General features: G+C 47.1%; 2 protein-coding genes across 3 annotated transcripts; both read right to left on the reverse strand.

The window, feature by feature from the left end:
* Positions 1–4,959: 4,959 nt before the first annotated feature.
* Positions 4,960–5,866, reverse strand: LOC109939998 (uncharacterized). The gene has a single exon (XM_020538671.3). The coding sequence runs from the start codon at positions 5,707–5,709 to the stop codon at positions 5,284–5,286; it is 426 nt and encodes a 141-aa protein (XP_020394260.1). The 5' UTR covers positions 5,710–5,866; the 3' UTR covers positions 4,960–5,283.
* Positions 5,867–17,790: 11,924 nt separating this feature from the next.
* LOC100382830 (protease Do-like 7) lies at positions 17,791–52,418 on the reverse strand. 2 transcript variants are annotated; one of them, XM_020553496.3, is made up of 25 exons: positions 51,826–52,413; positions 51,659–51,729; positions 51,418–51,552; positions 48,354–48,412; positions 47,970–48,006; positions 47,688–47,813; positions 46,684–46,773; positions 37,763–37,828; positions 37,538–37,594; positions 37,353–37,418; positions 36,151–36,258; positions 35,845–35,925; positions 34,108–34,157; positions 33,522–33,687; positions 32,905–33,405; positions 29,512–29,694; positions 29,332–29,434; positions 28,622–28,792; positions 28,458–28,537; positions 28,340–28,393; positions 26,957–27,184; positions 19,341–19,556; positions 19,109–19,266; positions 18,452–18,563; positions 17,791–18,292 (listed from the first exon to the last, which is right to left on the reverse strand). In XM_020553496.3, the coding sequence occupies exons 1-25, from the start codon at positions 52,061–52,063 to the stop codon at positions 18,116–18,118; spliced, it is 3,333 nt and encodes a 1,110-aa protein (XP_020409085.1). In that variant the 5' UTR covers positions 52,064–52,413; the 3' UTR covers positions 17,791–18,115. The 2 variants fall into 2 exon arrangements, with proteins under 2 accessions (XP_020409085.1, XP_020409086.1); XM_020553497.2 differs by lacking the exon at positions 28,340–28,393 and having other exon boundaries at positions 51,826–52,418.
* Between the last annotated feature and the right edge of the window lie 19,671 nt (positions 52,419–72,089).

Raw genomic sequence — 72,089 nt, forward strand, 5'->3', positions numbered from 1 at the left:
CTTTCCTTAAATGGTGCAGCCGACCGTTGCAGATCTGGGAGCCGTTGGCGCACCGGACAGTCCGGTGCACACCGGACAGTCCGGTGCCCCCTTCCGACCGTTGGCCCGGCCACGTGTCGCGCGCAGATTCCGCGGCCGACCGTTGGCCCGACCGACCGTTGGCTCACCGGACAGTCCGGTGCACACCGGACAGTCCGGTGAATTTTAGCCGTACGCCTTCGGCGAATTCCCGAGAGCGGCCACTTCACGCCGAGTCAGCCTGGCGCACCGGACACTGTCCGGTGCACCACCGGACAGTCCGGTGACCCACCGGACAGTCCGGTGACCCACCGGACAGTCCGGTGCTCCCAGACTCAGCAGATTCTTGGCTGCTCGAGCCAAGACATTTCCAATTGGATTTTTCCTGTTTCCAGCACTTAGACACAATACATTAGTCCATAAAACAATGTACTAAGTCTGAGAAACATACCTTAATTCTTGATTTGTATTTTGTCCACCTTTTTACACTTAGGCACTTGTGTTGGACACTAAATCACCAAAACACTTAGAAATGGCCCAAAGGCACATTTCCCTTTCAGAGGGCGCAAAACAAATCGTGAGCAAATAAAGAGCGAGACACGATGATTTGTTTTACCAAGGTTCGGTTCTTGCAAACCTACTCCCCGTTGAGGTGGTCACAAAAGATCGGGTCTCTTTCAACCCTTTCCCTCTCTCAAACGGTCACTTAGACCTGAGTGAGCTTTCTCCTTAATCAAACGGGTCACTTAGACCCCACAAGGACCACTACAAACTTAGTGTCTCTTGCTTTGATTACAAGTGTCTTGAGAATAAGAATGGGAAGGAAGAAAGCACGATTACAAAAGCCAAGCGACAAGAGCGACAAATAACACACGGAACACTTTCTCTCTCAAGTCACTAATCACTAATGATCACTTGTCTCAATTGTGGAACTTGGAGAGATTTGAGGCTTTGATTGTGTCTTGGGATGGATTGCTAGCTCTTGTATTGAATGTTGAAGGTTGGAATGCTTAGGTGTAGTGAATGGAGGTGGTTGGGGTTGTATTTATAGCCACCAACCACTTCCTAGCCGTTGCACCTTTCTGCCGACCGCGGACGATCCGCGCCCCTGGTCTGGACGGTCCGCCCCTGCAGATCAACGGCTGAAAACGCAACGGTCAGCAGTAACGGCTATATTGCATTTAATGCGTCGTCAGATGTCAGATAAAGCTAGTCGCGGACGGTCCGGTCGTGCACCCCGAACGGTCCGCGAGGACGCTATAATTCATTTGGCCGAACCCGTTACCTTCAGGTTTTTCGGTTCCTCACCTACCGGACGGTCCGCGCCTGAGCCCGGACGGTCCGCGCGTCGGACGGTCCGCAGTAGAGACACATGTTTTTGCATTGGTTCTGTCCGAGGGTCACTTAGGTGTCGCAGACGGTCCGCCGCAAAGGCCCAGACAGTCCGCGCTTGGCCTGATTTTCCAAAAAAGCTTCTCCTGTTCGGAATAATCTACAGTATTCCGGACAGTCGATTTAGTATAGTTGTAGATGAACCTTTGGCACATGTAGAACATATAATCTAGAGCAAACTAGTTAGTCCATTTATTTGTGTTGGGCAATTCAACCACCAAAATTAATTAGGAGAAAGGTGTAAGCATAATTCCCTTTCAATAATTGTTGTTAATATATTTTATAAATCTGGACAAATTTAAGAAAGTTTGACCGGCATAAATACCATAGCGACAAACAATTGTGGACCGATGGAATAGTAGTTATGAGAGTCATGCATCACATATCCCAAATGAACTAGTGTCTTAGTGTATATACAACTCAATTAAATAATGTATTTCTTAAGGGCTAGTTTGGAAGCCATAAAAACCGGAGGGATTGGAGGGACTAAAATTCCTTCCTTATACAATTTTGAATAAAAAAGTGATTTTTTGCTCCTTCAGTCCCTTCCGGTTTTCTCGCTCGCAAACTAGTCCTAAGGGGTCTTTAGGAAGCTAAATGAAAAAGAAAGTGTGGTATTATTCTCAAATACGATTAGTACCTACCAAATTGGAGTAACTGATTATTTGTATTTTCCGTTACGATTTTGAGGATATATCTTGTTTTAGCGTGTCACATATAGATATCAGTGGAAATGATTTGTTGGGTGCCTCCAGTGAATGATAGCAAGATAAACTACCACATCGAAAGGCATGAACGGATATTCAGCTTTGCTCATTCTAATGGCATGGATTTTTTTTAGCAATCTATCCACGTAATACAACCGTACCAGGTTTGAACTTCAGCGTAGAGCTGTAATTTACAATATAAATTTAAATAGTTTTAAAAATATCTTTATTCTAAATAAGGAATAAAATGTCTTATAAAGGTTCACAACTCTAGCGATCTGCTCCACCAAATTTTAGGCAGTCCCAAACAGGGCCTAAACTTTGGTTATCTTTTTTTTCCATCATGAAATTTAGATATGAAAACGAAATGGAAGGTGATTTTTTGCAGTTTGACCCTTTCTCAGAAAAAAAATCATGTTTGGACTCTAAAAAATTTTAATGTCATTTTTGGACCCTTTGCTCGGCGCCATAGGCTATGGCGCCGAGGTAACACAGCTCGGCGCCATAGGCTATGACGCCGAGGTACGTGCTGCGCTGGCACAAACAGACGCCGTGGTGCTGATGTGGTACCAAGCTCGGCGCCATGATCTATGGCGCCGAGCTCTGTTTTATAATCTTAAAGCCCTCTAGCTCAGTTGGTAGAACACAAGGCTTTTAACCATGTGGTCTTGGGTTCAAGCCCCACAATGGGTGTTTTTTAATACTTTTTGTCTTTATCACTGATTTGTTTTTTTGTTGTTTCTCATCCAGTTTTTTGGTTGGATAGCTTTGGTATTACAAGGCCGTTAAACCGTGGCGCGTCGTTAAAATAAAATAAAACAATATAATATACTTAATATGATCTACCGTACTACAAGGTCGACCATGGGTACACGATGATTTTATTAGATGTAATAACAGGCATGTTCCGTCTTGATTCATGTATGTTATTTTTCTCTATTTTAACAAATTACAAAACATTTTTAGTTTTCATAAAATATCTACATACGACCTATATCTAGATGCACAACTTGGCTACTATTTAGATAGGCATGCATACGAATACATACATGCATGCATCTATAAATGTGTTCTCGGTTTTTTTTAGCGTGTTCTCTGTGTCAATATCTCAGATTTTATGTACATTAATTGGATAAGATAAAGAAATATCACCAGTATTATTAGACTCTTTATGACATAATTAATTTTATAATATGTAACTCTTTATATATATATATATATATATTTACTGGGGTATAATATTATAATAATATAGTGCATGATTATTATATGTCTCATGCGTTTAGGTGCAACTATATATACGTGCGATGGAGCTTGCCATGTAAGGTAGACTAATAATATATAGGGAAATTTGGATCCATACCATTAAAAGATCACCACTTTGGATTCATACCATTACTATCTCACTTACATGTGGGTCCACATGAGTCAATGACATGTGGGGTCCATGATATATATCTAAAGTTTGGATCTTTTAATGGTATAGATCCAATTGTTCCTAATATATATGGAGCAAGCAGCTTTAAAGGAAGCTATACTATAAGAGTTAACGTCATCATATGACCTAATATGGTCAAGCAAAGCAAAGAGTAAGCTGCTAGGACGACATATATGATGCACACGTAACGCTTAATTACAAATACATATACGAATGAAGGTCATGCGATTAAGCTAAACACTAAATGGTTGTATGTAGATATTTTATGAAAACTAAAATGTTTTGTAATTTGTTAAAATAGAGATAAATAACATACATGAATCAAGACGGAACATGCCTGTTATTACATCTAATAAAATCATCGTGTACCAATGGTCGGCCTTGTAATACGGTAGATCATATTAAGTATATTATATTGTTTTATTTTATTTTAACGACGTGCCACGGTTTAACGCCTTGTAATACCAAAGCTATCTAACCAAAAAACTGGATGAGAAATAAATCTGGACGAACAAATCAGCGACATAAACGAAAAATTTGGACAACAAAAAAACAAATCAGTGATAAAGACAAAAAGTATTAAAAAACACCCATCGTGGGGCTTGAACCCAAGACAACATAGTTGAGAGCCTTGTGTTCTACCAACTGAGCTAGAGGGCTTCATGATTATAAAACAGAGCTCGGCGCCATAGATCATGGCGCCGAGCTCGGTGCCACATCAGCGCCACGGCGTCTGTTTGTGCCATCGCAGCACGTACCTCGGTGCCATAGCCTATGGCGCCGAGCTGTGTTACCTCGGCGCCATAGCCTATGGCGCCGGACAAAGGGTCCAAAAATGACATTAAAATTTTTTAGGGTCCAAACGTGATTTTTTTCTAAAAAAGGGTCAAACTGCAAAAAATTCGGCGTGTGTGTGCCCTGCCCTGCCAAATAGGATTCCTGATAGAGTGATAGTGTCGGCTAGCGTATCAAAATCGAAAAAAAAATACTTTCTGAGGAATGTCGGGGGAATCGCGGTGGCAGTGTGCCCATAATGTCAGGCCACCAAATGGTCAAATGGATAGATTTATGATCGGTCGAGCTTGATGAACCACAGCGAACCAACATTCAGAATGCATTGGTAGTTCCACCTGTCAAGTTGTTCTGTGAAACTAAGTCTTTCCGTTCAAGTTTAAGCTCCTGCCTTTTCGGTGCGAAAGGGGAAGTTGATGGTGGTGAAGTAGGAGGAGACTCAAGCTGACGTTTGATTTGGTCTTTAGCCAGTGCTTGCAAAGTTTAGCCCCAGGACCTCTGTATTAGATTTGGGCTAAATTTAAGCTGATCAGACGGTCTATTGAAAGAAGAAAAAAAAAGAGGTTTCCAACGCTTAAAACATACTACTCCGCAGGTGATGTTTCCTTGGAATAGTAGCAAAAGTGATTTATTAAATAGCAGTGAGTGTAGGACCTATGAAACGAGAAAACACCACAGTGTTTGTGATGAGGGCGAAGCACAAACATATGCATGCTAAGCATCTCGAAACTGTAGAGGATGCCCTCGTATAATCGCTAATTCGCTACACAGGGCCAAAGGACAAGGGAAACCTATTACTATTATTAATAGCAAGTACTACCAACGTCAAGGAGGAGGAGAAGCAGACGGCAAGCGGCAAGGAAACCATTTACACTGTCACTAGGCACTAGCTAGCAGCAGGCCGGGAAGAAAACGGAGGACTCCTCCCCTCCCTAGCTAGTACGCGGCGTTGGCGGCGAGCTTGACGGAGGCCGGCAGCGGGCTGCGCAGCGGCGAGCGCGGCGGCGGCGCCTGCGCGAGGCGGCGGCCTTGGGCGTCGTAGTAGATGACCCCGGAGAAGTCCAGCGGCTGGCACCGCTCCCCCATCATGATCTCCCTCCGCCACAGCCCGTCCCCCGCCTCCTCCTCCTCCTTCGGCGCCGCCTTCCTCCTCTTCAACTTGGACGACGAGGAGGATGATGCTGATGAGGAGAGCGACTTCTTGACGCCCCCGCCGCCGCCGCCGAGGAACGGCACGATGGCGCGGGACGAGAAGGACGCCGCGACCCCGTCCCGCGGGCGCAGGCGGCGCGCCGCCCGCGACAGGCGCCGCGCGCACGTGCCCACCAGCGCCGCCACCGCCTGGGCGAGGCTCATCCCCATCGCCCGCCGTCTCCCTGCCCTGCTCTGCTCTGTAGTCTGTACTTGGAAGGCTTGTCGAGCGCGCTTTGATTCGCTTCCCTTTCCCTGCGGCTGCTTGCGCACGCCGTTTCGCGGGTATTTGTAAGCGCCCGAGCGGGGTGGGCGGGTCAGTCGCGACGGTTGGATTAATTAGCCGACTAACCACACCCCTAGGACCAGTCGGTTTTTTAACAGTGATTGCTTGCCCGCCCTGGCGGGGAGGGCTGGGTCGGAGCCTGCGCTGCGCAGGTGGCGCTACGAGCGGCTCGCTAAGTAGATTTGCGACACGCGACGCAACCGCGACTGGACGTACAGTGTTGAAGAGGGCGATGGCGACGGGCTGCGGCCGTGGATGCCAGAAGTTGTGCCATCTAGTTGGCGGTTGCGCCGCGCGTGGGCGTGGCTACGCGTCCGAGTAGGCCGAATTGAAAGGTGCGACGGAGACGGTCGAGACAAATGTTAGATAATACTATATATTGTTGGTATTCTCTCTCTTTTTCGCGCCTGTTCTACGTGGTGAAGGTTGAAGGTACGCACAGGGAACGCCTACATGTTCACAACTTGGAGCAACACTACACTGCACGCTGTCAACTCATGTGGATAAGGTCACTAATGTCTTTGAGCATGGGTCCTTTGGTTAGGTACGCTAGCTTTCATCACTGAATTCGTTACATTCAGTTTAGTTTCCATTTTAAACGGTACGGTTTGCGCGCGCGCGTGTATATATATATATATATATATATATATATATATATATATATATATATATATATATATATATATATATATATATATATATATATATATATATATATATATATATATATATATATATATATATATATATATATATATATTAGAAGCTCTAACCTTCCAATAACTAGAGAAAGTCCAGGCCAGACAGTGCAATCCGGTCGAGCCGGACCAGGTCCAAACGTCTATAAAAGAAAATTCGGAGTGCTAGGGTTCAGTTTTTCACGCCCCATCCCGATTCATTAGCGACGTCGTCCGATAGCGCGCGCGACGGTGGACCCCCGGCCAGTGGTTGCGGTGGCCGCGGCTCCCCGACCTCGACGTGCGGTGACGGCGGTTCCTCGATCCGGAGTTGAGGCGGCGGTTCCTAGGCCGCCGTCAGCGGCTCCCTGATCTACAGGGCGAGCGACGGCAGTGCCCTTGTGCGGGCAAGCGACGACGTCCCCGGGGCCCCGAGGCGGCGGCACTTCCAAGGCCGGGGAGCAAGCAGCGCCCCTCGATGTGCGAGTAGCGACGGCGACACACGAGGCGCGAGGTTCGAGCGACGTTACAGAAGGTGCGAGGTGCGCGCAGCGACGATCGCGCATGACATCTTCCGATCCGGCGCAGTTCGGGTGGCCCGAATGACGACATACATCTGGGCCCCGAGGCGGCGGCACTTCCAAGGCCGGCGAGCAAGCGACGCCCGTCGACGTGCGAGTAACGACGGCGACGCATGAGGCGCGAAGTTCGAGCGAGCGGCGTCACGGAAGGCACGAGATGCGCGCAGCGATGATCGCGCGTGACATCCTCTGATCCAGCGCAATTTTCTTTTCGATTATTGTGTTTTATGCCTACCACATGAATTATTTACGCTAAAAATTGTACGATTTTATGCTTGAACACGGAGTTCGTATATCAGTTTACTGCATGCACATTGGAAAGACAATTCTTTGATTTATGCTGTTCGTAATATGCGCGCATGCAATGGAAACTCCCACGATTTTTGCCATAATTTTTGGATCTGTATATAAAAATAGAAACTGCATGCATGCGGCTGCCATATTTTTCGGATATGTCATAAAAATAGGATTGTAATAACAACCTACTAGAGCTATCAACCTCTCACATTGACTCGGTATTTACGCTTATAATTGAGGGATTTTATGCTCAAAATTTAAGGTAATATTGGGTTTCATTTAGTGCTGGGAATTGAGTCGGGACGGTCCGGACCAAGCCTATTGTGCTTCGTTACAAACAGGATCGGGTTAAAAAAGCCTAAAAAAACTTTTGGTCCGTATGGTGCCAGCCCGAGGTATAAAAATAATGGCTCAGTCCGACCCCTAAACAGTGACCATAATGTACCTTTTTCGTGTCCAGCAGAAGTCGAGTCAGCCGTGGAAGCGGTCAGTTAGAAGCACCGGCAGGCCGATACTGGAACAAGGGAACAGGGGTCGGGCGGGAGGTCAACTAGCGTATCGGCCGATCGAATCTGGAGGTCCGGCCACAGAGCATTGGCAAGCCAAAGTTGATGACGAGAAGCAGTCCGGTCCAGTCTCGTCACCACCCCCCACAGTAAGCCAACCAAAGCTAATTAACTAGACAGCTAGCCGTGCTGAACCCTAGCGGCGGCGCACCATCGCAGATGAGTGCTCCTCAGATCTTTAAGCGCCGCCAATGCAAACCGAGGAAGCTACGTCCCAGTCCCACCACCACATGTTGACAGACAGGCGTTGCGTGGTGGAATCCACTGACGCTGCTTATCGCACGCACTCACACTACTACCTACAGCGAAAAAAATCGCCGCCTTCAGGGCCCTTGCCATCATTTCTCGGCTGGGCTGGCTGTAAAGGGCGAGCGAGGAGCTTGATCAACCACCCGGCGGCCGGCCGGCCCTACGATCTCTGAGTCTGAGCAGTGCACGCATCGCCTCCGATCCGCTCAGCGGATTGGTGAGTCTCGCCTCCAAATGCATGGAGCTCACCAATATGCTAGCTACTGCTAGAACTATAGATAGCAAAGTGTGTAATGCATGCAGCTGGAACCGGACACGCAAGTGCGCTAGCTGCCGCTGCTGCTGATACTAGTTGTCCATTATTGCATTGGTTGTAGGTAAGTGGTGGCAGCAGGCCAGCACTTGGTCTGGTGTCTATCCTGTTCGATCGCGCGCACTTGCACCACCTGGACCAGCACACCGCCGTGAAAGCAATGCAAGTAGCACAAAGGTCACACAAGAATACAAGATGTTTTGGTCGACCTGACGTGAGGCAATTACACACTCTCAGACAAGATTATGCGTATGTACAATATTTGACAACTCGTGGCGACCTAAATTTGGCTGCAAATCTATTACTACGTACTACTTTCCTGTGTCCTTGTGTGCGGAAAATATTATCTTCCCTGCTACAGTTATAAAGAGCTGACCATCTTGCACAGACAAGGAGTAATCAGTGAGCTAGATAGCGGTGGCCCCAACTTAAAGCCTACCATCGCTCTCACCGTACGTTGATGAATGCTTAGCGGTGGCCAAATAAACCGTCGTTAACGAATTGATTGTTTCCGTTGGAGATTCTTGGTTGGTTCTCGCCGTGCACGTTTGTTTGCGTCGTCAAAGTCAGCTGCTTATAGAGTACTATAGGAAAATGAAATGGTAGGCAAGAATCTGTGTATTCTACTACTACTACTACCGGTAGTAGCCCAAGGCGATTAGTACAAGTGTGCAAGGGATCAAATCAATGCGCAACGAGACGAACGAGGGCGCTTTTGGCGCTGGCCTGGAAACCATTATTATCAACTGCCAGCAGAGGAGTGACAGTGGTGGAAGACGCTTGCGTCGTGTTGCCAGATCCTCGCCAAATCAAACTAACACCCCGTTTGACTAAACTTTAGTCCCTGTTTTGTAAGTCTCATTTATTTTTTTTGCGACTAAATTAGTGACTAATTGGTCTTTAATCTCACATGGATGCTAAATGGGACTTAAGGGTATCATATACTCTAATTACCCTTGCATAGAGAATCAGCACCGTATACGGGCAATAATAAGAGAGCATTTTAGACTTTGTGTACTTCATTTAATGTGTTTAGAATCTATTTAGTCACTCAAACCAACCAAATAAGGTGCAGACTAAAGTTTATTGTCTGGACAGGACTAATGGAACCGCCTAAGCAGCGGCAGCGGACGTGTGTATTAGCCAGCCCGTTGCCATATCGGTCTGCCTATCTGAGATGAGTGCGCCACGCCTCCACTCCACTCTCGACCGCCCACTTCCTCGGCAAAACGGGTGGGTGATTTCTGTCCGCTAGCTTTCCAGCGCGCGACGAGACAACGTCGGTCGTCGTCATCTTTCGTCGGGAAACTCTAGTGTCCATCCATCCACTCGCTCGCGGCGCATGCCCTGTCGTCTCCTGCTGCACGATGCCGCACTCGCGCTCTGCCTGACAGACAGCGACCGGGCGGGGTAACGAGGCCGCCGTGGGCGGCGGCGTAGGAGTAGGACTAGAGTCTTAGAATTAACGACGGGACAGCAACAATGTGAAGTGCCTTTGACTACCTTTCCGCGAGAGGCCACTAGAGGCGTTTGCTAGCTAGAGAACTCTATTATATATGGATGGACATCGCGACGTACGGGCGGCCCGGCAGCGACTCAGCGAGGGAACAAAATTGGTGGGTGATTTCTGTCCGCTAGCTTTCCAGCGCGCGACGACGTCGATCGTCGTCATCTTTCGTCGGGAAACTCCAGTGTCCATCCATACCGCTCGCTCGCGGCGCATGCCCTGTCGTCTCGGCCTGCACGATGCCGCACTCGCGCTCTGCCTGACAGACAGCGACCGGGCGGGGTAACGAGGCCGCCGTGGGCGGCGGCGTAGGAGTAGGACTAGAGTCTTAGAATTAACGACGGGACAGCAAAAATGTGAAGTGCCTTTGACTACCTTTCCGCGAGAGGCCACTAGAGGCGTTTGCTAGAGAACTCTATTATAGGTTAGTATTTCTGATATTATATATTATATATGGATGGATATTGGATGGACATCGCGACGTACGGGCGGGCCGGCGGCGACTCAACGCCTGCGTGCCATTTGAAATCCGGACAGCGAGGGAACAAAATTGGTGGGCTAGGCTGAGTGCTTTTGTAATTTGTATACAGCCGCAGACCGAGTCGCGATCAAGTGGCAGGCTTGTCGGCTTGTCTGGTCTTCATCGGCGTTGGTACGTTTCCCAGGACACCGTCTGCCTTCGTCTGGCCACAAGTCAGCTAGCTACTCCCAAGTCAATCGCGTTCGTCATGTCTGCTCTACTCGTGTACGTTGTGGCCAACAACAGTGCAGGTCAAGCATTTTCGGTACGGTTGACCATGCAGGTTGAACTGATGAAACGTCCGCCACGTCCGGTCTGGGATCGTCTCCAGTTCGGCCTTATGGGCGGGGTGGGGCGGGTGCGTGTTCGACTCGCTCCACACAAAGAAAACGTGGTTGCTCTGCAACGACAACCCAACCCAAGGCGAGCAGCACAAGGAAGTTTTCATCTCATCATACCGACAGAACCGAAAGTTTCCTGCTTTTCTTATCTAAAGCACTAATAAAGACTAATGATTCCATCACCAATCAACCAAGAACCCAAGAAAGACGAGCGGTTGCACGAATGGAATGGTTTATTCCTCACCGTCGCTCTCAGACGATCGTGCAAGCATTGGGATTCTCCTAGCTGAAGATGGTGGTGAGCCAGTGAGCCTGTTGGCGTCAGTGGCGATGCCCGCGCGCACCGGTGTGGAGTAGTAGCACTGGTACTCCCCGGAGAAGTATAGCCACATTGATAGCGTTTAGTTTTGAGAATGGATCGCGGAGGGAGCAGGCGTGGAATCAGTGATTACGTGAACTGTTTGGTTGGGCATGGTAACGCTATCGTGGAGAGCGATAACGCTTGGGTAGGAGTGGAATATGTGATATCAGGTCTTGTATGGCACAAGTAGATAAGCCGTCCAACAAGTCTTTGATACCTTTCTTTATTCACAGGATCCACAGATTCAGCCATAATTTATGATTCAAGTCGATGGGTGTTACTACAGGTCGACACCCCAACATACCTGTTTCATCAAGTAAATCTAGAACATATTTCCTTTGGAAGAGAACTATTCCTTTTGGAGACCGAGCAATCTCAATACCAAGAAAGTATTTGAGATGACCAAGATCTTTAACCTCAAATTCCTTACTTAGATTCTTCTTTAGACATGCAATCTCAAGCTCGGCGTCACCTGTAATAATAATATCATCCACATACACAACTAGAATTATGATTCGTCGTCCAAAGTGTTGATAAAAAACAGTGTGATCTCTGTTGCATTGTTTATATCCCATGCTACATATTGCACGCCTAAATCTGTCAAACCATGCTTTTGGGGACTGCTTGAGACCATACAATGATTTTTTCAATCGACAAACTTTCCCAATTGTCTCAGGCTTTGACAATCCAGGAGGAATCTCCATATAGACCTCCTCTTGCAAATCACCATGTAATAAAGCATTCTTAACATCTAGTTGATACAAGGGCCATCCAAAATTTGCAGCACAAGAGATCAATGTCCTCACGGTACTCATTTTTGCCACTGGTGCAAATGTCTCATCATAATCAATTTCATATGTTTGACTATACCCTCTTGCAACCAATCTTACTTTATATCGTTCTACCCTTCCTTCTGGGTTTTGCTTCACAGTGAATACCCATTTACAACTAACTGCCTTCTTTCCTTTAGGTAGTTTCTCAAATTCCCATGTTTGATTTTTTTCTAGAGCTTTAAGCTCCTCCAACATTGCCTCATGCCAGTTAGAATTACATTGTGCTTCTTTTCCAATCTCTTGGAATTGCTACGGAATGCAATGATGCAACAAATGCTCTATATGATGGTGACAAAGACGCATATGAGACAATTGCTAATATCATGTTCATATCTATACCTTGTTGGGGGGACTCCAGCTTTAGCACGCGCACATTTTCATATTGCAATGGGCAAATCATAAGTGCTATACTCTTCCGTGATACGTCTGAAAGGGAATTAGACCTACACCTATTTTCTAATTGATTTTGGTGGTTGAATTGCCCAACACAAATAATTGGACTAACTAGTTTGCTCTAGTGTATAAGTTATACAGGTGCCAAAGGTTCACACTAAGCCAATAAAAAGACCAAGAAATGGGTTCAACAAAGAGAGCAAGGGATAACCGAAGTGTGCCCTGGTCTGGCGCACCGGGGAACTCGACGTCCAACTCTTCACCTTCGGGAATTTTCAGAGGGCTCCGCTATAATTCACCGGACTGTCCGGTGCACCACCGGACAGTGTCCGGTGCTCCAGGGGAGAGCAACTCTGAACTCGCCAGCTTCGGGAATCCGCTCCGCTATAATTCACTGGACATGTCCGGTGCACACCGGACTGTCCGGTGAGCCAGCGGAGCAACGACTACTTCGCGCCAACGGTCGACTGCAACGCATTAAATGCGCGCCTGCGCGCGCAGAGGAGCAGTGCACGCGCGGGCGGCACACCAGACAGTCTACAGGACTTGTCCGGTGCACCACCGGACAGCCAGGCGGGCCCACAAGACAGAGCTCCAACGGTCGGAACCCAACAGCCTGGTGACGTGGCTGGCGCACCGGACTGTCCGGTGCGCCATGCGACAGCAGCCTCCACCAAACGGCTAGTTTGGTGGTTGAGGTTATAAATACCCCCAACCACCCCACATTCAAGTCATCCAAGTTTTCCACCTTCCAACTACTTACAAGAGCTCTAGCATTCAATTCTAGACGCACCCAAGTGATCAAATCCTCTCCCAATTCTACACAAAGCCTTAGTGATTAGTGAGAGAGATTTGTTGTGTTCTTTTGAGCTCTTGCACTTGGATTACTTCTTTCTTTCATTCTTTCTTGCGAACAACTCAATTGTAATTGAGGCAAGAGACACCAATTGTGTGGTGGTCCTTGCGGGGAAGTTTTGTTCCCGTTTGATTGAGAAGAAGAAGCTCACTCGGTCCGAGGGGCCGTTTGAGAGAGGGAAAGGGTTGGAAGAGACCCGGTCTTTGTGACCACCTCAACGGGGAGTAGGTTTGCAAGAACCGAACCTCGGTAAAACAAATCTGTGTGTCACACTCTTTATTCGCTTGCGATTTGTTTTGTGCCCTCTCTCTCGGACCCATTATTACTTCTAACGCTAACCCGTCTTGTAGTTGTGATTAAGTTGTTAAATTTCAGATTCGCCCTATTCACCCCCTCTAGGCGACTTTCAACGTCAAAGGTACATTTATAGCCTCTAATGTGTTTGGAGAAAACTGCTCAGTACTTGATGCTGAATTGGTTTCAGGAGCCTGAGATTGCACATGGGACTTCCTTCTTGTATATACTTCGCCCTTATATCGTAAGTCGTCTCCACAAGGTTTATTATTCTCGTGACTAGGATGTGGCTCCAATTCACTTGGCATTACTTGCATTTTTTGAGAAGCACCAATCACCACTTCCATTTTATTTGGTTGTTGTTCCATTGAATCAACCATTCTGTTCTCCCCCTCTCGACTAGCTTCATATGTGCTAGTAGAGACAGAATCAAGAAAAAAAATTTAGATCTGTCTTCTCACCATAGAAAGGCACAGTCTCTCTAAATGCAACATCCATGCTTACAAACAAACGTCGTTCACTAGGACTCCAACACTTGTATCCCTTTTACCCTGCAGGATATCCAACAAAAATGCACTTCACAGCACGAGGATCCAACTTCCCCACCTGAGGTCTATGATCTCTGACAAAGTATGTACATCCAAAAAATTTAGGTGGAACCACAAACTTATTCTCACTGAGAAGAATCTCACATGGAGTCTTCATTGCAAGTATTTTTGAAGGAGTACGATTAATAAGATATGTGGCAGTCAATACAGCTTCACTCCATAGGAACTTCGGAACATTCATTGTAAACATCAGCGAACGAGCAACTTCCAAAATGTGACGATTGTTCCTTCCAGCCACACCATTTTGTGGAGGTGTATCAGGACAGGATGTCTGATGTAATATACCATTTCTTGACAGAAAGGCATTAAATTCCTTGTTTACATACTCGATTCCATTGTCTGTTCTTAGGATTTTGACTTGAGTATTGAATTGATCCTCAACCAGTGCACAAAAATTTTGAAAACATTTCAATACTTCATCTTTATGCTTCATCACATAGACCCAAGTCATCCGAGAAAAACAATCGATAAAAGTAACAAAGTACTTCATCCCATTAATAGAAGTCACAGGACATGTCCAAACATCAGAATGAACTAGCACAAAAGGAGATGTACTCCTGATACCTCGACTAATATAAGATGTCCTTATGTGTTTTGCAAACTCACAGGCATCACACAATAGCTTGCTTTTATCCACCCCACACATTACATCAGGAAAAGCTTTGCATATCTTATCAAAAGAAAGATGCCCTAATCTACAATGCAAAAGCATCACTTCAACCTCCTCTTCCATTCTTGTTGCCAGCATAGTGCAAATTGTACCATTTGTCCCCTCATGATCCATATACCACAATCCATTACGCCTGGTAGCTGTCCCAAGTCTCTTCCCTGTTTCCCTCTCCTGAATTAAACAATTATCTCGATCAAGAATAATACGACAATCCAATTGATCAACCAAGGCACTTAGTGATATCAAGTTGACAGGAAAGGTTGGCACATACAAAACTGATGACAACTTAATAGATGGAGTGCATTGCACTGTGCCAACACCCTTGATGGGTTGAGGTGTACCATCAACAGTTTGTATAATTTCTTTACGTGTGGGGGATATCTTATATATGATGTAAACTCACTAGACGTGCCTGTGACATGCTTTGATGCTCCTGAGTCTAAAATCCATTTTAACTGTGTGACCTGTGTGGGTACAAAAGCATGAGCATAATTACCTTCATCAGTAGGCGAAGTGGACAAAATCCCTGATGTGAGACTCCTGATCTTTATCTCCAGAGATTTGATTTTTCTTCCTCAACTTTGTTTCATCTTCATGTTCCATAAATGTTTCAAGTTCTTCTTGTGTAGTTGCTGCATTCGCCCTTGCCCAACTCCTGCCTCCACGACCTCTGCCGCCTCTAGGAGCCCCTCTTCCTCTCCCACGATTAACTTTGGAAGGCTTAGAACAATTACGTGCAATATGTCCAACATCACCACAATTGTAACATTCTCTAGTATCTTTGGTTCTCATAGCTGAAAACAAGGGATGAGATGGCGTTTGAGAACTTTCTCTCATCACTTTGAGTCTTGAATCCTCCTGGGATATAGCAGCTATGGCTTCTTATAGGCTAGGAAGAGTGGATTGATGAAACATGGAGGCACATCTTCCCTCGAACTCTAAGTTTAGCCCCCTTAGGAATTGAAGTACACGTCTTTTTTCCACCCATTTCTTCACCCAAACAACGCACTCTGAGTGTGGTAGCTCAATAGGATCATAATGATCAACATCAGCCCATAAACATTGTAACTCTTGAACATACTCCGCCATAGATCGATCCCCTTGTTTGATATTATGGAGGCGATCTTCAGTCTCCACCATCGACATAACATTTCCAGCTCCCGAGTATATTTCTTCAAGTGCTTTCCACATTTCTGCAGCACTTATGATTGTATCAACAGTGCTAGCAATTGCTGGAATCATAGAACTCAACATCCATGCTGTCACTAAGTGCTAGTTTGGGTACTCTAGTAATAAAAGGGATTAGAGTGGATTGAGATGTATTATGAGAGTTTTTGATCTATTGGGGATTTATACACTCTCCAATCCCTCCAAACCACTTCAATACTAGAGTACCCAAACTAGGCCTAAATAGTTTATAACATCCCAGTCTTTCCATTTAGCACTTAACTTATCCTTGGGCTCAACGACATCTCCTTTAACATAGCCCTCGAGTCTCTTTGCCTTTAATAATCGCAATGCTCTTCTAGACCATGTCAACTAATGTTTCACCCCTTCTAACTTAATCTCATTTGGCATTAGCTCACTTCTGAACTGGTTTCTATATGAGCAACATTGTCTTTACTTGAAGATGAAGCCTCATCCCTTTTTGCTGACATTAATTCGACCAATTTGCCAAGAACCTGCTCAATTCCTTGATCTTCCCCCATAATATATCTGTAATAATAACTAGATAACTAAATTTTCTCTCAAAATAGTCACTTCCACTCAATGCACAATCTGAGTAATTTCTCCTCCCAACAAATGATTTCCTTCTTCCTGCATGGGGGCACCAGTAGTGAGAGCTGCAGCGGCCTGTGTGCCGACGGTTTCCTCAAGGGTTGGACGAGCTGCGGCAGCTGGAGAGCCTCGCCAAGCACCCCTATCTCCATATCCTTGTCGCCGACGAGATCCGCAAGTTTGCCCGCGTCCACGTCCTTCGGCAGCAGAATCTACTCGCGCACGTACTGCAGCACCACACCGTGTTATAGATTTCTTCTCCCTCCTACGAGTGTAGGCTCCTCCTCCTCGTCGTCGGCGCGGGCCGCGTGCTCCTTGCCTTGCTCCGCCTTCTCCTTGCGCGCGGTGTCGGCCGTCACCTCCATGGTCTTCTGCGCCACCTACGCGCCCATGAAAACCGTTGCGTCCTTGGCCTTCACAGCCGCCTGCTGCGTGTACCCGGCCATCGTCTTCCTCGTTGCCACCGCCGCCTCCTTCGCCTTCTCGACCGCGGTCGTCTCATCGGTGCTCAGCCTGGCTCCTCCGCCTGCTCACCACTACGTCGTTGATCCCGGCTCCGGTACCATGTAGAGGTTTCTGGAAGAGTACATCAGAAGTGTCCAGACTACACTGCCACACTCACGTATATGTACATGTTAATGGGCCAGACACTAGTCACATGGCCCAACAATAAGTCTGAGCGAACAAGTTGTGAGTTGTGACTGAATATATTCCAGTGGAAAACGCCGCCTCCAGAGAGAACGACGGTGACCGCATGGCGCACATTTGTCAAGCGCAGCATACAAAATGTGTGCTGACCTTGCAGGGACAAACTTGAACTGTTGGTCTTTCTACTCTGTGTACGTTCCTTCTCGCTGTCTTACACAGCAGAGTGCAAGTTAGCTTGAGTTGCTTGGTAATGTGAAGGCCCGCAAACTTTTTAGCCAGGAGAAATGAAGCCAGAGAGTAATGTACTTACAACAGATGTAGGCGATGAAGCAGTGTCAAAACTGAAAAAACTGTCGGTAGGCATTCCAGTAACTACGCAGTCAAGCTGATAGCAGTGACGCTATGATGAGGAACAACGGGCTAAATCTGTGGAGCTGCTAACTTGATAGCTAACACACATTCTTAATGCAGAGTAGTGAAATGGCCGCTAGAAAAGGCTAACGGTTTATTTCTTTTTCTACCAAAATATAGAAATAGACGATATACAAATGGCAAATCCTGTGGTCAAATTGTCCAGAGACCACAGACAATGAATCCATATACCTTTAATGTACCTTTTATATATCTTTCAAGCACCCCTATGCTAATGCACACAACTAACCCTACAAAGTGCAGGGTTGCTTAATCCTGCATATATAATGCACGATTTAGCTTACCAAACAAAGGCACGAACCTCTAACTTCCATACCTCTATGCTCCTCTGAAAGCATGAAAAGGTCGCAGCAAAACATGAAAATATCACGCCCTGGCTGATTGCAATGCTTTTATTATTTTCCTCCGCCATGTAGCAGTTTCTGGTTCAAAGCTGAGCTCCCAGGTCGGCCAGTAGTGAAGGTCCTGTTTCAGAGTAAGTACCCGAGGCTTTCCATTTAAATGGACCGTCCTCACCCTAACAAATTCACCATCTTCGAGACCCTAAAACCAAAAAAAAAAATCAGACATTAATTCAAATCAATCATGTAGCAATATAGTGAAGCAACTAATCAATTAATATACCACAATACAGTGATAACCAAGCAAGAAAAGTCTGGAAAATAACGAAGGTGCATTTGCCACTTGATGCATAGTACATACCTTCACCACCTTTATAAAAGTTTCCAGATCAGTTGTTGGTTGCCCATTAATTTCGATGATCCACTGGAGAGCATAGAGGCCATATCTATGTACCGGACTTCCATGACACCATCTGAATAAAATCATTGTTGCTTAGTGCTCATTCCCAGACATATCTAAATGAGCTATAGTTCAGAATCATCTATACAATCGTGTAAAATAGTAGATTAAGTCCACCTAACCACACATGTAGAAACAAACAACATGAAGCATACAAGCAAATAGGAAACAAACAATATTATCCATTATTCTAATTGCTTTTCAAGCCCTGTCCTAAATGAGAACATATGACATCCCTTTGTTTTCTATCCAATTGATAATAGACTCGGTTAGCACCTAACTGCATGACAGTCGTTCTTAAGTTCTCTCTGTCTTTCTTTAAGCTATCTGTTACTTGAGAACTACAGTCCCTATATGCTTGACTCAATGAGCATTCAGATACCAGTTTTCATCTAATTATAATGTCAGATGCAAGAAGTGGCCCGAATAAATTTGGCAGATCCAAACCTTTAGTAGATAAATACTTGCAGATTGAAATAATAAGTTGAAGCAATGTTTATAATCACTGATTAAAGATGTTTTTAATATTGCATACACAACTTCATAAGGGAATCTCACCTAGCAACATAAACACCATGACCTTCTTCTGGCAAAAAGCCAAGTGCACGCACTGCTGAGTGAGGATCCTGGATAATGCAACCACACCAATTAACCATACGGGTTGTACCATTGCCATCTCTTACATCAGTTCCGACAACAAGGTCAATTTCTTTTCCCTGCTCAAATGTTGAAAGAGTTACAATCTATACTGCTGAATTTCTTTTATTCATTTATATCATGTCATCCTAACCTGACGGAATATTGTCATGTTAAGCACTCCATCTGACCCAATGGATTGGTCCAACTCTTGGCAAGTCTTCTCAATGTCAAGGAAGCATGTAATTGGCTCCTTGTTGATAGCAAGAATCATATCTCCCTGCTCCAGAAGATTTTCTGCTTTCGATCCAGCCAAACAACCTTTCACCCGTAGGACTTGTCTACGCACAGGATCCTTCTTCGCAAGGGCCTGAAAGAGTAATCACAGTGCAATATCAATGGTTGTTGCAACCAAAAAAATCTGTATTTGCATGTAACACAGGGAACAAGGGCCATAAAGCAAATCTGATAATTTTTTCTCGAAAGCGCAGGGGAACTGCGCCTTTAATTATATTAAGAAGAGGAAAAACATAATACATAGTACAATAGCGCTCCTTACGGAGACCAGAAACAAGCATAAAGAAACAAATCCATTAGGAATTCAGGCTACCGACAAAGGAGCAGCCAAAAAGGAGAGACCCTTGGCCCCTGCTAGCTCCCAAAGGTTTCTCTCCTCATCAGCCTGCTTCAGGATTCGAGAGAGGCTGGGGGTCTCTCCATCAAACACACATCTATTGCGGAGGTTCCATATCTTCCAGGCACCCAAAATGATGAGAGAATCCAGCCCTTTCTTGACCATTCCCTGCACTGCCTCAGCAGCCCCCTTCCACCACTCTAAGAAGGATGTGAGGCCAGGTTGTGGGCCAGGGCATGTAACCCAAATTTCCTTAGGAGCATATACCAGAAAACTCTTGTGAAGACGCAGGAAATAAGGAGGTGGTTCATGGTTTCATCTTCCTGGTCACAAAGAGGACACCTGTGCGGGTGATTCAGGCCCTTTTTGGCCAGACGATCAGCAGTCCAGCATCTGTTGTGTGCCACCAACCAAATGAAAAAACGACACTTTGAGGGGGCCCAAGATCTCCAGATTCTTTTGTAGTGATCAAAAGTAGCAGAACCTAAGAACAGGCCTTTATAAGCTGCTTTCGCTGTGTATTTACCATCTGAAGCAAGGCTGAAAACATGTTTATCCCTTATGTTTGGCTGTAACTCAATCTCTGAGAGGGATTCCCAAAGATTTAGATAATCAACCAAGACTCTTACTGTAAGAGCCCCCCTAATATCTGAAATCCATTTCCTGTTTAAAAGTGCTTCTTTCACCGTCCTTTTGTTAGCAATTCTTCTTGGAATTGACTTGTGCAGGCTAGGGGCGATATCAACGATTCGAGTGCCATGCAGCCATCTATCATTCCAGAACAAGGTGTTTGAACCATCCCCAACCATAGAAACAAGAGCCATAGAGAAAAAAAGCCCTAGCTTTGTTTGGGACCTGTATGGGAAGACTTGCCCAAGGCCGCCCCAAATCTGTTTTCTGCAACCACAGCCATCTCATGCAGAGAGCCCAACAAAGCTCAGGGAGACTAGAGATTCCCAAGCCTCCCAACTGAAGGGGACGACACACCTTTCCCCAAACAACCAAACAGTGTCCTCCCTTTGCTTCCTTTGTGCCTCTCCATAGAAAACCCTTTCTTATCTTATCAATGGCATCTAAGGCCCATTGGGGAATGTCAATTGCCATTGCTAAATAAACTGTCATGCCTGTGAGAACATGTTGCACCTGAATTCTCCTTCCTGCTCTGGACATCAAGTCAGCTTTCCAATTAGGGAGTTGATCTGCAATTCTTTCAACAAAGGGCTGGAACTGCTGCCGAGAAAGCTTATGCAAGGATAGGGGGAGCCCCAAATACCTGCAGGGGAAGGTTGCCATCTCACAAGGCAGCAAACTCTGAACTTCCATCAAATTCCCCTTGGGGCATTGAATAGGATATACATTTGATTCATGTACATTATTTATGAGGCCAGAAGCATCTCCAAAAAGTTCCAGGATGTCTAAAGTGATAGAAGTTTCTTCAGCAGTAGGATGTAAAAACACAGCCACATCATCTGCATATATAGAAATCCTATGGAGCTTCTTTCTTCTAGATAACTGTTGTAGCAAACCTGCTTCTTCTGCTTTAGCGAATAGGAGGCCAAGAACATCCATAACTAGGATGAATAGCATGGGGGAGAGGGGGTCTCCCTGCCTGAGCCCTCTCCTATGGGCTAAACGTTCCCCCGGGGAACCATTGAGCAGCACTTGTGTAGTGGAGGAAGCCAATAACCCACAAACAATATCCCTCCAGATATGACCAAAACCAATCTGCTGCATGACTTCAATTAGGAAGGGCCAGGACACTGAATCAAAAGCCTTAGTGATATCAAGTTTGAGGAGTAGGCGAGGCAATTTTTGCTAGTGAAACAGCCTTGCAGTTTGTTGTACCAACATGAAATTATCTTGGATGAACCTTCCCTTTATAAATGCGCTTTGAATCGGAGAGACCAGCTCATTTAGCCTTTTGGCCAGCCGGTTAGCAAGTATCTTGGTGATCAGTTTTGCAAAACTGTGCACAAGACTAATAGGCCTAAAGTCTTTGACCTGCTCTGCCCCCTCTTTTTTTGGTATCATGGTAATAAAGGTCGTGTTGAGCTTGTAGAAATTGTTGAAATTCCTGCTCCAAACTGCCCTAACTGCAGCCATAACTTCTGCTTTAATACTTCCCCAGCAATCTCTATAGAATCGCCCTGTGAATCCATCCGGCCCTGGGGCCTTATCCAAAGGCAAGCCTTTAATGGTTTCCAAAACCTCTTGTTCTGAAAAAGGGGAGTCTAGATCATCCAGATTGTGTCTAGGCAGTCCAAGGGCATCCAAATCAATAGTCATTTCCCTGTTTCCACAATGTCCAATGAGGTTTGTATAAAACTGATCCACTGCTGCTGCTTTTTCACTGTGGTTGGTTAGGATACGATCTCCATCAACCAACATGGCTACGAAATTCTTCCTCTTACGATGCCTTGCATGAATATGGAAAAATCTTGTGTTCGCATCCCCCTCTTTGAGCCATGAGATTCTTGACCTTAATCTTGCCATGGTTCGCTTGAATGAGGACAGCAGCAAAGATTGTTTTTTGAGCCTGTTTTTAAGCCAGATCTCTGCCGGAGTAAGTGGTCTTTCGTCATGTGCCATCTCCAGTCTATGCAGCAATTCCTTTGCCAAAGCTAACTGCAATCTTACATGCCCAACCTGCTTGTCACTCCAACCTTGCAGTCTTCTTGCTGTCATTTTTAGCTTCTTCTCTAGAGTCTGGACAGGGCATCTGACAGCTTCGACTGAGATCCATGCTGAATGCACTTCCTCCTGAAAACCTTCAAGCTTGGTCCAAAAGGATTCGAAATGGAAACGCCGTTCTCCAGGCTTATTGTCACCGAGTCCCAAAAGCAAGGGACAGTGGTCCGAATCAAGTGACGCAGCACTATGGAGAATAACTCTAGGGAAGGTTAGCTCCCAATCCACAGAACAAAACACTCTATCAAGCTTAACAAGGACAGGGTTATCTTGCTGGTTAGACCAAGTGAATTTGCGTCCTAACAGCGGAATCTCCTTGAGGGCAAGATCATTGATCAAATCCCTGAAACGACCCATCATGGCTCTATTAAAATTGGAGTTATTCTTATCTGATGTTTTATAGATGAGGTTAAAATCCCCAGCCACCAGCCATGGACCAGCACAGTCTGTTCTGACATCTCTGAGTTCCTGAAGAAAAAGGATTTTTCCATCATCTCCCTGAGGGCCGTACACACAGGTAAGCCACCAAGCCTGCCCCTGCTCCCTGCACAACTGGACTGAAACACTGTGATTGTCGATTCTTTGCTGCCCTGTATGACCTATATGTCTTTTCCAAGTGATCAAGATGCCACCACTTGCACCTGTTGATGGCAGGTAGACTAATCAGAGAACTCAGCTCCAAGCATGGAGAGGATAGTTCTTGTTGAAATGCTCTGCATTTTAGTTTCCTGGACACAAACCACATCCACTTGGGAAGAGTCCACTAGCTCTTTAACTGAGTCTTGCCTTACTGAGGAGTTCAGTCCTCTCACATTCCAGAATAAAATTTTGTTTGGATTCATGGATAACAGTCTACAGAACACTACCACAAAGAACAGAGGGAGGAACCTAGGCTTAAACAAGCACTTCTGGTGGCGTGGGCCAACCGAAAAGGGCTGACAAGGCCTCCACCTGGATCTGAGAAAGTGGGTGCTTGAAAAGCTCTGCATAAGCCTTGAGGGCTTCCTGACTGATGCCTTCATCTTCAGTAATGATCTGCAGGGCTTTCATGGCTTTTTTCGTGGCCCTGCCACCCCAATCTTGCATGCTGAATTCCACTCCAGCTCCAGCGACACGTCGGCTTCGTCTTGGCGCAGCAGCAGGTGTTGTTGGAGAGGGAGGAGTTGCTTTCTTGCTGTTTTTGTTTGGTATCAGCAGACAAGCGTCAGGTCTTCTACAGATTTTGTTGAGGAACTCTTCTTTTCTTGTCTCAGACGGAGCACCCATGGTTGTGAGGGCATCAGGTCTTGGATCAGTTGTATGCCCATTCTCCATTGCCAGCAACTCCCTTCCTGTTCCATCTTGTTGGTCGTCATGAAATTGACTTCCTCTTGACCCTCTGCGGTAATAGACCTTCAGAATTCTAGTTGGCTCTGTCTGCAAGGATGCAACTGTCTCAAGCGACCCAAGCAGATGCTGAGGTGAGACAGGCTCAGGCAAGGCCATCTTCAGCGTCCCAGTATCTTCAAGTGGCGAGACATCATCTGGGGTCATCTCTGGCGTCCCAACTTGAGGCCGGGGCGAGACATGCACAGAAGGCACGATCTCAAGCGACCCAGCTCGAATGTGGGGCGAGACAGACCCAGGCATCGTCGTGTTCAGGAGCCCAGGTAGACAGTGGGGCGAGACCGGCGTTGGAAGCATCGTCTCTAGCGCCGGGCAAGGCTGGGGCGAGACAGGCCTTGGGAGCCATGTCTCTAGCGGCCCAGTTGGCCGATGGGGCGAGACCGAGGCATTCCAGGCCATCTCAGGCGGCCCAATCAGGTTCCGGGGTGAGCCTGGCTCTGTTGGTTCACCAATCGACATATCCACCAGCACGTTTCCAACAGTCATGTCGCATGCAATCCGGGGATTGTTTATCTTCCCCGGGGAGATCTGTCCCACAATAACTGCCTCGGTAACCTCTCTGTCTTCCTGGGGCTCCTGGGATACCGGCCTCTTCAATGTGCAGAGAAGGAAGCGCATCCCGCTCAGGATCTCGCTCCGGATTTGCTGTTTCCCTTCCCGAGGTCTTTGACGGCGCGGGAAGCGCAGCCCGAGGCGCCAGAGTTGCAGCACCGTGTCCCAACGACAGCTGCGGGCCCAGGCGAAGATGAACCGGTCGCCGCTGGAACAGGGACGGCGCGGGAAGCGCAGCCCGAGGCGCCAGAGTTGCAGCACCGCGTCCCAACGGCAGCTGCGGGCCCAGGCGAAGATGAACCGATCGCCGCTGGAACAGGGACCCGTTCGAACGACGAGATTGGGGGTCCTGGTCCTCGCCGCCGCCGCCGTCACCATCAGGTCTCCTGCCGTACGCCGGAGGTGGGGGCGGTGGAGGCCCCAGGTCCGCTACAGGTAGTTCTGACAGGGTAGCGCTCACACTGATCTTGTAAGTGAGGCATCTCTTCTCAAGTGTGTGCAAGCCCGGCTCGACGATGTGAAGGTCCATATCACGGTGTAGTCTTCCAGGATCAAAACACCAAACACTGACCCGAAAGGATGAGTAATCTTTCTTTTGCAAAGTATCAGGATGCACTTACGATATCCAGCATGAGTCTCTCAAGATGTTTTCTGCCGTAGAACGAAACCAAGCGTGCTCTGGAATTCCTCTAATCTCAACCTCCACCATACCAGACATGATCGTCGAAGATGCATGAGTAAACCTCGACCAGCGCTTGAACTTTAAACTGAAATGAGGCCCCCTATATGCCTTGCCATCATTAAGCACCCTTGAGGCAGTTTCTTCATCAGGTAGAATCAAGAGGAAATCCTCTGGCCGGACTCGATGAATCCACATGGCTTCAATATGGACATCAAAATTATGTGCAACTTCTTCTAACACTTCAACTCCTAGCACCTCCGGCCTAGTCCCAACAACTGTTACGAACAGGGCTCGGCGGAGAATTACCTCTTCACGCGCCATCTCAGTGGTGAATTCCAAAACACAAGAAGGCATTGTCTTCTTGAATATCTCCATTTGTCCTCCAGACCTCAGGGCCGGCATTTGGACCTTCCTGGAGGCGTCGGCATTATCAGAGGAAACCGGGGACATAGAGCCTGGACCAGCACCAGGCATCAACGATCCTTTGCCCCGTTTGGAACGTCTTCTTTTCTTCTTGTTGCGTAGGCTTCTTTGAGAGTCGCCTGCAGCAAACATCCTTGAGGTGTCTGCCTTCAGCGCGGGCTCCAAAGGAGTGATCCTCCTCCACACCGACCTTCTTCTATGGGAGTCTGCAGCAAACGGAGGCGGGTGGTTCTGCTGCACTGCCAAACATTGCCACACCAAAGCTCTCTCACTCTGGTTACTCAGCCGTTGCCACACTGAGTTCTTCGCTGCTACTGGGAGGGAAGGACATCCGACGGCCTGGTGTCCAAGCTTGTAGCACTTAAAGCATCTAGTAGGCCGGCGACAGGTCATAGCAAGATGTGTGGAGGAAAAACAGTTATAGCATTTTCCCCGAAGGTCCACATGGGACCAGCGACGGGGAAGATGATCACCGCGAAACTTACTTCTGCGCTGCACCACCTGCCAGCCATCCTCGTCCAGTCGCTGGGGCACCAGCCGACTCTGCACCTCAGGTCGTGAGCCAGCCACCGTCTTCTCCTCACTGGCTTGTTTCTCTGTCGTCCCCGGGGTAGAAGCCACAGGAAACGTGGGGGTGGCTAGCAGGGCTTCTTTATAGGAATGGGGCGCCAGGCAAGAATCTCCAGAAGATTCCGGGCTAGCGTCACTCCAACGCTGGGACTTCGGACGGCCAACCTGGGGGTCAGGGAAACTCCTAGCCAGGGCACGTAGAGGGGGTTCACTGGAGTGGTCGCCGGGTCCGGGGTGGAGGCCAACGAGAGGTGGTGGTGGGAGGACGAGGGAGACGGGGCGGGGTTGGGGGGTGTGGAGGCCATCTATCACTTCCAAAATAAGAACATATGGTGTTAACTCTTATATCAAGAGCATCTCTCAAATCTGATAATTACTTGACTAGTTTCATAAGTTGTGGACAACAACTTCTAAAACATTTTTTTTCTTGAACGTGCACGAGAGCTGCTCATCTTTATATTAGAGAAAGAAAACAGGACTTACACCCAAAGCCAAAACAGGAAAAGAAACAAAAGAAAAGCAAAAAAAAGGAGACAGAGGAGAGGACTACACGGATTAGATCCGATTAACCCATGGAACTAGGTAGACCAAGCTGACCCAAAAAAACTGGCGCCCACCAGGAGCCAACAATAGAACTCATCGCTAAAATGCTGCTGCACCCTCTGAATGGAAGGCCGATCCCCATCAAAGACTGTTCTACTTATATGCAGCCAGAGGCACCAAGCCCACAAAATGATGACGCAGTAGAAAATTAGATAGCAGTATAAAATATTTGCAGATCACAAAGAATACAGAATATTATAGGAACTTAAAAATAAAAAATAGATCTGATTACCTGCACCCAGTTATCACTCAATCCGTAACTTCTTGCCTTGGATAGCAAAGTTGGATAAAGTTCCACCTCCAAAAGTCTGACAAATGGCATTGCCCTCTTTATTCCGTTGATAAGCCGAAAAGGTCCTTCAGTTCCAGTGATAATCTTCTCAAGTACTTGGCTTATTGCATATATTGGTATGCCTCTAACAAACTGATGGTCCTCTGAGCTGCTGCAACCATATTTCAGCTGGAGAAAAAAAGTGGGCCATACACCAGTTAGTTGATAGTACTAAGCATACAGAGAAGTGAGTAAACAACCAGCTTTAGCTATTCAAGAATTAGATTGTTAGGCTAAGACTTGTAATGGCTGTTGATTACTCCCTCCGTCCCAGTATATAAGGCGTAACCACCTCTGGTTCAAAGACCAAGAAATGCATTTAATTGTCTCTATACCACTGCATCGATATACGTATGCATAGAGAGAGCACGCCTTATATTGTGGGACAAGAATAAAAAGTGGTTACGCCTTATATCCTGAGACGGAGGGAGTACTAGTAAAGTCCGTATAGTAAAAGGTTATTAGTGCAAGTGGCTGCTGCACTATAAATTAAATCTTGTCTAGTTAACAAACATGTTGGGACGGAGACCGAACCAGACCTCAATCGACCCTTCGTCGATCCTGCCCCCAAGCAAAGACTAACCATGTTTGAATACAGGACCGGGCGTATCCGCAGACTTCGACAAGCACGCGCCACCGGCGGAGTCTTCGCTTCTGCGGCCCAACGACAACCCCGGAAGGACGACAACCCCAGAAGGCTGGAATCCAGTGAGGGGAGGAGGGCCGCTGATGCCGAAGGCTCCCAGCACGGACCGCACCCACAAACGGATCAAAGGGTGCAAAGGTGCCCAAACCGTCGGATGCGAAGGCACCAAGAGGATGAAGACCCAAATGGAGCATAGACACCAGTACACCACAAAGTTGCCAAACCTGGTGGGGGCCACCCAACCAGGTCTGCCTGTCAGAGTAGCTGCCATGTTGATGTTTTGGTGTACTCAACCGTGAGGGATGAGGCGTCACCGCCCTGTAATTACCCCGTTGTACAGCATATTCCGAGGAATGAGGATGTAGTTGGTAACAGGGGTATGAATGTACGTTAGGTTATCGACCCATGGTTACCCTATAAATACCCCTGCCCTGTAGCTAGATGGGACACGCTCGACGAGACGCTACAATTCCCTACCTATCGTTTTGTCATGCATCATGGTTCTCACCTACTCCCGAGTGTTGGGGCCCACCTATCAGTACCCAACACATGTAAAACAGTTTGGATTACTTTACTAGCAGTTCAAGGTTTACTATTATTACACATTTACTAAATGTTAGAAATATCATGCAGCTAACCTTGCGTGTAAGCTTCCGTTTTGTTCTTTTCTTTGTTCTTTTGTGTGAACGTTCCTGGGAGCATGCTACCACTATTACTTGAGAAACAGACAAAGCAAAGAACTCAGCGCAAACTAACCTGGGTAGAAAAGCTAGCCCATAATGCTTGAACTCTTCCTTGCTCATCAGTTAATATGCCCGAAAATGTGCTACCAAAATCTAAAACAAAAAAAAACAAATCAATATAGTCAACTCAAAAAATTAGAACATGATCCAATGGAGTGAAATTTCCTTAGGAAGTACCAGTATCGAGCTCAATGACCTCCATATTTATGGCACGGTATCGTGGACAATCAGCTGACCCAATATTGACAGCTGTGCAAGGATTAGTTATGATTGATTTCCTTGATGTTGCTTGTAAGCTTCGACTAAGCCCAACTAGATAGACAGAATCTCCTCGTCGCAAAGCAGGTTCTGTACAGAAAACAAGATTTCTTTTTTAAAAAAGTAGAATGGACTACATTGTGGAAAAGACATGCTGACTGGAAATGGATAGTTCAGTGATTATGTAGTCTTAATGGTATGACACGATGAAGCTCATTAGTACAATAAAGGCAAGCTGATTGCAAAATGAGAAGGTCAGTGACTATGCCACTCTCTGTTTAAGGGTATAAGACTCCCTTCAATGTATCACTCGATCCTTCACCCCCCTAGAACTCAGTCTTGTACTTCTCCATGGATTGCTCCACCGTCTCCCCCACCCTCACCCCCTCTTCTCAAATGTAAAGGGGGCTGAATAGGTGAAATGGTTGGAGAAGAGAAGAAATAGGGGGAGGAAAGAAAGAGGGGGAGGTATTTAAAATGAATAGAAAGTACAAATAGGGGGGAATGGTTAGAATCAGCCTAACATGATTAAACTCATAATTTGATTCAACACGGTGGAATGAAGCGAAAAAACAGTTTCTCTTCAGATAATACTGGAAATACATAGAGAAACTGTAAAAGAAACAAACCTGATAGAAGCTTAGCAGCCCGGACAACAGATGCTCCAGCTCCTAGTGCAGAAGGATCATAAGCGACCAGGACAAAGTTGTGAACAGGATGGAGGAAAACAACCTGAAACGAAAATTATGTATGTGCAATTGAAAATTTGTATTTTTAGCTTTTATAATTGAGAACATAAAAAACCATACCTCCCCAGGTATTTCAATGGGATATGCAGCAAAAGAAAGCATTATATCAGAGATAGATACAGCCACTGTATTCCTATCAACTGCAACCAGACCCAGGTGTTCAGAATGATATATTATAACCCCTGTTCCAAAAAAATGTTGAGAGTGAACTCCATCAAGCATGCAAACGGGCGGCACATGCACCTGAAAAGATAGAGATAACTGATAAGGCATATGGTTATGGGCAAGAAACATGAAAGTCAAAACCAATAAATACATGTCGCTTAGGTTGTCTCCAGCATAGCGTGCATATAGCCGTGCAAAATATTGTTTTGCACTATAGATTGCAATGTCCATAGAATAGAGTTTGAAATAGAAGGTGGGCTAAGAGGTGGGATAGGGAGTCTGTTGAAGATGGCCTTGGAATGCAAGGGGGTTCAACAATTAATTAACAGTAGTACAAAACTAATTGTTCTCAGAGTAGATGGACTGGAAATTGGAGTGAAGGGTGTCAGGGCCTAAGGAGGCCCATGGAGGGGCTACGGCAGTAGCAGATATGGATCCTCCAAGGGGGATTAGATAAGGATAGTTAGAGATAAGATTAGAAGATTAGTTGAGATTATTTAGGAGATTAGTTGAGATTATCTAGGAAGGTTATCAGTTAGTAGTTTGTTGAGGGTTTTTAGGAGACTTTTAAGGAGATAAGGATCTCCCGCTAGACAGGGGCGGTCAGCCGGCCTATTTATGTAATCAATGGATGACAAATAAAGTATGCAAGAATTGGAAGGGAGAAACCCTCTTGCTCGGCCGTGGGCAGAGGCCCCCGGGCGGTGTTCCTGCCCATCGATACCCCTCTCCAATCCCTCACCGATCTAGCGACCATAACATCTGGTATCGGATAGCTTGGGTTTCAATCTGATCCCATGGCTTCTGCATCCCCATCTCCATGGATTGCGTCGCATGTCACCTTCGCCACGTCGTCCTGGCAACTGGCGTCCTCATCTCCATGGAGCATGTCACCTTCGCCACGCCGTCCTGGCAACCCACGTCCCCATCTCCATGGGCTGCGCCGCATGCCACCTTCGTCACGCCATCCTGGCAACCAGCGTCCCCATCTCCATGGGCAGCATCGCCAGCCAATTTTGTCATCACATCCTGGACGCCGGCGTGCCCATCTCTAGGGACAACGCCAAATTTCGTCACATCATCTTCTTTGACGGCGTCTCCGTCCCCATGGGCGACGCCACTAGGGGTAGCCACGGCTCAGCAATCACCAGCTCCATCGATGGGGGACTTGTGGACCAACATAAGGGTTGATCTCGCAAAGATGCAAGCCACGCTCCAGAAGGTTGAGCAAGGGCTGCTGCAAATCAAGGCAATAGTGCAACATGAGCAGCATCAGTTGGTGTTGTCCGCACGGCTCCAGACGTCGGTGGCTATGAGCATACAAGCTGCTGCTCGTGGCTTCCTTGCACGACGGAGAGTGCGGGAGATGCGACGGCAGATGCCCGAGGCAGCCTTGGTGACGGTTGATCTCGGCACACGGGAGCGTGACCTCGCCCTATCAAACGGCCAGCAGCAGCGGCACCGGGCCGCTGTCTCCAAGTGCGAGCATGGTACGTGTCCCGCGGGCGACGAATTTCAACTCTACGACAGCGGCGGTAGGGAAGGCACTCCCATCGTCATAGGCAAGGGCGCACTATTTAGCGCCACCACATTCCGCTACCGACCGCCACGAGGGCGACTCCGCTGGTTATTGTTGCGACCTATTCCAGGTGCCCGTCCATGTGCTCCCCTTTCGTCCAGATGGCATCAATGGGATCCAGGTAGCTGCACACGTGCAAGTCCAACACGCGGAGGGTGTCCGCCTTATCTTATGGAGTCAAAAAAATCATATTCGAAATAATAAGATGAGCCGAGATGTAAAATGCTTGTCTTCTAGGTGTCTGGTTTTGGGTCAAGTAGACTCGATCTTTGAGCACCCGTCATGCTGCAACTCGAGGACGAGCTGCTTGTCCAGGAGGGGTGTAGTGTCAGGGCCTAAGGAGGCCCATGGAGGGGCTGCGGCAGCAGCAGACATGGGTCCTCCAAGGGGATTAGATAAGGATAGTTAGAGATAAGATTAGAAGATTAGTTGAGATTATTTAGAAGATTAGTTGAGATTATCTAGGAAGGTTATCAGTTAGTAGTTTGTTGAGGGTTTTTAGGAGAGTTTTAAGGAGATAAGGATCTCTAGCAAAACAGGTGCGGCCAGCCGGCCTATTTATGTAATCAATGGATGAGAAATAAAGTAGGCAAGAATTAGAAGGGGGAAACCCTCCTCTTGCTTGGCCGTGGGCAGAGGCCCTCGGCCGACGTTCCTGCCCATCGATACCACTCTCCAATCCCTCACCGATCTAGCGACCATAACAAAGGGAATAGATAATATAGAAAATAGTCCAATAGTCAACCAAGAGGAAAACAATAGGATATTTTTACTCATGATGAATCTTTTCCATACAGATATGGCTTCCATCAAATCAGAAGATATCATCTCTTCATTATCAATATATAAACAACTCATTTTATTATGAGCTGAATATATTGATAATGAACTGACTATAATAAGAAACTCTTATTTTAGTGCCAATGTTGTCCATACAGAAAAAATAAGCAGATCATTGTTGAAAACTTAATTTTGAAAATGACATAGCACATTTTTCCGTTAATATAGCCATATAGGCTTAAACTTCCTAACCACCCACCAGTGTAAATGAACAGTGCCTATTTTGGGATTCATCTTCTTCGGAAACCTCAGGATGAACTTGTCAGAAAAAAAATAGGTGAACAAGCTTAAACCTATCGCCACAAATGCAACTTAAGGTTATAGTAGATTTAAGCCTCAATCGGAAAATCTTGTCCACATGTCCATACTATCAAAACAGAGTATCAACATACAAATCTCAGCATACCACGGAGGGTTAGGAACTGCTTGGTTGTGCTCTCAAGCAAGGATTCCTGCCTAGGCATCCGATTTAGGTCGTCTGCAATGAGATTGCTGCTTGGCCAGCAAGCTTCTTACCAGCAACATGGTTTTTAAAGCGGTAAGGTGAGACAAGACGTTGGACCACCGACTGGACGCCTAGGCGAGGTAGGCGGGCAAGGCGCCTAGGCGTTGGACCTCCGCCTGGACGCCTAGGCGACGCCTTAAGAACAGGGACCAGCACACAATCCAAATCCCTAATTACATGATGTTTGTTTTGTCTAGGTTAAGCTTGCTTTTTTTGCTTTTCATGCACTGTTCAAAATTTAACTCGCAGAACAGCTTGTGCAGCTTCTAGGCATGCAGCATTACATAGTCTAGTACCCTAGCCTCCCTAAAAGTATTATGACAGACCCTGGCTATAAAATGCATGTTATGTATAAATTGCTCACCTCAAACATCACAAGGGCTGGTTCAATTACTTGTTCTGCCAATGATGCATTGCTTGATATTGTTCGAGCAAGTTCAGATCCATCTGCATTAGAAGGATGCCTCAAAGAACCACCTTTTACATCCTCTAGATCTCCATAAGATGGTAAAGTTCCGTCGGCAGCTATCTCCTCGACCACACGTCGCCTTTTTTTCTCAATAACAGAATCTTCGTTAGAATGAGATCCATCCACAACAATCTCATCATCAGTTTGCATTTTGATGCATCCGTCTGCCAGGTTCTCAGAATCATACTGGCACTTGAGATCCATAGGACTAGATTCGGATAAAGATGAAACAGCGTTTGAGTTTGTGTCCACATGACTAGCATGATGAGCTAGAGCTAAAAACGGAGATTCTGGTGGTATAGCTGGTTTTCCAGTCCACAAGCCAGTTGCATCATTTCGAGTATATAACTGAGGTGACGCATACCATTCATGTTGATCTATTGTCACCAGTACAGACTAGTCACGTAAATAAAAATGGTTAGTTTATTTATGAAACTGAACTCAAATTTTGAACTGGGATGTGCAGGAGATAAGGCATTGATTATTGTGATAAATAGCTACTCAAATCTTACTTTGTTCCTGTGACGGTCAGTGTATTTGACATATTCTAGAGGCACTCGTGTTCCCCTAGACAATTTTGAAAGAACTGCAATAAGGTCATCTAAATGTGCAATATCCTCTCCTGCAAGCTTTTTAATAATGGCATGGCGTGGAACAGATGCCCGAGAGAGCATGTACCTGCATTGCATGGTGCTAAATGAGTCAAAGAAATACTCGTTTGCTACGGTACCAATCATATGCATTAAAGATATACATTGATAAACTGAAGGCAAAATTGTGAGTGCGAAAATAATGCTATGACCAAACAAATAAGAAGAGCATTTAGTGCTGTTAAACCTCAATAGGAAGGTTATGATCAGTTGCTGGTCCGGGGGGGGGGGGGGGGGGGGGCAGTTTTAGTTCAAATGCAATGCAAGGACAGCAAATAAACATTTGACAAACTAGCCGATGTTCCAGATGACCAGATCAAAAAGGAATGTTTCTGAAAGGATTTGTTACAATGCCATAAATGAGAGGTTCGGAAGAATGAAAGCAAACAAATAGTCATTCTTTCAGGAAATGGAACATGAGAGGCTATGTTACAGTTAGATCTCTTACCCTGCTTCAGCAACATATACGAGACCACATTTGAATCGGAAGTTTCTAGCCTGAAACAAGATTTAAGCATGATTAGCAGCATTTTGGACGTACAACAAATACTAAAACTGTAGACGTTGATGTGCTAGTCTAAATTCAAACATGAGGAGGTGATGTAAGCATTAACTGATTGTATTTAATTATGTAGCATGAGATAAAGGGCCTGTTTTTAATTTTAGATAGAAGGCTAATTGCTAGCTAGCTAAAATTAACTCTAGCCCATCCATACACAAGACCATAGTTGTGAGAGCAACCCGAGTAATTTACAGGGATTTATAGATGAAATCGTGGGTTGTGGGTAGATCACTAGACCTCACGACTTTAATACTTAAAGTGCAACATGTTTATAGGGGCAGTTCCAATGCAAGGTGCCATCATCAATTCTCAGAGAGATTGTACTCAAGCACCCACATAAGATCATTCTGACGGTTTGACCTTCTCCCATGTAATGCGGGCAAACAACTGTAGGCACTTAAATGGTTGCATTATCTACTAGCTAAAGGTACATGCATAAGTACAAATCATGCTTTATCAATTCGTGATATAAAAAAGTTAGCATCTTATCTATCCTACATGGCAAGAAATAGTGATTTCCCTCTGGTAAACACCTCCAACTCTCCAAGCATCTAGAGCGATAAGAAACAATGGAAAACATTTCTGCTTAACCTTTTGGATTAGTTTAGATAGTCTTGGCGCCTATCCAAGCATGGGATCTATTCTAGCAAATCGGCATATGAGGCATTCTTTATTGGGAGTTGGGACAAGTAAATTTGGTCCTTGGAAACGCATGTGTAAGACGTGGGCTCCATTAAAATGCAGAGTTTTCATCTGGTTAGCAGTTAAGAATCGGTGTTGGATGGCTGACAGGCTTGCAAAAAGAGGACTGCCCCACCCTGGTTCTTGTCCACTTTGTGATCAGGCTGAGAAGACTTTTTTTCTCAAAAGCGCAGGGGAACTGCTCCTTAAATATATTAAGAAGAGGAAAAAGGTCTATAGCAGACCAGAGGTTACAACATTAAACTCCTTACGGAGGCCAGTACCGCACATAAGTGAAAGAGTCCAAGGAAGCCGGACTCAAAAAACTACTAAAGTAAAAACAGGGGGGTTCAGTCATTAGGCAAAGAAGCTGCCAAGAAAGAGAGACCCTTGGCCCCAGCTAATTCCCAAACTCTTCTCTCGTCGTCAGCCTGCCGAAGGATAGAGGGGAGACTGGGAGTCTGGCCGTCAAACACGCATCTGTTGCGGTGATTCCAGATCATCCAGGCCCTCAAAGAGATCAGAGAACTCAGACCTTTCTTGACCATTCCTTGAACTGTTTCAGAAGCTATCAGGCTGAGAAGACTATCCAACACTGTCTGACTACCTGTCCCCACCCTGGCTCTGCAGGGCCTCCTTAGCCACCATTTGTCTGTTGGAGTATAGGTTGTGTTTAAGTCCTGTAGTTGATAAGTGTGTAGGGTTGGTGGTCCTAAGCAATATGCTCTGGCCCGTCCGACCTTGTATCCAGGGTTAACCCCATTTGTCTTCTTTCTTCTTAATGAAATGATTCGCAGTTCTCCTACGAAGTTCTAAAAAATGATTTCAGACTGTATGAGCCAAAAAAAAAAGAACTTCCAAAACAACGGTAACAGTTTCCCTTGTCCAGATTACCAGGTTCTTTTAATAAGGGCAGCAGATATGAATATTACAAAATTTCACCTGCTGATATGACAGTGGATGGATGACAGCACCACTAACTTCCAAAAAATGATTTGGAGTTATAGAGTGCAAATCCTCAACCTGAAAGACCAAGGTGGTAAAGATTAATAAGGGTTAAAAAAATGTGACATGCTGACATATATATATTACAATAGGAGTCTATATCAAGCAATAGGAGTGCTACAGATAGAGGAGTGCTACATATATATCAGGCAATAGGTGGTAAAGATATATCAGGCAATAGAAGTGCTACAGATATATTACAAGAAAAAAGACAAGATATGATACATCAAAATTGCCAAATACCTGCAGGTTTACAGTTAAAGGAACTCCACCCCTCTCTATCTGCAAATCAATTTCCTTGCCAACACTATCATCAAGTAAAGTCTCCAATCTAAGAAACTGAGTTACAACCTGCAATCAGTTAAAATGGTTAAACAACACCATCCGAGTCCAAACTATGTGTGCTATGGAAAATACAATTGGCACGAAACCATATTTTGTGGCCATTTTAGCTTGTGAAAAGTGTATTTGCTTGTTTTTCGTTATGGAATTCCAGTAAGAGAAATAGCTACATGTCTAATTACACTTATTGTTTGCTACATCCAAGACGAGACTCCTCTATTCGTAAGCCTGCATGGCTAGCTAACAAAACTAACTTAACTGGAATAGGTTTAGTAAAGATTTGTACATTTTTAATACACACACAAGTCACACGACAAACAAATAAGAATAGAGGGAGTAGTTTACAGGCTATCAGTGATCAAGGATATTCCTGTATGTTTAAATGAGAACTCACATATGATAGATACAACAGTAAACTGTAGAACCAATGATATCACAGACAGAAAATGGTATGCCAAACATAGGTAATGATGAAATCAATAGACTGGTTTCAAATTATTAGAGCAGTAACGCTAGGAAATTTAATAATTTAACTCGGTAGAATTTTACCGATCCTAACAAGTATCTTTGGTTCTTTGGAATTATACATGCTTACATGGTACATACCCTACAGGCCTACACCACGGTCCGTGTGCATAAAAAGTGAAATCATCCCAAATTATAAGACGTTTTGGCTTTTTTAGGTTCAAAACTTTTGCTATGTATCTAGATATATGTTGTGTCTAAATACATAGTAAGAGCTATGAATCTAGAAATGACAAAATGTCTTATAATTTAGGGCGGATGGAGTGTTTACTTAAAAAATGACCTTCTTTAGTATATAATTCCCAGTAGAATGACATAGCACTGATTGTGCTAGCATAACATTGCCAGCATTTTAGACATTCTGCACAAAAGGAAACATTTTTTACCTCAACCAATGGCGCATAGCAATACCATAGAGTTATACAGAACATAGCCCACTATACTGATTTTAACAGTTTGAGCTAGCTACTAAGAAATTTTGGCATGAATTTATGTTATTTTGTTAATATAATTTCACTTATTCAACAGACAAAAATGGTGGTTTTCAAATATATCTAGCCATTAAAAGCAGTTCCCACCTCCTCATTGATGCGTACTAGAACATCACCAGGTTCTAAATGTTTATGTGCAGGGCCTTCAGGTACCTGCATGGACACAGCCTTGCAGTTTCAGCAGTAGTAAGTTACAGAATAGCATGATACAACAAGTAGCACGATAAGTCGTATGATAAAAGAACAAGCTTAGAATATAAGCTCCAGATTACCACTGAATCGACAACCAGCATTCCAGTCTCGCCTTCTGGAGAAACTACACGCACCATCTGTACAGAAAGCAAGCTGTGGTTCTTAAGCCTAGATGATGGAGGTCAACATTTAAAAATACATTCCCATCATACCATGAAGAAACAAGCTTAGAAAGTTGTTATAGAAAATAAACAATCACAAATTACCCAGTCAAACTGTGAGCCACAAACAATGAAAGAACATACCTGCTCCGTTTCATTCCGGAGGCCAAGACGTCGAGTTTCTTCAAATCCTTTGTGTTGAAAGGTTGCCTTTCAATGCAATAGAAAAAAGAAGGATGCTATGAAGCCCAATAACGGCAGTAAAGAAAAGTAACAGTAACAGCAATGAAGAATTGAAGAGAATTGCAGGATGCCATAAATAATTTGAAGTACTGCAAGGTTAAATGCATGAATATCTATTAGGATATGTATCTATCAGGATCAATCAGAGCCTGATTAGCAATTGATTGTAATCCCCTAGATTGGCTAGCTGCCTTGTATAGACTAGGATTACCTTCTATCTATAGCCTAGTTATGTTTCCTTGTACAGGGAATAGCCTTCCTTACATGTACCTTCCATGCATGCCTATTGGCTATATATAACAGGCTCCCCACCCTCAATGGGTGTGTGGTGATTCAATCCATTCTTCCCCTTTCTACATGGTATCAGAGGAAGACACAAGGAGTGGATCGAGGGGCGAGTTTGTGAGGGGAGGTGGCAGTGAGGTTCGGATAGCAGAGGCATCCGAAGATGCGAAGGGAAGCGTAATCAGGGAGTAGGCCGTGAAGAATTTGGTAAGGTATTTGGTTTTGTATGGAGGAGGAGGGGCGCCTATTGAGGAGGTATGTTGCTGTTGTGAGGGCTTCAGCCCAGTATGGAGTAGGGATGGATTCGGATATTTATTCGGATGTCATTTTTTTGGTCTTCTTTCTTCGATTGTGAACAACTAACATATAGAATTTGATATGTAAATTTATATTCTTGTTTTTAGCATTGAGACTATTAATCTTCACAAAAAATAAACATTAAATCCATTCTATATCTTTTTAAATAATTCATATAAAATTCGGATGTCTATTCGAATACGGATTCGGATGTTTTTTCACCTTTTTTGTTGTAGGGAGAAAATAATGTACACAAAAAATTATACAAAAATTTATTTAAATACTTCATAATATTCTTAATAACATTGCCGAAAATTAACTTTAAATTCTATGTATATCTATGCTAAAATATTAGATTTGTGATACAATTCGGATGTTTTAGGAACATCCCTAGTATGGAGGTGGCATGGACGCATGGAGCAGCATGGTGCGGATGGTGTTGTTGGTAGTGCGGAGCATGGTTCTTAAGGCGGTAAGGCGAGATAAGGCGCCGGACCACCGCCTAGACGCCTAGGCGACGCCTAAGGCGAGCAAGGCGACGCCTTATCAACCTGAGAATCAGCAAAACAGCCCCATGGAGGAGGAAGAAAAAGAAAAAAAGAAAAAGAAAAAAAGGAGAAGGAAGGGGTAGGAGGCCCAGCCCACCAGCCAGCCCATATAATCCTTCCTCTGGCAACCCTAGGTTGCCTCTCTCCCCCACGATTCAGCTGCCGCTGCCCCCAATTGAGCCGCCGCCGCCTCAGATTCGCCGTCGCCGCCTCAGATTCGCCGTCGCCGCCTCAGCGCCGATTTGGACGCTGCCGCCAACGATTTGGCCTCCGCCGCCCTGGATTTGGCCTCCGCCGCTCCCGATTCGACGCTGCCAACCCGAAACAGCGCCGCCCCTTTCCCTTCCCCTCTGCCCTATGCCCTCTTGCTGCTTCTTACCTAGGCGACGGGGACGCCTTGGATCTTTCGGGCGCCTGGACGCCTAGGCGACGCCTTTAAAACAAGGGTGCGGAGCATGCGTTCGGCCTTGCCGTTTTGTGGTGAGGTATAGGGGCAGGAAAGGCGAAGAGTGATGCCGTGGCTAGCAAGGAAAGAAGTGGTGGCGCGGTTGACAAACTCGGTCCCATTGTCGGCTTGGAAGGATTTAGGTGTGGTACTAAACTGGGTCTGGGTGTATGCAATGAATTCAATCATGTGGCGGTGCACCTCAGATTTGTGCCGTAGTGGGAAGGACCAGCAGTAATGGGAATAATCATCGAGTATAATAAGGTAATACTTGAACCCAGAATTGCTAAGCACGGGAGATGTCCATACATCGCAGTGAAGTAAATCAAACGGAGCATGGGTAACAGATGTCGAGTGACTAAATGGAAGGCGCACATGCTTGCCAAGTTGACAGGCATGGCAGAGGCATGGCGAGCTTTTATTGAAGGTAATGACCGACATGCTGCGAAGTTGGGCGAGGCTGGAGGGACCGGGGTGGCCGAGGCGATGATGCCACAAAGACGACGTGGTGGCGAGGCTGCAGGAGGGAGTTGTGGTGGAGGGGTAAGTGTAGAGGTCGCCACCACTATTGCAGCGAAGAGTCACGTGCCCCGTCTGTTTGTCCTTGACAGAAAAACCATAAGCGTCAAATTCAATGGAACAAGAGTTGTCACGAGTGAATTGACGAACAGATAAAAGATTGCGCACAAGTGCAGGTGCAACAAGAACATTGTTAAGACGATAGGTAGAGGTGGGGGAGGAAAGTGTAGATGTGCCACGACAGGTGATGGGTATGGTGGTTCCATTGCCAACGGTGATGCCGAATGAAGGAGGGGGGAGATGGGACAGGAGTATACCTGCCGAAGAGGACATGTGAGTTGTGGCGCCAGTGTCGAGGACCCAAGGGGAGGACCCCTGGAGGGACATCTGATTCAGTGCGGCGATGAGGCCAGCCTGATCCCAACCGCCCTGCGCTGCCATAGGTGGAGCAGGGTTGTCGGGGGACTGAACAGGGGCGAGCGCAGTGTGCGCCTGAGCCTGAGTGTAGGGGCCGAGGATGCCAGGACTGCGCCAGGCAGGGGTTGGCGCCGGCGGGCGCCAGGGCTGATGATGAACCCCGGCGGTCCAAGGGGGGTAGCAGTACCAGGGGGCGGCTGGGAACCTGGGACCGCCAGAGTGAGGGCCGCCCTTGCCCTTCTTCTTCCAGCGGCCGCCGCCACCACCTGGGTTGCCGCCGCTGCTGGAGCCACTGCCGTGACCGCCCTGTCTACTGGCAGTGGAGCCGCCGCCGTTGGTGGTGGGGGTGGTGCGGCAGTTGGTACCGCACGATGCGTGGAGTGTCGTCTGGGCCGCAACCGTGCCTTCATTGGCGAGGCGGAGTTCCTTCAGCACGAGCTTCTCGCGAGTGGTGGCGAAGTCCGGCAGCGGGTGGGAGTCGGCAATATTGTCGGCGGTGCTGGCGAAACGTGGGTTGAGGCTGCGGAGGAGGTTGAGGACGAGCTCCGCATCGGTGATGGTGCGGCCGACATCACGGAGCGCGTCGGCGGTGGCCTTCATACGCTGGGCATAGTCATTGATGGAGGAGTCGCCCTGAGTCATCGAGTGAAACTCATGGCTTAGGAAGATGGCGCGTGGAGCCTTGTTGGCCTCGAAGAGGCGCTTGATGGCGACCCAGAGCTCACGCGCAGTCTGGTTTGGAGCCGCGGCGAGGCCGATGACGTCGGGCCCAGCCGAGCCGAGAAGCCAGCTGCGGACACAGGCATCGGCGATGCCCCAAGAAGGATCTGTGGGACGGGCTTCCTGCAATCCGTCGATGTGCGAGAGGAGAGCGAATTTTCCACAGAGGGAGGTGAAGAATGGTTCCCACTGGTTGAAGTTGGGTTTTGCCAGTTCAAGAGTCACCGGGATGTGGTTCTTGACATTGATCGTCGCATAGGGGGCGACAATCACAGCGGGGGCAGGAGTGGTGGCGTCGGTCATGGTGACCAGGGGGGAGGAGTTGGCGCTGCGCACAGCAGGGAGGAGTTGGCGCTGCGCACAGCAGGGAGATGGGCGCAGGATCTAGAGAGCTGATACCATGTAGAAAGGGGAAGAATGGATTGAATCACCACACACCCATTGAGGGTGGGGAGCCTGTTATATATAGCCAATAGGCATGCATGGGAGGTACATGTAAGGAAGGCTATTCCCTGTACAAGGAAACATACCTAGGCTATAGATAGAAGGTAATCCTAGTCTATACAAGGCAGCTAGCCAATCTAGGGGATTACAATCAATTGCTAATCAGGCTCCGATTGATCCTGATATACCCATCCTCTCACAAGGGCTATCGCTGCCTTGACATGTCCACTCGCCGCATCATTATCTCGCGCCATGTTATCTTTGATGAGTCTGTGTTCCCATTCTCGGCTGCACCATCGGCGGCCTCCATGTCGTCATCACTTGATTTTCTGATGCAGGACCTCACCTCCTCGACGGCTCCTGCAAACACCCATCCGCCGCTCGCTGCCAGCAGCGAGGATGATCTCCAGGTGTTCCTGGACCCGGCCATACTCCAGATCGGCCCCCGGGTTCACCCTGCGGGCGGGCCACAACTGGGCGCTCATGGGCCCCAAGCCGGGCAGCCGGCGGCTCCCCCGACTGATGGTCAGCGCTTCGGCACCACCTACACCCGACGCGCCCAGCCTCCAGCAGCACCGGTCACCGCAGCGGTGGCCCCTGTGGCTGCTGCAACTTCAGCGCCAACAGCAGCTGCACCAACTTCGCCACCAGCGGCTCCAGCAGCTCGGCTCCTCTCTACTGCAGCGAACCGGCCTGTGACACGCTCACAGACCGGCTCCCTTCGCACTGTCCAGCGCTTCGGCTTCTCCGCCTCCGTCGCCTCGCCAATCCCGGCGAACTATCGCAGTGCCCTGGCCGATCCAAATTGGTGTGCTGCGATGGCGAACGAATACAAGGCATTGATCGACAACGGCACTTGGCGCCTCGTACCCCGACCGCCTGGTGCGAACATTGTCACTGGCAAGTGGCTGTTCAAACACAAGCTCCACTCCGACGGCTCCCTCGCCCGGCACAAGGCGCGCTGGGTCGTTCGTGGCTTCTCCCAGGAGGAAGGCGTCGACTACGACGAAACATTCAGCCCGGTCGTCAAGCCGGCCACGATCCGCACCGTCCTCAGCATTGCTGCGTCCCGAGACTGGCCCATCCGGCAGCTCGACGTGAAGAATGCCTTCCTTCACGGCAACCTCGAGGAGACTGTCTACTGCGAGCAGCCGAAAGGATTCGTCGACCCCGCTGCACCTAACTCTGTCTGTCTGTTGCAGAAGTCCCTATATGGGCTTAAGCAGGCACCACGCGCTTGGAATCAGCGCTTCTCCAGCTTCATTCGCAGTATTGGCTTCACCACCTCCAAAACGGATGCCTCCTTGTTCATCTACAAGAATGGAGACGCCATGGCCTACCTCCTCCTCTACGTCGACGACATCATCATCACTGCATCATCGCCGGCTCTTCTCCAGCACGTCACCTCCCGCCTATCGTCGGAATTTGCCATGACGGACCTCGGGGATCTTCACCACTTCCTCGGCATCTCGGTGACACGGGACAGCAGTGGGCTGTTCCTCTCCCAGCGGCAGTACGCCGTTGATCTTCTCCAGCGCGCTGGCATGTCTGAATGCCACCCGACAACTACTCTGGTGGATGCCCGGACCAAGTTGTCTGCCTCCGAGGGCGCTCCAGTCGCCAATCCCTCGGAGTACCGGAGCCTCGCTGGTGCTCTTCAGTACCTCACTCTGACCAGGCCGGACCTGGCCTATGCTGTCCATCAAGTCTACCTCTTCATGCACGACCCTCGCGAGCCGCATCTTGCGCTCATCAAGCGCATCCTGCGCTATGTCAAGGGCTCCCTGTCCGCAGGTCTGCACTTGGGACCTGGCGTCGTTGATCAGCTCACAGCCTACTCCGATGCCGACTGGGCCGGCTGCCCCGACACGCGTCGCTCCACCTCCGGCTTCTGCGTCTACCTCGGCGACAATCTGGTGTCATGGTCGTCCAAACGTCAGACGACTGTCTCTCGCTCCAGCGCCGAAGCAGAGTACCGTGTTGTGGCCCATGCGGTTGCTGAGTGCTGCTGGCTGCGTCAGCTTCTACATGAGTTGCACATCTTCATCCCCCGTGCGACCGTGGTCTACTGTGACAATGTGAGCGCTGTGTACATGGCAGCCAACCCAGTCCACCACCGCCGCACGAAGCACATCGAAATCGACATCCACTTCGTCCGTGAGAAGGTTGCTTTGGGGCAGTTCCGTGTTCTTCATGTTCCGTCCACACACCAGTTCGCCGACATCATGACCAAGGGACTGCCCGTACAGCTCTTCACTGAATTTCGGAACAGTCTTTGCGTCCGTGATCCTCCCGCTCAGACTGCGGGCGGGTATTAGGATATGTATCTATCAGGATCAATCAGAGCCTGATTAGCAATTGATTGTAATCCCCTAGATTGGCTAGCTGCCTTGTATAGACTAGGATTACCTTCTATCTATAGCCTAGGTATGTTTCCTTGTACAGGGAATAGCCTTCCTTACATGTACCTTCCATGCATGCCTATTGGCTATATATAACAGGCTCCCCACCCTCAATGGGTGTGTGGTGATTCAATCCATTCTTCCCCTTTCTACAATATCTATTCATGCATAAGCTCTCCACAACAACGATAACAGAAAACACAGAATGTGATAGGATTGTGGATTCTACCGGGAACGTGGCGCAGGGAGTAGGGGTGAAGTGCAGGGGGGCAACGGCGTGCACGACACTGATGCGCCGTGGCTAGGTTCGGCGGGAGGAGAGGAGGGGTGCTACAGTACCGCGCTACAGTGCTGCAAGTACTGTTCGCGGGGTGGGGCTGCGAGCGAGAGGAGGCAGCTAGGAGTCCCAGCTCCCCGAGGGAAGCCGGCAACAAATAAGTTGCTTCTGCTTAGCTTTCCCTAGGTACAAACTAGGCCATTTATATAGAGATGGCTTCCTTCTGCTAAGACCAGTTCATAACCGGATCTCCTATTTTTACTCCAATACTTATCCAATCTATCTCTAACTAGATCTCCTATTTCTTCTCCCTAATCTGATCTGCCTTATCGAATACTAAAGTGATTCCTTGTTGGGATCGGTTGGCTGGGTCCTAGGCCTACACCTTTTCGGTGATAATATTTCTCCCTGCCTGCGAAAACAGCTAGACCTCGAGCTGAAAGTTGGGGTAGAGGCGTCGAAAATTCATCCACGTGTTGTGGTCATGGGGACCTATTGCAGCAGAGATGTTGATCGAGATATCGTCGTCAATGAAGTCGGTCGACTCAAAGTAGAAGAGGCATTGACAGATGTGGCCGCAGATGTATGGTTTGTCGTAGTTGTAGCAGAGTCCTTGGTGGCGACGCTCTTGCTGCTCTGCCGGGGAAAGACGGCGGAATGGGCGAGAAGAGTCTCTTGTCCCCGTCGTCACTGTTGCGACGGCGGGCTGTGTGCTAGCATGTGCGGGAGCGCCCCCTGGTGCGAAGGCCTCGCGCTGGCGCCGCAGGTAGAAGGTGCCAAAGTTGCTGCGTTCGCGTGGGGTTCGAAAGCCCGCGCCAAATACATTGTTGTATGCAAATCCCGTGGTTCCCGGAGCTCAACGTCGATGCAGATGTGGTCCGGGAGTCCGCCCACGAACAACTCGGCCTTCTAGGGTCCTGAGAGGCCACGGGCATGTCACAACATGGCATTGAAGTGATCGACGTACTCCTGCACGGAAGATGTGAATGGTGGACGTGTGAGCTCGGACGGACGGGTGCCATGAACTGTCGGGCCAAAGCGGAGCGTACACAGCTCGCAAAAGTGCTCCCACGAGGGCATAGTACCACATCTGCACGGCGCCGGTGAGGTGGTAGGAGGTCGGTCGCGTGTGATCCGAGGCTAGGGTCGCTGGCCGCAAAAGAACTGTGCACACTGGTTGAGCCAACTAAGAGGGTCCAGGGCATCGTCGTACGTGGGGAAGTGCCAGGCCAGGGTGTGGCCTAGTGTGGGCAACGGGTGGCACAGCGCCATACTGCATGGGTGTGTCGCCCTGGATGCCGCCGCCCGTCGGAATGCCCAAGAATAGGGTGTCGTCCACTCCCCCGTAGTGCCCCTTGGTGTGGTTGGGGACAGAGGACGCGTTTAGTGATGGAGACGTCGCCATCATGAACTGTGGCGCCGCCGTCGACGAGAGGATGTGCGACGGGAGCGCCGACGGTGATGGCGGCATGGGGATGAGGTGAAGGGGCGGTCCCGCTGGCGCGGGTGCACTGGCCCTGATCGGACCTGTAGATGGCGCCCGCGACGGCAGGGGTGGTGTCGCGGTCGTCGGTGGAGAAAGGAGCGGCTGCGTGGTCGCCGACGGTGGCAGGATTGGTGTCGTGGATGCCGACAGAAGCGACGGAGCCGGCAGAAGCAACGTCGGGGGTTGGGCAGGAAACACCACGCACGCCATGAAGGCATCAATGGTCGCCACGGAGCGTGCGAGGGTGGCAAAGTTGGCGTGGATCGTGGCGAGACTGGCGTTGAGGCCCTCTAGGGTCGTCTACGTCGCGGCCACAGTTGGAGACACCGTGAGCAGGGGTTCGTGGGGGCAGGGAGCGGAGCGACGGCGGAAAGCAACAGCGCTGGAGATGTGGAGGTGGTTGTCGACATGGTGGTGGTGGGAGGAGTGTCTGACATCTCCGGTACCATGTTGATAGGATTGTGAATCCTACCTGAAATGTGGCGCAGGGAGTAGGGGTGAAGCGCAGGGGACCGACAGCGTGCACGGTGCTGGGGCGCCATGGCTAGGTTCGGACGGAGGAGAGAGGAGGGGCGCTATTGTACCCGCCGCTACAGTGCTGCAAGTGTTGTTAGCAGAGTGGGGCTGCAAGCGAGAGGAGGAAGAAGGGGTGGCGGCTAGGGCACCTAGCTCCCCGAGGGAAGACGGGAACAAATAAGTTGCTTCTACTTAGCTTTCCCTAGGTACAAACTAGACCATTTATGATTTATATAGAGATGGCTTCCTTCTGCTAAGACCGGCTCATAATCGGATCTCCTATTTTTACTCCAATATTTATCCAATCTATCTCTAACAAGATCTCCTATTTCTTCTCCCTAATCTGATCTGCCTTATCTAATACTAAACTGATTCCTTATTGAGATCGGTTGGCTGGGCCCTGGGCCTACACCTTTCCGCCATAACAGTATGATAAAATAATGGAATCACTGTATAATATACTCACCTGAAGTGTACCACGTGGAATATAAACAGATTCTGTCTTGGTACCAAATGCATCCCAACTGTCACGTATCAAATCCAATGCTCTGACAACCTGGAAATAGTTTGAACAACTTTTAAATAAATAATAGCACCACAGAAAATGAACGAAAACGAATCTTAAAAGGTAACGATGTGCGGCCGTCTTTATGAGCTTATATTTTAGTACATGTGAACTCCTACACGTTCTTACCACTCTAATCTTCCTTGAAGAACACACAATATCAAGTAAAATAAAATGCACTGCTAATGAAAACTCTGCACAATTTTTTCTCTCGAACAGGAGAGTTGTGTATCATTATATTAAGAAGAAAAAAAGAGGTAAAGAGATACCTCATACAAGTCTGCAAGTCCACACGGAAACACACAATACAGAAGAATCACACAACCTATACAAGACTTAAAAAACTAGATGACCCAAGACTGTGCACATTTGCTAATGAATTAGTCCAGTTTGGTGATTACTGATTAGCATGGTTGCTTAAAGCCTTATAAAATTAGAACCAGCTCATTCTTTCCTTAGCATCAATGTGTCATGTCATTTCAAACTTAAAAGTCAAATGTTATCCACTGCAAGCCTTCCAATTTTTAAATCAACAATCTTGGAATTCAAATATAATTTATACTGTTACAGCATAACATGGGAATGTATTAATGCTAATTTATAAACAGCCTACATGTTATACAAAGTAAAAAAATGCACTGCTAATGAAAACTCTGCACATTTGCTAATGAATTAGTCTAGTCTGATTAGCATGATTGCTTCTGCAAAGCCTTATAAAATTAGAACCAGCTCATTCTTTCCTTAGTATCAATGTGTCATGTCATTGCAAACTTGAAAGTTAGACTCAAATGTTATGCACTGCAAGCCTTCCAATTTTTCAATCAACAATCTTGAAATTCAAATATAATTTATACTGTTACAGCATAACATAGGAATGTATTAATGCTCATTTATAAACAGCTTACACGTTCTAATGGAAGGAAGAAGGCAGAGGCACTGGAAGATTTGCTTCCAGCATTCAGGGCAACAGCCCTTCCTTGACAATCAACAACAGGAGAACCACTTGAGCCACCTTTAGTACCAGATGCAGCCTAAAGAAACAAATAATCTTATTACTGTACAAGCACTAGCAAAAAAAAACAACTGTATATTCCATTAAGTCAAAATAGACGACCAAACACATTATCAGCATATCAGTATGAACTAGATAATGATACATGTAACATCAAGTAGCTAAAGGAAGTTACCTGCATATAGAACGTATTGAAATCATTATATCCATCCCTGGCAAGAAATTAAAAAGAAAAAGAAAATATGAACAGCAATATAGATAATGTAATGTGTCATTAAGCTTCAAACAGCTAGCCTACAGCATCCAGTTCGACAATTCAATAACAACTGTAAAATAACAAGAGTAAGATTACATATTTGAATTTTTTTCTCAATCATTTCATAAAGAAAATAGAAATGAACTACAACTAGAGTGTAATTTGTATAAACAATCACAACTACAGATAGGAGAGCTAATTTTTGTGTATGTTGTTTCCTTTTTGTATGTATGGTGTGTAAATGGATGTCCTGATTATTAGTTAACAGAAGGAGCAGGCCATGTAAAGATAGGAAAGGTGTACTTCTTGTAGTATGGTGCTTCTCTATCAAGTCGAGCAAGTGTTCCTGCCAAAATTGAAACCTGCATCCAGTAAACACCAGTAAGAAAACATTGAAATACATAGCACAATTTATCAGAAAAACATTGCAAAGAATGAACTACATCCAGGCCATAAAACATACATCCATGCAAAACTTCTGTGGTGCTATTAGAAGCGCACATCCAACCAGCATGTTACATTAAAACGTGTCAGAGTTATAATTTAAACCAATTTGTTCCAAGTCATTTCTTAAGTTTGCCATGACAAATATTTAATTTGCTAAGTTGTCAGTGCAGGCAGATTTTACTTTTGCAGGCAAAGTTATCAAATTAGCATCTTCTGGGCCAACCAATGTTAACAACTAAAGTCTAAGGCCCCGTTTGGTTTGGGCTAACTAAAGTTTAGTGATTAAAGTTTAGTCACTTTTAGTCACTAAAGAAGCAAACATATTGACTAAAGTGGGGTGACTAAACTTTAGTTCTTTAGTCACCAAATGAGTGACTAAAAGGGACTAAAGTAGTATTTTTACCATATTTGCCCTCTACACTTTCTTCTTATAGCAAACATCCATTAATTAATAGGGGTAAAACAGTCATTATTCACAGCAATTAATGCTCTTTAGTCCGGTTTAGTCACTGAAACCAAACGGGTTACTTTAGCGACTAAACTTTAGTCACTAAAATTTAGTTTAGTAACTAAAGAAACCAAACAGGGCCTAAAACTACTCCATGGTTGAAAGGCCTTGTCTTAGCATTAAAAAAATGGAAAGCAAAGTATTCACAAGACTACATGGCATTCATCTAATTGATTTCTAAACATGTCATTATGCACATGTATTGCCCTTTTTGCTCACATGCCAAACTATCAGAACCATGTAATCAGACAGAATGAAAAATAATATGGCTAAATCCAGCATGGAAAAACAGAAGCATAAGGTATGTCTTTTTTTTCCTGATAAGAGAGTTCACAGAAATTTCTTATTGGCCATTCCTCTTTACCAAAAATTCCTTAAGTGGTGTTATACAAGATAATATTTTTGTCAGAAAACATTACAAAAGTAACTCTTAATCGTAGTAGAAATTAAGGGAAACCATTTAATCATGATCTGCAATGTCATTGTTTGCAAAGCACAAGTAAGATAAATTTAAGAACATATCCCAATGCTCTAATTCGCATTTAAATGTCAACACATAGAAATAGGGGTGCAATTGGATCAGATACGTACAGATATAGCTTATCATATATTCACATTCTATTCAATAGTTTACCCAAGTAGGGCATGGATAGTACTGGAAATTTTCTTCTTCATTCATATCACTTTTTTCTCAGATTTAAAGGCGGAGCAGATAGTGAAACCGAGGTTTCAACTGATCAGACAGATGGAAATTATTCACTCTATTTACACTAGCAGAGACCGCACAATACATTAAGCAATACGGGTGCAATCAGAGTGAGCACAATAAACGTGATTGCCAAGATGTGAAAACTAAGAGCATGATATTTTTAACTCCCATTCGTATGTGATAACATGCCTATTTATTGGCGGTCTTGAGCGAAATCATAATAGAGTACTTCAACATCTAACATTTGATGCTTCTGATGGATGCCTCTCAAGTATCAATGTATCATCTCATATTATCATCCCATACATGATTTTAAAGTCGTCCGACTAATCGCGATTAGTCGCGGTTAGTCGGACTTATCACTGCTGCAAGGCCGATTAGGGCTAGCGACGCGATTAGGGAGACTAGAAACCTAGTCGTCCGACTAATCGCGATTAGTCGGCGATTAGTCGTTCGATTAGGGTTGTGCTCAACTAGGCTCTCTGTTTTGGGCTCCAGCAGATGAAGCAGGTATCTGCTCTTTTCCATTTGGGTCGGCCCACCATGGGAGCTGAAACTGAGCGCCAATGCCCTTAGCCCCTTATACAGTCTTTTACCCTAGCTGGAGCTGAGCGCCGCCGCCTTCATTTGCTTGCTGGACTACTGACTGCTCTGAGCGCCGCCGCCCTCATCTGCTTGCTGGAGATGGACTGCTGACTGCTGAGCGCCGCCGCCCTCATCTGCTTGTTGGAGCTGGACTGCTGACTGCTGCGCGCCGCCGCCCTCATCTCTGCTTCGACCTGTGACCTGTCCCTGCTCCAGCATCCAGGGCGCGGCAACCTCTGCTCTAGGCTTCCTTCTGCTCTGTTCAGAGTTCAGACCATCCTCCACTCCCTCCTGCTCTGTTGTTCTTTTGCTGGAACAGAGATGAGCACTTATGGTAATCCCTTCTCTAGTCTTTTGTTCTTTTGCTGGAAACGGAGATGAGCACTTCTTGAGTTGCTCTTTGCTTGCTGCAGATGAGGATGGGAGGCAACGTAATAATGTAGAAGTCCTCTTTCCAGGATCTAGGTTGTCCCAGCCTCAGGGTGATGGCGCAGCCGCAGATCATGCCACACGTGAATCAGTTGCATCAGCTTCGTCTGATGTCGCAGCTGCTGCTGGTTCTACCATAAAAGATAAAGCTATTGCTGCACTACCCGCAGTATGGTCCTGTTATAGATGGGCGACTATAGGACGACTAGGGAGTCGACTAGGATCGACTAATCGAGCTAATCGACGACTAATCGCGATTAGTCACCTTATCGGTGCTTAGGCGACTAGAGTCGACTAGCCGACTTTAAAACCTTGATCCCATATTATTTTCTTGGAATCGGAGTCAGACATTGATAGTGTCTGAAAATCGGTGTCGCTTCCATATTTGCCCTATTCTGCTTCAGTTGATCAGAAAATATCCTACCATTTGCATCCCTATGTCAATTAAAATTTAACAAAATAAGTTTTTGATGGAGTGTATGATGGGTGGAACCTTAGTTCCGTGAGTTCTGGATATTGCAAAAGCAGAAGATTTGTTTCACAGTGCACAAAAAGGAGAAATCTAAGGCACTAAGGTTTGACAGGGAACAATGCAAAAAAATATGCAACTGCTGTGGTCTGTGGTGTCTAACAAGGACGTATATTTTAGGGGTACATAACAGCAGAATTTAAGATATAATTCATGGAACCTTTTCCCCGCTGTCATTTCCGACAACCCGGATTTCTAGCCCGACTGATGCTGCTTCAGGTGCCAGCGGAATCTCATCATACTTAAGAAACTTAATGGCACCTGGATCATAGCGAAAAAAACCAAAATCATGTACCTGTTTGCAGAGAAGAGGGCAGAAATTTGGGTTAACAATATGGCATTAGCGCTGGGAGAGAAAAATAAAACAATAAAGAATGGAATCAAGTGGAATATACACTCACAGGATCTCTGTACAGTGGGTACACAGGGATCTCTTCCCTGTTCACGAACATGGCCTCCGCGACCACAGGTCCTGTCATCGCGAGCATCACGACAACAGCAGCAGCAGCACAAATCATTCACATGTAGATATGTGAGAATTGGTGCTGTTTACTGGAGGTGTTCCTACCTGGCTTGACGACATGGCGGTTAGTGAGGATTATGCCGCGGGACTTGTCAACGACGAAACCCGTGGCGTAGCTGGCGCCCGCGACCTCGGTGTCAAAGGCGCGCGGCGCAGTGGTGCGGAGGACGACGACGGACGGCACGACGCGAGAAAGCGCGCGGCGCCAGTCCTCCGCCGTGACCGACGACTCGATCTCCATTGCCAGCTCTCCCCCGGCCTCCTCTTTCGCAGGGCTCTCCATCGTCCGCCGCGATCTAATTTCCCCTCGGTGGCCTCGATTCGGACGAGCTCTCCGGCGGTCGCTAGGGTTTTGGGCACGGGCTAGACTACGATTTGGAAGAGGATGTTTATCGTCACGCAGGTGATGTGAACCTCTAGCCGGATGGGGACGGGGCTGGCCGGCTGGGGTGAGCGTGAGTGAGATCAGCGGTAGTTGGGAGTGAAGCTGGTGGTGAATGCGCTGCGAAGTGCGAACTTGCCGGCCGCCGCACGAGATTTCGGAAGGGGAAGACCGGCACCAGAGTCGAATGCTTCAGTTGAGCGTGCCAAAGAAGATATTTTTCCCGGGAGTCGCGTGATCAGGCCCGATTCAAAGCAGGACGTGGGCTCGTGGCTGGTTCAGTTAAACAGACGAATGTAGCTGGCACACATTGGGCTGAAATGATTCTTGCTCGACCAATCAAAGTATGTTTGGTAGGGCTCTCCTTCTGCCAAATCTCTTCTTATTATTAGGAGAGAGCTTAAAAAACATTCAGTTTGGTTAGAAATATAGCTCTTTTTTAGTTTCTCCTAAGATGTAGGAGTCGATGAAGAGAAAATATGAGAGAGGAAACAGTAAAAACTCCTTTTTCTGGCTCCCGGAGTTTTTTTAAGGAGCCCCTCCCTCTTTTCTAGAAAGAGATCGTTAAAGAGCTTCCCCTTTTTTACAAAAGTCATTGAAGTGGCTCTTGAAGTAGCCCTACCAAAGGAGACCTAAAAAAATAACCTCCCAAATCTCTATTAGAGTTGGAGTTAAGTCCAAATCTGAGTTTCTTTCTTTAGCGTTCTTTATTTTAAAGAGTGTTCGATCCCCTAAATAAAGTTTAGCCCCGTGTCACCCGTGGATACTAAATAAGAGAGAAATTTATTAATCCTAATTACTCCATAATTAGCAATGTTTACTGTTACATCATATAGATGAATGAACTACTTAGACTTAATAGATATATCTTGTTTAGCCTTCGTATTTGCGATTAGTTTTGTAATAAGACTATATTTAATATTTGTAATTGACATTCAAACTGAAGTGGCACGAACTAAACTTTAGTCAAAGGAAAGAAAACACCTCCAATCGGGAGCTATAGTGCTGGTTTGCGAGACAAATGTGGGGGGGGGGGGGGGCTTTATTGCTATAGGAAGTTGTAACTCTATTAGGCTAACTCTATGTAGCTCTATTAGGCTAAATCTAATGGAGCACCTAAATAGACACCCAAAACCACAATAAGTACTCTCTAACGATGACTCAAAGACGATATCCCTTTTGGATGCAAGGGAAGAGAACCTAAATATTGGTTTTCTCTCTATATAACCATTTTGCTTGGTGTGGGTTAGATAAGATAAAGAGGGCCTATATTGGTGGGATAAAAAGAAAACATGGTTTTATTGATATGGGTATTATTATTGGGGATAATTGCAGGTAAATAGAAGATGTGTGTTTTGCGTGTGTAGGGAAAGGATGAAATGTGTCTCAAAAAATGGACGATATTGTTGGAGTTAGACTTATACAAGCTAAGATTATCTCCAATGAGAAACTCTCAACCCTTCTCTACTCTTAATATAGAGAAGACTCTTTCTTTTATAGTATTTACTTGTGTCATCTAAACCTCATCTAAATATAAAAGTGCATCTCTCCACCCTTTACATAGAGATAGACTAGTTTATCTCCTCTATCTAATTACAATAAATTAAGCAAAATTAAAAAATATATAAGACATTTAAGAGTATAATAAATGTGTGCGTTAAAACTTCAAAGCAAAAAATGTCTCCAATAAAGGTCTTTGATGTATAGAGGATAATATATATAAAAGTCGTTGTTTGAGAAAAAATAGATACAGAGCAGATGATCTTTAGAGGAGTGTGTAAATGACAAGTAGAGAGAGGATATGCAGGACAACATTGAAGGTAGTATGGTGCCCAAAATATTATAAGAGGCCCTATTTTTATACGATAAAATTGTATGCCTAATAATAAATATTAAGAGATGATTTATTTTAATATTATCTCTCGTGTATCCCTTTGTGTTTGCGTCACTACGAAAATCAAACTGGGGAACATGGCTTTTACATCTTTCTAATGTCTGTATTATTAACGGGATGGTTCAGGGTCCAAATCTAGGATCCATATCGACGTCGTGACTCAACATGTGATGATTATAGCTCCACATCAATGTCGTTGTGAATTTGATCTGCACCAACTCTTTATCAAGTTAGTAGGCTTATCGACCTCGTCGAATTGTCCAATGTGACAAGCTTCGTTTCGTCCGCTGAATTAAGAAGCATGATATGGTGTTCTTAATCTGTTGTAAATATATGTTTTAGTAGATCTGTTTAATCTAGATTGAATTCTCATGGGCACATATGTGGTACATTGATTCATAAGGTTAGATGCCTTCTATAGATTGATTTTGTTCATCGGACTATATGTTGTTTTGATCTAGCCAGCTCAGTAGAAAAGGAGAAAAATCATAATGGTAGTGACACGCGCCTATACGTGCGCCACACGCTACTATGTCCCACCTGCGCATCGTTAGTTGTGCTCATTCACAGGACACATAAACCCTAGCGGCTATGACGCCTTAGGATAATACGCACGTGCACCTGCCCCGTCATGTTGGGTTACACCCTCGATGGCTTCCATTGCTAGCCTATTAGATGTGTGAAAGCTCCATATGTGTTGAATGAGAAAGGTTTAAATCCACACATGGGATTAAGCAAGAATGACAACCATAATGAGGATGGTGGTGTCCATAAAGGATGGTCAGATGCTCGACATAGAAAAAGGGAGGAAAAGTAAAATCTAAGGGCTCATGATAGAAGTGTAAAGTAGGCATTATGTTTACTGAACAAGATGCAATGGAGTGTGCAATTGAATTTAAAATAGATAATCATATTATTAAGAGAGAGACTAATTATAACCTGGTTATCTAGTGTCACTCGATGTGTGGAAATATCTAGGACTATGTTTTATTCCAGTGATCAATAACCAAATAAAATTATTACGACTAACATGTATTTTGTAGAAATAAGGTATGTTAGATCACAATAGTTGAAGATGATCAAGATAAGGTATTCACACCCTTATTAATGGAGATTAATGTATAGTTTTAAAGAATAATATAGAAGATTAACAACCAGTTAGCTCTTAGTGTCAATGGTGTCATTGGGCAATTACAGTAGTGATAGGACCTTTATTTTCCTTTTAGTCATATTACAAAGGGGGTCTAATTAGGTGTTGTGTTGCATATTTGTGAAAACTAGTGTTAGGTAATCTCAAGAGAACACACAGTACATTTTAAATAAAACCCAACTAAAAAACAATCGAATAACATCGGTGTGTTTGACGTGCACCACTAAGGTTCACTGGATAGGGCACTCAGAGATGTTATAGGATTGGCTTCAAACACTTTGTACTTACTTGACATGTCTAGTTTACCACCGTACATCGTAAAACAAGGTACTTAGAGAGTATGTAAAATATGTCTGAGAGACCGGGTACTCATCGAATGTGTCTACCATAGACGATACTCTAAGAGGTTAACTAATGTGCAACTCGAGACCAATGGTTTCAAGTCGCCCGACTAGCTAGTCGAGACACCTGGGCGACCAGGCGACTAATCGTGATTAGTCGATGATTAGGTCGACTAATCGAGTCCTAATTGACCTAGTCGTCCCTACTGGCCCTCCTGTATATTTACAGGTACATGACCTATATATATAATTATATATATGTGTAATAATGTAATATTGATATATATATGCATAGCATATAACAATATAGCATATAGGAGGCAATATCAAAGTAACCAAATTACCAAACAAATTTGTCGGTATTTCGACCCCGGGGGGTCCCTGGACCGACGAGTAAATTGTCGCTGCGTGTCCCAGCCCAGATGGGTCGGCGCGAGACAGAACACAAGGGGGAAACAGCAAGGGGAAACCGCGGCCTTCGTGTTGTCCTGCGCCCAGGGCGGATGCGCTTGCAGTAGGGGGTTACAAGCGTTCGCGAGGGAGAGAGAGAGAGGGCGCGAGCCTTGTGCGTCGGCCCGTTCTCCCGCGCGGCCACCTTCTCGTACGAGAGCCCTGGACCTTCCTTTTATAGATGTATGGAGAGGGCCCAGGTGTACAATGGGGGGTGTAGCAATGTGCTAACGTGTCTAGCAAAGGGGAGCCAGAGCCCTATGTACATGTCGTCATGGCTGTCGGAGATGTGTTGCTGCCCTGTTCATGTGATGTCATGGCCGTCGGAGGAGCGCTTGAGCCCTGTGGAAGCACAGCTGTCGGGGATGTCGGATCCTTGCTGACGTCTCCTTGCTTCCGTAAGGGGCTGAGAACCGTCGTCGTCACGGAGCACGCGGGGTGCCATCATTACTTGTTTTACCGAGGCGAGCCAGATGGGATGTCGGTCTTGTTCTCCATAGCCTGAGCTAGCTAGGGATAGGGTAATGATGGCCCCCCGCTGTGACGTGGTCGGTCCGAGCCCGAGGTCGGGCGAGGCGGTGACTCCTCCGAGGTCGAGGCTGAGTCCGAGCCCTGGGGCTTGGGCGAGGCGGAGACCGTCTTCCAAAGTCGAGGTTGAGTCCGAGCCCTGGGGTCGGGCGAGGCGGAGACCGTCTTTTCGGAGTCGAGGTTGAGTCCGAGCCCTGGGGTCGGGCGAGGCGGAGTTCGTCTTCCAGAGTCGAGGTTGAGTCCGAGCCCTAGGGTCGGGCGAGGCGGAGTCCGTCTTCCGGAGTCGAGGTTGAGTCCGAGCCCTGGGGTCGGGCGAGGCGGAGTCCGTCTTCCGGAGTCGAGGTTGAGTCCGAGCCCTAGGGTCGGGCAAGGCGGAGCTTCCTATGGCGCCCGAGACTGGACTTAGCTGCTGTCGGCCTCACTCTGGCGAGTGGCACAGCAGTCGGAGCAGGGCAGGCGACGCTGTTTTCCTGTCAGGTCAGTCAGTGGAGCGGCGAAGTGACTGTGATCACTGCGGCCTTGTTGACTGAGGAGCGTGCGTCAGGATAAGGAGTCAGGCGATCCTTGCATTGAATGCTCCTGCGATACGGTCGGTTGGCGTGGCGATCTGGCCAAGGTTGCTTCTCCGCGAAGCCTGCCCGAGCTGGGCCTTGGGCGAGTCAAAGGTGCGTCCGTTGTTTGGGGAGACCCTCGGGCGAGGCGTGAATCTGCCTTGGTCTACTGTTCCTGCCCGAGGCTAGGCTCGGGCGAGACGAGATTGTGTCCCTTGAGTGGACGGAGCCTTGACCAGAATCGCGCCCATCAGGCCTTTGCAACTTTGTGCTGATGGGGTTTACCAGCTGAGATTAGGAGTCTTGGGGGTACCTCTAATTATGGTCCCCGACAGTAGCCTCCGAGCCTCGAAGGGAGTGTTAGTACTCGCTTGGAGGCTTTTTGTCGCATTTTTTGCAAGGGGACCGGCCTTTCTCGGTTGCATTTCGTTCCGGTGGGTGCGCGCGAGCGCACCCACCGGGTGTAGCCCCCGAGGCCTCGGAGGAGTGGTTTGACTCCTTCGAGGTCTTAATGCCTTTCGTGATGCCTCGGCCGGTCTGGTTGTTCCCTCATGCGAACTAGTCGTTGCCCGGGTGCATAGTCATGTTCCAAGTTCTCGGGCTGGTATGTTGACGCTGTCAACGGTTTGGCTGGAGCCAGGTTTGCGAGAGCAGCCCCCGAGCCTCCGCATAGAGCGAGAGGACGGCCAAGGACAGACTCGGCTTTTTTTCATACGCCCCTTCGTCGCCTTTCCGCAAGGAGGAGGGGGAAAGCGCCATGTTGCCCTCGGAGGGCGCCGAACATGGTGTCTCCGGTGAGTTGCTAACGGGTGATCCGAGTGGACGCTCGTGCCCCGTTCGATAAGGGTCGGCTAGTGGCCCAGAGGCGCGCTCCAAAAGTACCTGTAGGTGATTTATCGGACCCGGTCCCGTTTGATAGGGTCCGAGGGCTCGATGCCTCCCTCTGATGGGATTTCGTTACAGAATCGCTCCTGCTGGTCTCGGAAATGTCCTAGGGTACCTCGGGAGTGAAAGGGAATTAGGCTTACACCTATTTCCTAATTGATTTTGGTGGTTGAATTGCCCAACACAAATAATTGGACTAACTAGTTTGCTCTAGTCTATAAGTTATACAGGTGCCCAAGGTTCACACTAAGCCAATAAAAAAACAAGAAAATGGTTCAACAAAGAGAGCAAAGGGATAACCGAAGGCTGCCCTGGTCTGGCGCACCGGACTGTCCGGTGGGCCACCGGACAGTGTCCGGTGCACCACTGGACAGTGTTCGGTGCACCAGGGAACTCGTCGCCAAACTCTTCACCTTCGGGAAATTTCAGAGGTGCTTCACTATAATTCACTGGACTGTCCGGTGCACCACCGGACAGTGTCTGGTGCACCAGAGAAGAGCGGCTCTGAACTCATCAGCTTCGGATTTCCGCTCCGCTATAGTTCACCGGACTGTCCAGTGAGCCAGCGGAGCAACGACTACTTCGCGCCAACGGTCGTCTGCAGCGCATTAAATGCGCGCCAGCGCGCGCAGAGGAGCAGAGCACGCGCAGGTGGCACACCGGACAATCTACAGGACTTGTCCGGTGCACCACCGGACAGCCAGGCGGGCCCACACATCAGAGCTCCAACGGTCGGAACCCAACGACCTGGTGACGTGGCTGGCGCACCGGACAGTGTCCGGTGGCGCACCGGACTGTCCGGTGCGCCATGCGACAACAGCCTCCACCAAACGGCTAGTTTGGTGGTTGGGGTTATAAATACCCCCAACCACCCCACATTCAAGTCATCCAAGTTTTCCAACTTCCAACCACTTACAAGAGCTCTAGCATTCAATTCTAGACACACCCAAGTGATCAAATCCTCTCCCAATTCCACAAAAGCTTTAGTGTTAAGTGAGAGAGATTTGTTGTGTTCTTTTGAGCTCTTGCGCTTGGATTGCTTTCTTTCTCATTCTTTCTTGAGATCAAACTCACTTGTAATTGAGGCAAGAGACACCAATCGTGTGGTGATCCTTGTGGGAACTTTGTGTTCCAAGTGATTGAGAAGAAAAGCTCACTCGGTCCGAGGGACCATTTGAGTGAGGGAAAGGGTTGAAAGAGACCCGGTCTTTGTGACCACCTCAACGGGGAGTAGGTTTGCAAGAACTGAACCTCGGTAAAACAAATCCGCGTGTCACACTCTTTATTCGCTTGCGATTTGTTTTACGCCCTCTCTCGGACTCGTTTTATATTCCTAACGCTAACCCGGCTTGTAGTTGTGATTAATTTTGTGAATTTTAGTTTCGCCCTATTCACCCCCACTCTAGGCGACTTTCAGGGAGCGTAGCTCGAGCCTCGGCCATGTATCGGACGTACCTAGAGTCATCCCTCACTCTGCATGCTCTGAGGTGGCTGTCGAACCCTTCAGGGTCTAGCCTACGAACCCCTGATCAGTAGTGGGCGTGGAGCCCGAGTGGCCTGAGGCGGCTGTCGAACCCTTCCGAGGGGCCAGCCTTCGAACCTCTGACCAGTAGTGGGCACGGAGCCCGAGTGCTCTGAGGCGGCTGTTGAACCCTTCTGAGGGGCCAGCCTTCGAACCTCTGATCAGTAGGGGGGCTTGGGGCCCACTTCCTTCGCGGAGAAGGATCCCTTTCGGAGTATCCCCTTTCCCGGTCCCTGTAGCAAGAGAGAGAAAGGGGAAGCGAAAAAGGGATATGAAATTGAACGATGTGGCATACCTTTTTTGACGCGGTCATCATGGCGGGGGTGAAGCGTCGCCTGCTTCGCCTGCCAAAGGTGCCGACTGTCCTGCCGCAGAGTTAATGCGACGGGACGAGTGGTTCGTGGGGCAGTCGTTGTGCGTGCGCGAGCCGTTCGAGGAACGGAACACGGGCGCGTCGTCTTCACGCCGTGGGAGAGGGTTCTCTCGCTGTCCCAGAAGGAGACGTGAGCTTGCAGACGACTTGACCGCTGCTTCCGCCTGCCTGCCACCGCCTATCACTGTCGGCCCACTTTTGGCCATATCGACCGTCGCGCCTTCTCCCGCGGCGGACTGACCCGTGGCCGATGCGCCTGGTTGGCACTGTTGGGCCATGCGCGAGGTTGCCTCGAGTTGCGGCACCGGTTTCGCAGTCGAGAAGGCGCGGTACTGGCGCAAGTGGCGGTGCAGTTTTTCGCACGTAGTAACTGGCGCGTCGGTTACATGACGTGTGGGCCTGGGCCTCCATGTTGGACGCGTCGAAGTCGAAAGGGTGCGCCCCCTTGGTGCGGTTGTATGCCGCCTGCATGGCGGTCCGCCCTTTCACCCGCTGGTCTGGGCGAAAGTGGAGGAGTGCTTGTAACCGCTGGGCAGTTACGCGCCCCGCGCGCGGCGGTTTGGCTCCTTCTGTCCTGTGCCAGCTTGCATGACGTGCGGGACCCAGCCCCCGTGTCGTAGGGGGAGGACGTTGGAGCGTGTTGGTGAAGAATCAGTCCGCGACGGCTGAGGACACAAGTGGGGAGAGTCGCCTTTAAAAAGGGGGGCGACCCCCTTGGATGGCAGCCATGCCTTCGCACTCCCCTCATGCATCGCGTCCTTCCACCTTCCGAGCCCCCGGATGGGGAGCGCCCGTGTTGCTTTCGTCTTGCCGTCGTTGGAGGAACACAACTTCGCAGAAGTTGGTACCTTTCAGCCATCGCTCGGCTTCAAGGATTTTCATCAGGCAGCCCGGCTGCATCCCTTTGCCGATGGTCACCCAAGACGGCGACCACCAGTTTGATGGTGGGGAGAAGCAAGTCGGGCTACGGCCTCTGCCCCGCCCTCAGCTTCAAGGATCTTCATCATCCTTGCTGGGGCGGGGGGCGAGCTGAGCCGGAGCTCTACCTCCCACACGGGTTCGTGGGCCACCTTCTCCTTCAGCATTCAGGGGAGAAGGCGCTCACCGGCTTAGCGGAGGGGGCGGACTTCGACAACGCGGGGTTGGTCGGCCGCGAGCGTCGTCAGCTTCAGCGTGTTGGGCTCGCTGGCTCAGCTGGCTCAGGCTCGGCTCCCGGTGCCCCCTCCCGCCGTCGGGCGGAGTGTGGCCATCTAGCCGCTGTACGGGGTCGCGCCGCGTGCGCTGGGGACCGCCCAAGACGTCGCGCGCTGCTAGGGCAGCGTTCGTGTTCTTGGGCTGTCCTGCCCTTGCTCCGGTACGACGCCTCCGTGCGGAGGTCGGTGCTGAGGTGGTGGCGGCTGAAGAAGTCCTCGTCACCGATGAAAGCATCTAGGCCCCTGGTTGGTTTTAGTGATTAATGACAACGTAATATTATATGTGACTAACGTATGTTTTGTAGAGACAAATGGTAAGTTAGGTCGCATGACAGGTAGAAGTACTACAACGGTGAAAACAATCCCGGAGATAAGAACTCGAAGCGACGGCTAAAACGACGAAACAAAAGGTGAAGGTCTACGGAGTCCGAGTGTCAAGGAGATGTGGACACTCGCGATTTAGTTAGGTCTTTTATTCTCTTTTAGCCGTACTATAAAGAGGGGTTGTCGATGAGTAGTTTGACCAAGAGAGTTCTAGTGTAGTGTTGGTGCACAATCACACTCATATACAGTGCTAGGTGTCACTCTAGAACTCACACACAAGTTAGAGCGAAAACCGATTTGAAAATCAGCTGAAAAACAAGAGTTAGTGTTTCTGGCTTTGGGGCACCGGACTGTCCGGTGCACCCTCTGCCAGGTGGGGCCAGGCTGGTCCATGGCAGAGGCTTTCCCCTTCGCAGAAACCCGAGAGCGCAGCTTTCAGAGTTGAATTTTAGTGGCACACCGGACTGTCCGGTGTGCACCGGACAGTGGACTGTTCACTGTCCGGTGCGCCATGAGTCCAACGGCTCCCTGTCAGAGCTAGCCATTGGAAACGACCGTTGGCGCACCGGTGGCGCACCGTTGGCGCACCGGTGGCGCACCGGACTGTCCGGTGCGCCATCTCGCAGTAAAATGCCTGTAACGGCTAGTTGGTGGGTGAGGGCTATTTATACCCCCTCCACCCACCATATTCAATGTCTTGCACTCCACATTTATTCCAGCACATTGGTAAAGCATTGCAAGCACCAAAAGCCTAGTGAGGAGATTAGAGAATCATAATCCGCGCTTGTTCCTCATTAGCGCTAGTGAGAGCCACCTAGAGCACACACCACTTGCATTAGGCTTCTCTTGGTCAAGCGAAAGTCTACGGCTTGTTACTCTTGGTGATCGGCATCACCTAGACGGCTTAGTGGCGTTGGGAGCTCGGTGATCACCGTGAAGATCTTGTTGGTGACCCGACTCAAGTTTGTAAGCGGTCTCGAGGGATCCACCGCGCCGGAGTGGCAAAGGATCATCTCGTAGTGAGCACTTGGTTCTTGCGAGGACCAAGGGGGAGCGATACCCTTGCGTGGGTGCTCCAACGAGGACTAGTGGAGAGTGCCGACTCTTCGATACCTCGGGAAAAATTGGAGGAGTCTTCTAAACTTTGCTTTACATTCCGCACTTAATTCAAGCACTTTACATTGTGTATTTGTTTAGCAAGTTTTTGAAGTATTATCTTAGCTTTGTTGCATTTCTAGTATTATATTCTTAGTACTAGTTGTTGGGGTGAAGTTGGGCTCTTGCTTAGCTCTTGTTTAGGTTTTAATTAGTGTTAATTTTTAGAAAAGCCCAATTCACCCCCCCTCTTGGGCATCGTGATCCTTTCAATTGGTATCAGAGCCTTGTTGCTCATAGATTAGCTTAACCGCTAGAGTTACGATGTCCGGTGGGGATGGACCTCCTCCCGTTTTTGATGGTGACGATTTTCCTTATTGGAAAATTCGTATGGAAGCATACTTAGAGGCTATAGACATTGGTGTCTATAAAGCCGCCACACAAGCCTAGAGATCGCACAAATCTTGTAGGTGATGAGTTCAATTATGAGAAATGGAATGCTAAGGCCAAAAACACCCTTTTTAGAGGCCTTTGCAAAGATGTGTTCAATAGAGTAAGGAATCATAAAAATGCTCATGATTTGTGGATGGACATTTGTGCTCTACACGAAGGAACTAGAAGTGAACGTGAGGAAAGATATCACATAGCCATGCGAAAGTTAAATTCTTTTGAAATGCTTACTAATGAAAATGCAAACGCTATGTACTCACGACTTAATATTCTTGTAGAGGAAGTCAATGGATTGGGGCTTACTCAAATCTCACAACCGGATGTTGTGAGGAAGATTCTCAGTGTCCTCCCAATAGACAAATATGGACACATTGTCACTGTGCTACATCAAATGGATCTTTCAGTTACCACACCTACACAAATTTTGGGAAAGATCAATGCCCATGAAATGTACATGCACATCAACGACAAAGAAGAATCATCTTCCAAAAGAAAGGATTTGGCTCTCAAAGCAAATCATGAAAGAAAAGGAAAAGCAAAAATACAAGTTGAGAAAGAATCCTCAAGTGATGATGACCTTGATGCAAACATTGCCTTGATGGTAAGGAAGACCACCAAGATGTTGAAGAAGCTAAATAGAGAAGGCATCAAATTTGATTCAAGAAAGAAGAAGTTCTTTTCCAACAAAAGAAAGCCCATTTCTGAGATGGACTGCTACAACTGTGGTGAGCTTGGTCATCTTGCTCATCAATGCAACAAGCCCAAGAAGAACAAGTTCAAGGGCAAGAAAGAAGATGAAAGCGATGATGAAAAGAAGGAAAAGAAATTCTTCAAGAGAAAGGATGGGAAGCAAAAGAGGTTCCACAAGAAGAAGAATGGAAAGGCATATATTGTTGGCGACTGGCTCACCGACATCGAATCATCAAGTGGGTCTTCTTCAAGTGAAGAAGAGAATGATGAAAAAGTTGTGGCCATCGCCGGGGACTTCTCTTCACCACCACCATCGCCATCATCCACTTCTCACCTATGCCTCATGGCTAGGGGTGAACGGAAGGTACAAAATGATATTAATATTGCTGATGATAGTGATAGTGATAGTGATGAGGAATTTGCTTCACCTTCATATGATGAGTTAGCTGACTTACTTAAAGAATATACTCAAATCATTAGAAAGTCAAAAGCTAAATGTGATAGGTTGAAAAATGAAAATGAATCTTTAAATGCCAAGTATGACATAGTTATAAAGGCTAGTGATGAAATAAAAGAAGAAAATAAAACTATGTCATCAACTATAAATGAGCTCACAAACTCCCTAAAAGATGCTAAGGAAAAATATGACAAATTAAATGAAGCTAATAGGGAGTTGCAAAATAGACTAGTAAAGATCAAGGAAGACTATACTCAAATTAAATTTGATCATGACAATCTTCTTGTTGAAAATGAACTTATATCTTGCAAAACACATGAGGCTATTAACCCTGTTGTTAAGTTTGATGTAGCAACCTCATGTGATGATTTGATTCAAGAGGAGCAAACTAGTCTACATGCTGAATTGACTGAAAAAGTTGAAGTCCTGACTTTAGACAACCAAAAATTGAAGAATTACTTGACTGATGCAACTACTAGAGGAAAGGTTGCTATTGAGAACAATGATTTCAACAATGAGTTGGCAGTGGATAATCAAAGGCTTAAGAATGAGGTCAAGAAACTAAAAAGTGAAAATGAACATCTTGCAACAAGTGTGCAAAAGTTCAACAAGGGTCAATACCTCCAAAATGAGCTGCTTATGAACACTGTTATGAAAAATAACAAGAGTGGTATTGGATACAATGCTTTTGTGCAAAAGAAAGCTATCACTCAATACAAGCCAAAGCAGACTCACAAGCCTATCAAATGTTTTGAGTGTGGAAATGAAGGTCATTTTGCCCACAACTGCAAAGCTAAACCACCAACTCCCTTGCCTAAGCACTCAAGACCATTTGCTTTCAATGCTCACTATGTTCTAAGAAAGGTTGCAAATGGAAAAGTTAAGGTTACATTACTAGGTCCACCAAATAAGAGTAGACCTAGACAAATCTGGGTGGCAAAGTCCTTAATTGAGAGAATCACTGGTCCTATGCAATATAGGGCCCTCAAAACTCAAGCTTGAATTGTCTGTGAATGTAGGTGAACTACAAGACCGGTGGGAGCCATTGGGTTATTGACAATGGATGCACACAACATATGATAGGCAACCCACGAATGTTCACCTCATTAGATGAGAATGTTGATGGTCAAGATAAAATCACATTTGGAGACAATTCAAAAGGAAAAGTGCAAGGACTTGGCAAGGTGGCAATCTCAAATGATCTATCAATATCAAATGTTCTCTTAGTTGCACCTTTGAGCTTCAATTTATTATCAGTGGGTCAACTTTGTGATCTTGGACTTCAATGCTTATTCACTCCAACAGAGGTTATTGTAACAAAGATGGATGATGAATCAATGGTATTCAAGGGATTTAGATACAACAACCTCTACTTAGTGGATTTCACTTCAGAAGATGCAGACTTAAGAACTTGCCTCTTCACCAAAGCTTCTCTTGGATGGCTTTGGCATAGGAGGCTTGCACATGTTGGGATGAGCACACTCAAGAAGGTATTAAAGAAAGATATGGTTAGAGGTTTAAAGGATGTGGTGTTTGAAAAAGACAAGCCATGCAGTGCATGTCAAGCTAGAAAGCAAGTTGCTAATACACATCCCACTAAAGCTTTCATGTCAACATCAAGGCCACTGGAACTACTTCATATGGATTTATTTGGACCTACAAATTATGTCAGTGTCGGTGGCAACCTCTACTGTCTAGTGATTGTTGATGACTTCTCAAGATACACTTGGGTGTTCTTTCTCCATGACAAATCTGAAGTTGCATCTATATTCAAGAAGTTTGCCAAGAAAGCACAAAATGAATTTGATTGCAAGATTAAGAAGATTAGAAGTGACAATGGCAAAGAATTTGACAACACCAACATTCATGAGTACTGTGATGAAATTGGGATCAAACATGAAGTATCTGCCACATACACACCTCAACAAAATGGAGTTGTTGAAAGGAAAAATAGGACCTTGATCACTCTTGCAAGAACAATGATTGATGAGTATAATACACCGGAGAGGTTTTGGGCTGAAGCTGTCAACACTGCTTGTTATGCATCAAACAGGCTATTTCCTCACCGGCTACTTGCAAAGACTCCTTATGAACTGCTAAATGGGAAAAAGCCAGACGTCTCTTTCTTCCGGGTGTTTGGGTGCAAATGCTACATCTACAAAAACGCCATCATCTAGGGAAGTTTCAAAGACGTTGTGATATTGGTTTTCTTTTGGGTTATTCATTAGAGTCCAAAGCATATCGAGTATTCAACCATGCCACAGGCGTGGTAGAAGAAACATATGATGTGGAATTTGATGAGACTAATGGCTCCCAAGGAGCACTTGAAAATCTTGATGATGTAGGTGATGAGCCACTTAGGGAAGCAATGAAGAACATGCCTATTGGAGCTATCAAACCAAAAGAAGATGAAGAAGAGGTGCAAATCATTGACAGGCCTTCTTCATCAAATGTACCACAAGATGATGAAAAAGATGAGAGGCATGCAAATGAAGATACATTTGTCTCTCATGAACAAGCAAGGGTACAAGCCGAAGATGTTGATGCTCCTGGATCCTCTTCCCAAGTGGTTGACAGAATAAACTCATCACTACTTCAAGCTCATCCTCAAAACCAAATCATCGGGAGTCCTTCACAAGGGGTTATTACTCGATCACATAGACATGCTACTTTTATTGAACATCACTCTTTTGTTTCTTGTGTTGAGCCTACTTGTATAGATGAGGCGCTACAGGATCCGGACTGGGTGAATGCCATGCATGAAGAACTTAACAACTTCACCCGTAACGAAGTTTGGACCCTGGAGAAGCCCCCACAAGATGCAAGAATCATTGGAACAAAGTGGGTGTTCAGAAACAAACAAGATGATCAAGGTGTGATTGTAAGAAACAAGGCAAGACTTGTCGCAAAGGGATTCTCTCAAGTTGAAGGCTTAGATTTTGGAGAGACCTTTGCACCGGTTGCTCGACTGGAAGCCATCCGTATCCTACTCGCATATGCATCATGCTATGATATAAAACTTTATCAAATGGATGTAAAAAGTGCATTTTTAAATGGCTTCATAAATGAACTTGTATATGTTGAGCAACCACCTGGATTTGAAGACCCTAGATATCCTAACCATGCTTACAGGTTGTCCAAGGCGCTTTATGGGCTAAAGCAAGCTCCAAGGGCTTGGTATGAGCGTCTTCGCGACTTCCTCATCGAAAAGGGCTTCAAGATCGGGACCGTCGACACAACTCTCTTCACAAAGAAACATAACAGTGATATTTTCATTTGTCAAGTATATGTTGATGATATAATCTTTGGCTCGACAAATGACTATCATTGCAAGGAATTTGGTGAGTTGATGTCGAAGGAGTTCGAGATGTCAATGATTGGTGAGCTAACATACTTCCTCGGCTTTCAAGTCAAGCAAATGAAAGATGGTAACTTTCTCTCACAAGAGAAATATACCAAAGACTTGTTGAAAAGATTCAACATGGAGAAGTGCAAACCAATCAAGACCCCCATGCCTACAAATGGACATCTCGACTTAGATGAGGGAGGTAACCCGGTTAATCAAACTCTCTACCGTTCTATGATTGGTAGTTTATTATACCTTACCGCATCTAGGCCCGATATTATGTTTAGTGTCTGCATGTGTGCTAGATTTCAATCTAATCCTAAGAAAGCTCACCTTCGCGCTATTAAGAGAATTCTTAGGTATCTCAGGCACACCACAAGCGTTGGTCTGTGGTATCCCAAAGGAGCTACTTTTGATTTAATTGGCTATTCCGATTCGGATTATGCCGGTTGCAAAAATGATAGGAAAAGTACTTCTGGGGGATGCCATCTGCTTGGTAGATCACTAGTTTCATGGACATCCAAAAAGCAAAATAGTGTTGCCTTGTCAACTGCCGAAGCGGAATACATTGCCGCAGGTGCTTGTTGCACACAGATTTTATATATGAAACAAACTCTTCTAGACTATGGCGTAGTTCTAGAAAAGGTACCTTTGTTGTGTGATAATGAGAGTGCTGTTAAAATTGCTAATAATCCTGTACAACACTCTCGCACCAAGCACATTGATATCCGTCGTCACTTCCTTAGAGATCATGTTGCTAAAGGAGATATCATTTTAGAAGGAGTGAGGTCGGAAGATCAATTAGCGGATATTTTCACTAAGCCACTTGATAAGACCCGCTTTTGCATGTTGAGGAATGAACTAAATATTCTTGATCTCAGAAATTTTATGTAAAATGTCAAATGGTGTTGTCAAGCTTGCATTGCATATTTAAATTCCTTGTATTGCATCTAGGACTTGTCTAACCTAGTTGAGATAACCGCCAACAAAGCGAGTGAAAAGCTTAACTCGGGTCAAACCTGACAAGTCTTAGTTTTAAGCTTTTAGCACTTAAATTCTTACTTTTTATGCAATTATTGGTTCTTGAAATATGCATGAGGTACTGCACTTAGGGGGAGTATTCAAAACTCAAATCACTCATGAAAACCCCTAGTGAAAGCCAAAATGCAAATTTCACCATTTGCCTATTTTTTCTAAAAATTATCTAGCCTATGGCGAAATATTTTGAAAAGTATATGAGGGTGCCAATACCTGTCCCAACAAGTGTTATTTTGTGTGATTATAAGTTGGGATTTGGTTTGGTTGGGGGTTAGATAGAAAAATTCAAATTTTTCCAAACTCTCCTCTGTCTGGGCTCACCGGACAGTCCGGTGTGCACCGGACACTGCACTGTGCAATGTCCGGTGCACCGGCAGCCGCGCGCTATAATACCATTTTCTTGTGCGCTGTCCGGTGTGCACCAGACAGGCACTGTAGACTGTCCGGTGCGCCCATATCGCGTTTTAAAAAAACGCCTCCAGCCCGACCGAGCCAGAGGCTCAACTTCTCTGCCAGCTCCCTTTGCTCTCTGATTCCTGGCGATTCCCTCTCCCCCCGCCGGCGATCTCCGACCACCGGCGGCCACCATCTCCGACGGTGCTCAGGCGACTTTGGGCCCCTCTCCTTCCCTCCCTCGGTGAGCAGACCTCTCCCTCTGTTCTCCTCTCCCTCTCTTTCTGGTGAGCAGTGGCCCCTCACTTCTCCCTTTTGTGCAACACTCCAAATCTTGAGAAATCTGGTGAATCCCTGTTGTGGTTTGTGAGTCTCTATGTGTATTAAGTATCCCTACAGGTTCTTAGCTCCTTCGGGAGGGTTTTCCCACCTCAAATAGTCATTTCACCGAAAACCTAATTCCCCGCACGCCACGTGCTCGGTGAAATGCCCAAACCAGCCAAACTTGCTCCAATTGAACCCAAATTTTTCAGGCACCTTCACAACACTTCCAGTAACCTACTTGCCAAATTTCACGCCAATCCGAGATTCCAGGCTTAAATTTCACCAAATTTCCCGTTTTGAGCGATCGTTTCCGAGCCGAGTGCCCAAATCCCTTTTTCTTCGCCTAAATTCAAACCAAGCACACACTTCACTCATATTCACCTATATAAACCTATTCGTGAAGTATCGACTCAATTCCATATCATTTCGTGCCTCAATTCGAATTCCAAACCTCCTATGGCACTATTTATCCTTCAAACGTCGTTTTCACGTCGTTTGACTTCTCGATCATCTCGTCTCGTGCCATATCTCTCTGTGTATGTATTTATTCACATTTCATATGCTTATGACTATGTGACTAATACGTGCTCACCTCTTCTGTCATTTCAGTGACCTTGATTGACCGTGTGCCGTCTCCCGTCCTGCCTGGATCGTCACCTCTCGTGTGAGCTTTCCAGGTAGTCATCTCATCGTTTGCTAAATCTATCGGTCACTGTTGCTCTGTGCTTAGCCACTCTCTCTCATTTGCAGACATCAGTTCAGGATGCCGCACACGAAGAATGTGTCGGCTCCAGGGGGAGGCGATGATGAGGATCCTCGTCGCCCCTTCAGGCAGGTCAAGGGCAAGACTGTTTACTTGGAGCAGCAGGAAAGCCGCAAGAAGCGGCGTACGGACAGAGCCGCCCGTGCAGCGGCAGCAGCTGCAGCAGCCGCTGCGCAGGCCGAGCTTGGAGATCAGCCGCAGACTCCATCCGATCAGATTGCATACCGTGTTCGTTGTCTCACCTCCCGGCCTCGCTCCTCCACTCACACCTCCGCTTCCACTCCGCCACCCACTCTGCCTGCTCCCGTCACTCCTATTGCTCCATCCACCTCCACAGCCATACCCACTACCTCCACTACGCCAGCTTCCACTGCTTCCCCAGCTCCCGCTCCCGCTTCAACTCCTCCTGTCCCTCCACCCCGCTTCCGGGAGCGTGATGAGACTGAGGTTCGTCCTCTGGTTTCGGATCCTCGTCTGTTTGACCTTCAGCGTGCTACAGCGGCACGGGTACGTAGGTTCAGATACGTACCCGTGGAGTCTTGGCTACCAGCTCAGAGAGACCCTGCAGCAGGTGATCTTTTCAGCACACGTATTCAGGAGTCATTTTTCAGAGCTCAGATGTCTGCTCAGATAGCTCTGCGAGTGCACCGGCTTTTGGATCTTCCAGCCTTTCTGCTTGCAGCCGGTGCTGACTCTGAGGCGCATCTCACCTATCTGCCTAGCCTTCAGACCCTTCTGACTATCAGCGGCAGGTATGTTGAGGAGTGGGTCCGTGTCTTCTACGCCTCTGTTTGGATTGACCCGGATCATCACTGGATGAGGTTCCGCTTTGAGCGAGAGGATGTCACAATTACTGCCAGTCAGATCCGTCCGCTCTTTGGATTCCCAGAGTCGACGACTCGCCTTCACAGCCTCTGCTACGGCACTTCTGACCCTCCTCGTCGCCCTCACGGTGGTGTGGCTCCGGGGACAGCTCACGTCGCGGCTCTGTTCCGCCCGCCTTTCACAGATGGGTCGCGACGTTCACCGGCAGATTTTACTACAGCAGCAAAGTTCTTATATGAGCTCATCAGACGGACTCTTCTGCCGAGGATGGGATACAGGGAGGCTACCACACATATTCAGCTTTGGCTCCTTGGTGCCCTGGTCTCCCACTCTGAGTTTGACGTTGTGGACTTCCTGATTTGTGAGATCGAGGACACCGTTCTGGATGGGATTCGTGCTCGTCGGCAGTTGCCTTATGCTCACTACTTGTGCCACATCTTTGCGCAGCTGATTCAGCCCCCTCGATTTCAGAGCACCCTTGAGGCCTCACGCCTTGTTTTTGGATCTTACCGTCCTGCGCCTGAGATTCCTGTGCCAGCTTCTACTTTTGTGTTTGACTCTCAGGCCGAGGATGCAGCTCTTCGACAGTTTGACACTCAGGGTACAGCAGCTGATGATGATGATGATGATGATGATGATGATGATGATTTTGGTGTTCCTCCTCCACCTCCGCCTCCTATGCCTCCACGCTCACATGATCATGAGGCTGGGAGTTCTAGTGCTGCCCCTGCTCCTCCTCAGGCTATGGACCCTGCTCTTGCTACGATTCTGGCCAACCTGGCAGCCGAGCAGGCCCGGTTATCCGAGAGGATGCTCTCGATGTTTCAGAACATGCAGGACAGGCAGGATGCCCTTCAGCAGCAGCTACTTCAGGATCGGGCTGAGACTAGGGCATTCATGGCACTTATGCTTCAGCATTCTGGTATCTCAGTACCTCCGGTTCAGTCTGCTCCACCTCCTCCGCTTCACGCTCCAGTGGTGCCATCGATTTTGTCAGGACCCCCTATGGGTACCTCTCCGCTCCGGCCGGTCACTTTGGCGTTCACCTCTCCGGTTCTCAGCTCTGTCTGCCCGCAGCCGCCAGTGCCACCAGCATCTGCTGTTACCACTACCGCTGTGGCAGTATCTGTGACCGCTTCTGTTCCGGTAGCTCCTGCAGCGCAGCCTCTGTCCGAGTCAGTACCAGCTCCAGCTTCTACCGCAGATCCTGGATCCGAGACTGACTCTGACCCTCCGCCGGCGTTCGCTCTGCTCCCTCGACCTCGACCGGATGCGCCCCCGTCGCCTCCTCCTGCTTCAGATGTTTAGGTTCGGGTCCCTTTTGGTGTTTGACGC

The sequence above is a fragment of the Zea mays genome, chromosome 5 (genome assembly GCF_902167145.1).
Source record: "Zea mays cultivar B73 chromosome 5, Zm-B73-REFERENCE-NAM-5.0, whole genome shotgun sequence".
In the NCBI taxonomy this organism is placed as follows: Eukaryota; Viridiplantae; Streptophyta; class Magnoliopsida; order Poales; family Poaceae; genus Zea; species Zea mays.

Coding starts and splice junctions, on each gene's coding strand:
- LOC100382830 (XM_020553496.3), bottom strand. CDS start 52,063: ATGGAGAGCCCTGCGAAAGAGGAGGCCGGGGGAGAGCTGGCAATGGAG. Junction 37,595..37,762: donor TCCGGAATGAAACGGAGCAG/GTATGTTCTTTC, acceptor CTTTCTGTACAG/ATGGTGCGTGTAGTTTCTCC. Junction 19,267..19,340: donor ACATGACAATATTCCGTCAG/GTTAGGATGACA, acceptor ACATTTGAGCAG/GGAAAAGAAATTGACCTTGT.
- LOC109939998 (XM_020538671.3), bottom strand. CDS start 5,709: ATGGGGATGAGCCTCGCCCAGGCGGTGGCGGCGCTGGTGGGCACGTGC.